Below are 72,089 nucleotides of genomic sequence, written 5' to 3'. Positions count from 1 at the left end.
AGGATGTCCTACACTATGTTGAAGCTTTGGCCTGGATTATCACCGAATAATACTATCGTATTTAATCTTTGTCATTACGCCGTTGATGCCATTGTGGTGATAGGCATGACAAATATATTTTGTAAATAGTTTTTGATATGATTAGCATTTATTTTGTTAACTTTTACAGTCTGTACATTTAGCACAAAATGATTGTGTCATGTTGTTTAAGTGTATGACCTTGAGCACATATTCTTCCGCAGTGTAACTCTCAGCATGACACACTTTCTTAACCGTTCATAAATACATCACTACACAAAAGTCTCCTCTTCTCCGTTGCTCGTTGTTATGATGACTGAACCTTGAAACATTTATCATCTACATTTATAGACCGCGGAGATATTTACATTATATTCTGCGTTCGGCTATAATACTGCAGCCATAACAACCTCACTGGAATTAACAATTATATATAATTGTGGATTCTGGAGCCAAACGCAACCGAACACGCATCAACCTGCTGATTTAAGTAACGTCCTTTAAGTTATATTGGTGTTTATAACTTATAAATTATATACTATGACATTAACATTTGGAGGTGGAGCTTTATTGCTATTTTTGAGTTAATACAATTTTTGGTCCACCACACCATCATGTACAGAAGAGCCTTTCGCTACTCAAATGAACTCATTTTTGGCTGCTATCTCAGCTTACAAGGGACATTCGTTTCATAACAACTGTTATCGTTTTGTTATTTAATATATCATTTTTGTCGTAACTGTTATTTGCTACCGTTTTGTTTCATTCAAAAACGGATACTTCGGTTTGTTGTGTTAATTTTTTTGGTGACTGTGCGTACTGTTATATCTTGAATAACTCCTTTTGCTGGGATCCACCACAAGTTTGTGAATAATCTTGTTCAGCAATAATGTGTCTCAACGGAACACAGATTACTGGTCTACCTTTTTGTTCCAAAACTACAAAAGTACTCACATGTGATACATCAGTATTACGTTTAGAGTGAACACTAGGAGGGGAACTTTGAAGAACTCGAAAAAATATCACAATATATAAAAAACGAAATAAATCAACGATATACAGAATTCCAGGAAAGGACAGACCCACACTTCACAATTTGGTGTACCAGTTCACGTCGGGCTGCCCAATGAAGATGCCAAAGGTATTTGAAGTTCGACAACACTTTAACCTGTAACACCTACTATGAATCGTACCCACCGACTGAAATCAAAATACGGAAGCGAGGAGGTTCAAAGATATATTTGATACGCTATCAGTATATCGAGGATCGACTGATCTAATCTGGCTAGCGATTGCAGGGGATGTTGAGCACGGCATCACCACTCGTGATCTGGTGTGTATGCATGACCGAGCGCCTTCATCTAGGTGATTATACTTGCTTTGGGTGCTAATTAAGGAGGCTATGGGCCTATCGGCTTTGGCCTGCAAGAAAAACGATGACACATGCGCTGACAACACCGGCACTGACAGTGACGAATGTGTCAGTATAGTATCTGCTGTTACGCGACGACTCAAACAACCGACTCTGACCGACGCAAAAGTGAGATCTCCTTTAACATTGACAAGGGGAGTAATACCACCTGGTACTGACATTGTTAACAATGCACCTTTAGTGGGGACCGACGAACTGGATAAAACCATCACCGTTCCAAATAGTCCCAATGTCCTGAGGGATGAAAAATGGACTACGGTACGTAGGAAACGAAGCGAAAGGAAAAAAGCTGTAGGCAGTACACAGGTAGTTAGTAACTCACTGATGGACTCTCATTGTGAGTCACAAACTGCACTACCAAAATCTGATGGTAAGAGTGAAACCCATCCTGGCGTGACTAAGAAGAAAAATCAAATAACAGCTAAAACTAATGACTGTTTACTTGATAAGTCCTTGGTGAACTCTCAGACCAATCCGCGAAAGCTCCAAAGTAAAGCTTCGTCTAACACTGTTGTGAGTCACTCACAGGACTCTGTTACAATAAAAGCTAATCGTAAGATATCAGTAGTAAATATACAGGATCTATCGTCACGGTCGAAATTTGTAGGCACAATTTCAAAGGAAGCTAAACCCCTTCCTAGTTTAACTATTTGGAATCTAGAGGAGTCGAAAGATAACGACCCTGCTAGAAGACATCCACATGACCTGCAGTTAGTGAAGTCTGTGGTAAGAAATGTGCTACCTGAAGAGGTTTCAGGGGTACATATTACGAAAGTAATACGACTCAAACAAGAATAATCCTGAAGCTGGTTCTCGGGAGTTTCGAAGAAAGAGACATATTATTGAAAAACGCACTAAAAACTAGTGACTCAAATATCCGTATTCGACCAGATTGGCCGCTTCAGGATCGAATCAAGTGGAAGAATGCTCTTACAGAATTGAGAACTTGCAAATTAAATGGCGAAAATAATCTTACCATTAAGGGTTTTCGGGTAGTCAGGTCTTGGAAGCCAATGCTTCCGAGGCCTGTATGGGTAGAACGATTGATTGCCAAAACACCTTAAGTGTGTGCTACACGAACGCTCGTAGTCTTAGAAATAAAACGTCCGAGCTAAGTCTGATGGTGGAAGAATTATGTCCCGATATAATCGTTGTTACAGAAACTTGGTTCACAGTAGATATAGACTGTTCTCCGTTCATTGCAGGCTATATCTTTATTAGAAGTGATAGAGTTTCAAGTCGCAAAGGGGGAGGTATAATATTATACGTGAGGGATCACTTTCGTATACAATCAACCATATCGGAGGCTCATATCAGTGTCACATGTGAGGTTGCATGTTGTAAGATTAAATCTAGAAATGGGTTAGTGACTATAGGGGGAATATACCGTGGTCTGTTTTGTCTTGCTGACGACGTTATCCTAAGACACATCTGTTCTTGGAGTATGGCAGAATGTTGTCTCATCATTGGGGACTTCAACGCATCACATATCAGCTGGATAGAGCTTACAGCTCCAGGTAGTGGTTTTGATAGCGACCTTTTATCTACCGTTATTCAGTGTGCACTTGTACAATGTATCATAAAACCGACACATATTGATTTCAATCATGATCCGTCACTGCTGGACCTCGCCCTCACCCACCACTCTGAGGATGTTTTGATATTCAGCACCTTCCCTCACTAGTGAACAGTGATCACGTTGTACTTCACTTTAAGTTTAGGACACATGGTATACAATTCGTATCTGCTCCACCCTGTCCCAATATTTGGCGAGCCAATATTCCGGAAATCAGAAACTGTGCTATGTCGACTGATTGGTCGGTCGACGCGGATGGATTGATCGAAGATGAATGGAATAAGTTTAAGGCTACATTCGAGTCCGTAACGTCGCCGTTTATCCCATGGTCAGCACGTAAGCTATCAAATTGCCCTCCATGGATTAATAAGGAAACCCGGAAGCTGTTAAAGCGTAGGAAACATTTCTGGGACTTATTCTTGTTGACGGGTCATGAACCATTCAGGCGTGAGTACCAAAAATTCCGTAATATCTGTAAGAAAACCATAGCCAAATCCCGTACCACTTACGAACGACAGTTAGTATATGACAGCCGTACTTGTCCGAAACGATTGTTTTCGTATGTTAAACGGTGGACGAAACGTAGTGATGGTATTCCCCCATTACTGTTACACGGAAATTCAGAATTACTAGCTGAATCAGATCGAGCAAAAGCTGAGACTTTTTCAAACTATTTTAGCGAAGTCTTCTCCACGTTTATTGTAACAAATACTTGTCCCACTCACACCGAGATACCAACCATGGAATCTGTACAGGTGACTGAGGAAACTGTCCTTCCGTTGATAACTAACCTCAAACCTGGTAAGACAACGGGCCCTGACGGGTGACATCCACGGTTGCTGTCATCTCTTGCGGACATTATTTCAAAACCGCTCGCGACACTCTTCAACATGTCCCTTTCACTCGCTCAACTCCCTAGAGATTGGAAGGACTCTATAGTCAGTCCTATATTCAAGGACGGTCAGAGACATATAGTATCTAACTACCGGCCTGTCAGTCTAACTAGTATAGTCGTTAAGTTACTTGAAAAGATAATTCGGGTTAGGTTGCTAAGCCACATAGATTTACACAATCTGTTAGCTCCAGAGCAACACGGATTTCGTAACAAGCGTTCATGCTTGACTAACTTGCTTATTGCAAGGGAGGATTGGACAGCAGCCCTAGATAACGGTCTGTCGGTCGATGTGATATTCATAGATTTTAGCAAAGCATTTGACAAGGTTTCACACGTAGGTCTTATGCAGAAGCTCTCGAGCCTCGGAATAATAGGTACTGTACATGCGTGGATAGGAAATTTCTTATGTGACCGCAGACAGAGAGTGAGGGTTAACGGAACGCTATCCGATTGGAAGCCAGTCAAAAGTGGTGTACCCCAAGGCACCATCTTAGGCCCCCTGCTCTTCCTTCTCTACGTTAATGAGTTACCGCTGTTACTTAGGTCGTCGACATTATTGTTTGCGGATGATGTAAAAATCTGGAGAACAATAAAAAGTGCGGCTGATCATGTGGATCTTCAAGCTGACTTAGACGATTTAGTTAGGTGGGCTCGAGAGTGGGGCTTAGAAATCAATGCTAGGAAGAGTGTACTAATGCACATCGGTCACGGTAATAGTTACCGTTACACTATTGAGGGTAAACCTCTTCCATGCGTTCAAGAGCATAAAGACTTAGGAGTAGTATTAAGTCATGATTTAAAAACAACTACGCATTGCAAAGCAACCGCTGTCAAAGGTTTTCGTGCGTTATGGTCACTTTGCCGAGCGTTCAAATCTTTTGACGAGGAAACGTCTCGAATTTTATATCCCATATATGTTAGACCACACTTAGAGTACTGTATTCAAGCAGCTAGCCCGTGTCTGGTAAAGGATACTAACTCCCTTGAGCGTGTCCAGCGTGTGGGAACGAAATTAGTGAAGGGTTTTCGTGCCTTAAGGTAACCCTCGTGCTATTGATAGAAGAAACCAGAGAAGTAGTGAATATGTCTTTATTTCGATCTTCGCGCAGTCACAGTGGAGCGTGGGATTATCTGTTCAGACAAACAAAGGCTCTCAACATTCAAGATAATAGGGAATATAACGCTTATAAAAAATAAGGAAGTGAATGAATACTTGAACAATACTGTTTCGGCATAAGCTTGGTTGTTTGGGGTCAACTCTTAACCAACCAACCTGAGCTGTTACATTAGTTTCCCCCTAGAATCGACTTCCGTAGGAACGTCGGTTCGATTAACCTATCTATCGAAAACACCTTAGTTCTATTTCTCATCCCAAGGGAAAATTATCAACTCGCTCACTATTTGACTTACAATCAGTGACGACTAACGCTGTCAACGATAGTCCATGGATGTCTCCTCATTTACTAGCTTGTCATCTTATTTTGTAGCATGTGATCTATTCTACAACTATCGCTGACGGTTTACTGCGTGCTTTCAAGAGAAAGAGTGTGAGAATGTGGAATAAGAATATCTGAGGAAGTGCCGCGAGCGGGCTACCCAACACCATGTTGGTGAGGTACGATTTTTCCATGCTCAGACCGGCTATCAGGTGTTTACTCACCTGCCTCTTTAGTCGCCCTCAAGTAAAAAGTAAAGAAGAATCTACTTCAAAGGTAATGGTGAAAACCAATCACACCTGAAGAACTGCTCCACTGCCTGCATAAAAATAATAAGATACAAAATGGAAATACAAAAATATAATTTATAATTGTTCGGTTCCACGTAAGTGATTGGTCTCCAGAAAGGATTGGTATTCTGGAAGAAAATAGACATAGTGTAGCCATCTTATGTACGAAAAGGTATGAACACAAAAAAAAATTTTTATAATGCATATATGTAAAAGTGTAAACTTGCTAGAAGTTGGACTCATTGTCAAACCCGATCAAATGTATGACCTTGGGCCTATGACGACCGCCTTTTATAACCAGGTACGTAACCAAGGGTGCATAGTTGTACTCCACAAAACGGAAAAGAATATACGGTTAAGGAGGAGAAAAAATTGTGTAGATTATGAGGATTAAGTACAATTGTGTCAAATACTCTTTTCTGGTTTGATCTAAGTATGTATGATATATTGAAGCAATATTTCGTCAATTCATCCAAGTAACGAATTTGTCTGCACCTTAGAAATGTGTAAGTCCTATTACTCGTTAGTATTATATATGATTAATCGGTAAAAGGAAAGATTGCAGTCATTCGCCCGTGGTTTGATGTGGTCTAATGGCTAGGCACACGGTCTAGCATCCAGGAGGGCAGAGGTTCGAGTGCGTGTGGGGCCAGTGTTTTCGTTCACCAAAACCCCCTTCAATACGATGTTTGTTGGCCATATGTTGCTCAGATATGAGAGAAAGATAACAGGAGGACGGATTGATATGTCAAAGTGCCATATTGGAATAGTACAAGTTCTTTGTTTTTATTAATAATAATGCTATAGAAAAAAAACTACAAGTGTGGTAGATTTCCATTTTACGTTATAATTAAACCAACGAGAAAAAAAAGGTATATATATATATAAGTTATTGACATAACATGTTTTTTTATAACGCTAGTGTTAAGTTCCAGGATTTTGTATGGACCACTAATAATAATTGGTTTAACGTTAGCATAGCTGTGATATTCATATTAGTTCAATGTTGTGATTACTTAACAGTTCCCTTATAAGTTGTGTTTAAAATTAGGTATGTGGAATCAATGCGGCTAACATAGTAACCTTACAATAACGCACTGTACTATATCTTCACGGTTATTGATTCTTAAATGTCAGAAATTTAAAAAAATTTGAATATTGCCAATAATGATGGGTTATATGATCACACTAAAAAGCATGCTGTAGGAAAACTGGTTAAGTCATTACGTAAGTTTCCTAAACATGAAAAAAAATGATGAGAACTTTAATAAGTATTTGACCATGGTTTAATCCAAAATGTTTTGTCTAGAAAACCACTTAATAATAGTAGTATTAAGCGTATCAAGCTACTGAACACATCTTCGACCGAAAACTTTTAGAATTAGTTCATATGGTATATATGTATAGCCAGTCTACGTGAAAAATGTATATAGATATATAAGAAGTACAGCCAACATAGTTAATTAACCAGAAAAAGAAATTATAAAACTCGCCTGGGTTGCTTTTTGAATTCGTTGTATTTGCCAGTGTTAGTTGTATGAATTTGATTAAAATCCGCAGCCATCGTTTCGGAATACCTAGCTTGTGTCCAGTATTTAAAAAATTTTTAACATAACACTTATATATCAAAGGCAAAAGGTCTGGGGAGTTGTAGGTGAGGCGGAATGAGGAGAAAAGTTATTTTTAAGTAGATGCAGGGTCTGATTAGCTACGTGGTTAGATTTTATCCTGCAGCTGAAACTGTCAACATCCTTGATTGGCTAATCGGATGTGCCCAGCGAACCGTTTTAGTCATTTGTAAAGATTTATCGTTTTTGCATTTCGATTCCGTAATGGATTTGTCAGTTAAACGATCTAACGACACGTATGGTGGTTCATGATCTAGATAAGCCGGCTTTAGCCTATCAATACTTACTGTGTCGATGTTTCCGTGTTTTTCTATCACGAAATATTTAGATTTTCTTGAGACGACTTTGAAAGGACCTTCAAATGGAGGGCTAAGTGGTGCTTTTATTTTGTCACATCTTATCCAGACGTGCGTGCAATTGCTTAGGTCTTTAGGTACATATACGGCACGCGATTGTTCACGAGTATTAATCGGCTTAATTTTAGACATGTGGTCCCGTAGTTGATCTACATAATTTTCTAAATTAAGTTTTTGACTGTTAGTATTAGGGTTAATAAATTCACCTGGTAGTCTCAGAGTTGTTCCGAAAACCAGTTCCGCAGCTGAACACTGTGCGTCAGTTTTGACAGATGTTCGTATTCCCAACATAACTAATGGTAGGAATTCTGTCCACTGATTGGGGTTTGAGTGAGATATAAGGGCGGTTTTTAGCTGACGGTGAAAACGTTCTACCATCCCATTAGCCTGAGGATGATATGCAGTGCAGCGTATCCTATTGGAGCCTAGAAGTTTGGCCAAGTTATTAAATAGTTCGGATTCGAATTGCGCTCCTCTATCCGTCGTTATTGTTATGGGTGTACCAAAAATGGTTACCCAGTTCTGCATGAAAACTTTGGCTACTGTTTCCGCTGTGATGTCCGCTATCGGGATGGCTATAGGGAATCTGGTAAATCGATCTATGCATGTAAAAAGATAATTGAAACCGTTTGAACGTGGTAAAGGACCTACCAAGTCGATATGCACATGGGCAAAACGTGCATCTGGTTGCGAGAAAACACCTATGGGTGAATTTGTGTGACGATTAATCTTTGATTGTTGACATGCTGAACACTCTCTAACCCATTTGTGTACATCCTTCTGTAAATTCGGCCATATATATCTGGCATTGATTAGTTTTGTTGAAGCTTTCGCGCCAGGATGAGACAAAGAATGAAAGTTATTATATATCAACTTTCGCATATTTTTGGGAACGAAAGGTCGCGGCATTGCCTTGGTCGTGTCACAATAAATTAGAATACCATCGATAGGTGATGGGAATTGTTTTAAATTAAGACTTGAATTGTTTGTTTTAAGTAGGTTTTGCAATTCTAGGTCCTGCTCTTGTTCGTGTCTTAACGTCTCGAAGTTTACTGTAGACTGCTGTAGCACGTTCATTTCTAGTCTGGATAAAGCATCTGCCGCCTGATTGTCCTGACCTTTGACATGTCGGATATCGCTTGTGAACTGTGATATATAGTCAAGGTGTCGGACTTCTCGAGGTGAGTATTTGTCGGCTCTCGCTTTTAAAGCATTCGTCAGAGGTTTGTGATCCGTAAAGACTATAAATTCCCTACCTTCTAACATGTGTCGGAAGTGTTTAATGGTCAGGTAGATTGCAAGAAGTTCTCGCCCGAAGGTAGAATACCTTGTTTCGGCTGGAGCGAGTCTTTTCGAGAAGAAAGCAATTGGTTTCCAGGCGTTTTTAACCAGTTGGTTAAGGGTACCGCCTACTGCTTTATCTGAAGCATCCACCATCAAAGCAAGTGGGGAAAGAGAATTCGGATATATCAACGTAGTTGCTTGAGCCAGTTTATCTTTAAGCTGTTTAATAGCTTCGATGGCGTCAGAAGACAGTTTGAATTCTTTTGGTTTTCCTTTAAGTGAATCTGTCAAAGGTTGCATTAATTGTGCACAACCTGGTATGAATCTGCGATAAAAGTTAATTAGGCCTAGAAAACTTCTCAGTTGTGTTAGAGAACTAGGTACGGGGTATTGTTTGATGGTATCCACTTCTTTTTTGATAGGTTTAATCCCTTCTGGGCTTATTGTGTGACCGAGAAATTCTAAAGTTTGAACACCGAAAACACACTTACTTTGATGTATGTTTATTCCATGTTCATCCAGTCTTTTCAACACTGCTTGTACATGCTGTTCGTGTGATTGCAAATCGGGGCTGGCAATTAACAAGTCGTCTATATACCCCTGCGCAAATGGCATATCTCGAAGTAGGTTATCTATGAATCTTTGAAATGTCTGTGCCGCATTTCTCAGGCCGAATGGCATGCGTACAAACTCGAATAAGCCAAAGGGTGTAGTAATAGCTGTCTTGGGAATATCTTCATCAGCCACCGGGATATTGTGATATGCCCTGACTAAATCAATTTTAGTGAATATGTTCATACCCTGTAAACCGTTGGTGAAATCTTGGATATGCGGTATTGGGTACCTATCTGGTACGGTTTGACGGTTTAGGGCTCTGTAATCCCCGCACGGTCGCCAGTCACCTTCATTCTTCTTTGGGACCATATGCAAAGGGGATGCCCATTGACTATCAGAGGGACGGATAATACCCAGTTGTAGCATATAATCAAACTCGGCCCTAGCGATTTTGAGCTTATCTGGTGCTAGTCTCCTGGGTTTTGCAAAAACCGGTGCACCTTCGGTTTTGATAGTGTGACTTACTTTTAGTTTGTCTTTAGAAGGCTGTGGGTTTGGTTTAGTTAAGTTTGGAAATTCCGCGAGTATATCTTGGAATTTCGCTGTTGTTACTGGGGGAGTTTGAATCAAGTTAAGAGAGCTGATGTGACTTTCTTTGCCTTTTGTGTAATACGAAGTTTCTTTTAGTGTTAATCGCCGTTTCTTGGTGTCAACTAGAAATTCGTATCTCTCTAGAAAGTCCATCCCCAGTATTGCCAGATCTAAGTCGGCTACCGTGAAAACCCAAGGGAATTGCCTCCTGAACCCCAAATCTAGGGTTAAAGTTTTCTGCCCAAATGTCGCAATTTTAGTTTTATTTGCAGCTTGAAGTGTAATTGATGATGTTTCTCGACTAATCTCAGTTTTATTTCGAGGGATGATGCTAAGAGCAGCGCCAGTATCCACCAAGAAATTCAAGCCCGAGTTTCTGTCTCTAACATAAAACAAGCGACTGTTTAGGCGCCCCTCCTCAGTCGTCGCGACCTGGGGAGGGGTTACTCGTTTCCCGCTGTCTTAGAATTATGCTTAGGCCAGGCGCATGGTTGCATGCACTTGGTTGAGTTGACACCAAACTTCCAGTGGTACCAACAAAACTGCCCAGATTGTCTGGACATTTGTGACCTGTTTTGTGACTTGGATCGTGGTCGTTGTGGTGACCTGTTCCTGTTTCTATGACCCATTTGCATTCTGGTGACAGCCTCAGTGAGACTCTTAACACTCGCAATGAGTCCTTCTATTACGGGGTCTTTTGCTGATTCTACTTTTTGTGTGTGATTTATTGTGCCTGATCCAGTTGGAGGACCTCTTTCCATTATTCTGTCGGCTATACGCGCTAAGTGAGATAATGAGGTTTCAGGATCTTGTGCATCCAAACAGTGTTGGACGTAGCATGGGAGAGCTTGTATCCATCCTTGTTTTAGGACTGCTTCACCCACTGTGTTATCACCCACTAAGACTTGGAGGTGACGTAAAAACTGTGACGGCGACCGATCACCTAGTGTTTCACCTTGAAAAAGTCTTTGGATTCTTTGACTATCTGATAATGATAAACGGTTCATTATCTCTCGTCTTAAGATGGTGTATGGTTGTGGTGATGGTGGACTTAAAATCAAGTCACGGACTTCTTTGGCGACTGAAGGAGGAAGGATAGAACACAAGTCTCTATAGCGAATTCCTTCAGATTTGATATTGTGTCTCGTGAAATAATGCTCTAGTTGAGCAAACCACAACTCAGGATCACTACGATCAAATTCTGGAAGTCGGGATTTCGTAGTCATAACAGTGTCTATCTCCACTGGTGACAAATCCTCCAGATTATGGGTTTCTATTGAGTCTGACATGAGGTATGTGACAAATATAGCAATAAAGTTAGCACAAAAAGTGGTTACTATGACACGAATAACTTAAGATAATACGGAATAAACTAGTTATATACTCAAATTAGTTTACGGATAATCAGGTCTACTTTTACGATTGAGTAAAAAAAAATGTTAATAACAAAAATGAGGTTAAATTTGTGTTCAAAAGGGCTCACCAATTTCGTGCCTTAAGGTAACCCTCGTGCTATTGATAGAAGAAACCAGAGAAGTAGTGAATATGTCTTTATTTCGATCTTCGCGCAGTCACAGTGGAGCGTGGGATTATCTGTTCAGACAAACAAAGGCTCTCAACATTCAAGATAATAGGGAATATAACGCTTATAAAAAATAAGGAAGTGAATGAATACTTGAACAATACTGTTTCGGCATAAGCTTGGTTGTTTGGGGTCAACTCTTAACCAACCAACCTGAGCTGTTACAGGGTCTTTCTAGACTCCCTTACGATGAGCGTTTAAAAAGCCTAAATCTTTTCCCCTTGTCGTATCGTAGGACACGAGGTGACCTTATACTGGCATTTCGTATCTTTAATTATGATTTGGGTGTTAATATGTCTTATCTTTTTGCTCTCTCCAGGACTAATAATCTCCGCGGTCATAGCAAGAAGGTTCATAAACCAAGATCTAATAAACTTAAAGTGGGGTTCCGTTTTTCTCATCGAGTAGTCAATCATTGGAACGCCTTACCCGAACAAGTGGTATCAGCCTCATCAGTGAATACTTTCAAGGAAAAGCTGGACCTTCACTGGAAAGCAGTGCGTCAGGATTAATACAGGTTCATCAACCTACTATCCTTATTACTGAAGACTGAAGACTGAGACTGACTGGAGCCCATTAAAGCTAATGTGGTCAGCATCCAATGTCGAAGACTTAGAGAGTTATTTATTTTGAAGATTTATTTACCGCTTCAAATCACTCTCCCTAGTGGGGTAGTGATGACCATAAAACGTGGCCAGTCAGAAGTTTAAAGCCAACGAATTTGTCGTTGGTAAGCACTCTTCTAATAGCTTTCTATACTTAGCAGCGTCTGGTCGTATTTCCTTGCTTTAATGGACCATATAATACAATATAGTAATAAGGCAAAAAAGCACATTGAAAATTTCGCCTCATCGTAAACTTCGTCATTCTTATCTCGCCTTTTACAGCCGTCCTGGAAAAGAAAAAAATAAAATGTAAGTGCGTGTCAAAATATACTAGTACTCACGTAAATACACAAAGCGGCCGAAAATAGAAAAATAAACTCATGCACATGCGATAACGTAAAAATGATTTTTAAAGAATTTCTTTGGTGTATTTTAAGAAAAAAATTAAATATACGCGTATCAGCAAAAAAATTGTTTCTTTTTTCAATAAATATACAAATATAAGCATATTAAGCTTTTTACTACATACAACAGAAAGGGTAATCGAGGTGAAACAAAATGTTAACAGGTGTCTTACGCGCAATAATCATTTAAATGTTATGAAAATCTTATTCTTCTTCCAGAGCACTCTGTTTTAATTTTATTTTCATATACTGTCAATGTATCATCGTGCGTATTGGTTGTCGGATGAAGTATAATGGGTGTAGAATTCGTGTCTTTCGACTGTGCTGAAGGAAAATCGACGTGGATAGAATTTCCTTCTAAATACTCTGCTTCGAGGCAATCGATGCTAATGCCATCATTGGTTCCGTTCTTATCGATTATATAGTACTTAGAACTTTGAAGGGTCCTTCGTATGCTCATTCGAGAGGTCGTTGATGTAAGTCTTGACATACAAAGACTTGTGTGCTCAATTGTAAGTCAGATTGAACGAAAACATCAGTTGATTAAGGTCGGGTGGAAACAGGTTCAACTGAACGCATTGCGTTTGTAAGCCTGTTCGTGTAGGAGGTCAGATTCATGTTAATTGGAGAGGATGAAGGATCCACGAATTCTGCTGGAAGTCGAAGTGTCGTTCCATAAACGAGTTGAGTCGCAGGGTATCCAATGTCAGCTTTCACTGCATTGCGAATACCTAGTAAGACGAGTGGGAGAGCATCAGTCCACTGTGAAAAGTTTGCAGCTGATAGTGAAGCCTTTAGTTGTCGGTGAAACGTTGAACCAACCCGTTTGCTTGTGGATGGAAGGCGGTTGTTCGGAAGCGGTCGATTCCTAGTAGTGTGGTCAGACAACGGAAAAGTTCAGGTTCTAGATGGCGTCCGCCGTCTGTAGTGATAGTTGAAGTGCAGCCGAAGTTTGTTATCCATCGTTCGACGAAGGCGCGAGTCACTGTTTCAGCAGTGATGTCCTTGATAGGTACTGCTTCTGGTCATCGAGTCAAACGGTCTACGCAGGTTAAGAGGTAAGAGTATCCATTTGAATTTGGTAAAGGTCCTACCAAATCCAGATGAACATGGTCGAAACGAGCGTCGGGAATTTCGAAAGAGCCTAAGGGACATTTGATGTGTCTGACAACCTTAGATTTTTGGCAGGTTACACAGGAGCGTGCCCATTCCCTCACGTCTTTATTCATACCAGGCCAGCAAAACCGTTCTGCTATAAGCTTGATGGTTGCACGAACACCTGGATGAGAAAGTTTGTGCAATATGTTGAAGACATTGCGTCGATAACGTTTCGCCACGATTGGGCGATCCCTACCTGTAGATGTGTCACATAGTAAGGTTTCTTTACCTGTTCCCATCAGTTTAACGCACAGTTTAGGGGTTGTTGAGGATAACTCGTGCTGAAGATCGCTGTCTTCTTTTTGAAGCTGGGTGAGTTTAAAAAGGTCGATTCCTTGGAAACTGTTCAAGGAAGTTATGCGAGAAAAGGCGTTTGCAACCACATTATCTTCTCCAGAAGTGTGTTGAATGTCTGAAGTAAACTGCGAAATATAGTCCAGTTGTCGATATTCATGTGGTGAGTCTTTGTCTGAAGATGAGCTTAAAGAGAAGATAAGAGGTTTGTGATAGGTGAAAAGAGTGAATTCTCGGCCTTCAATATAGTGTTGAAAATGCCGTGCAGCACAATACATAGCTAGGAGTTCCCTACTGAAAGTGCTGTATCTCGATTCAGTATCTAGCAACCGTCTCGAGAAGAATGCCAAAGGTTGCCAGGAGTGGTTAACCCATTGTTGTAAGACTCCTCCGATTGCTGAGTCGGATGCGTCTATTGCGATACTAATGGGTGCTTCAGTGTCCTGATGAACAAGCTTTGTTGCTTGAGCGATAAGTTCCTCAACTGTTGAGAATGCTTTACGCGCAGTGTCATCCAGCTTGATGGATTTCGCATTTCTACGAAGTTGGTCGGTTAGTGGTTTCATGAGTAACGCGCATTTCGGTATGAATCGTCTATAGAAACTTACAAGGCTGTTAAACTTGCGCAATTGCTTGACGGTGGTCGGTTCTGGGTAATCCAGAATGGCCGCTACTTTGATTCTCAGAGGTCGAATGCCTTGCGAATCAATAGTGTGTCCTAGGAAATCTAATGAGTCATTTCCGATTTGGCATTTCTGAATGTTTACATCAATGCCATGTTTTTGTAGTTGGTCGGAAACAAGATCCAGATGCTTGAGATGGGATTCTCTGTCCAGACTTGCCACTAGGTAGTTATCGACATACGCATATACGAAGTTGAGACCTCGGAAAATGTCGTCTATGAACCTTTGGAATGTTTGTGCAGCGTTTTTTAGACCTAAGGGCATTCACGAAAATTCGTGGAGTCCGAAGGGAGTTATTATAGAGGTGTTTGGAATGTCGTCAGTAGCCATAGGGATTTGGTTATAAGATTTAACCAAGTTGATTTTCGTAAAGATAGTTGTACCTTTCAAGGTAGCTGTAAATCGTGAACATGAGTCAACGAGTAACGATCGGAAATGGTTTTTGCACTCAGTCGCTGATAGTCACCAATCGGGCGCCAGTCGTTGCTGCCCTTTGTAGGGACCATATGCAACGGAGATGCATATGGGCTGTTTGACGGTCTTATGATTCCTAACTCTGTCATGTGTTCGAATTCGTTTTTCTCCAACCTCAGCTTTTCGGGGACCAGTCGGCGTGCTTTCGAGAATACAAGTGATCCTGTAGTCGTGATGTGACGTGTAACATTGCTAATTACACACGGTAATTTTGGTTGCGTTTGGTATATCCCAGAATACTTATTGAGTAGTGGTTGACAGAACGGGTCTATCGTGTGCCTAAGTGTGACGAGAGATAATCTGCAACCAGAAGAAGAAGTTACGCAAACAGATAAATTGGTGTTTCCGTCTACTAGCCTTCGTTTGCGCGTATCGATGAGTAGATTATGATGTTGTAAGAGGTCTATAGCAATGATTGGCATAGAAACATCTGCAACAACGAAGATCCAGTGAATGGGTTTGCGTAAACGCACGCTAAGGTAAACGTACCTTTTACCGTATGTGGCGATAGGATTTCTGTTTGCCGCTTGTAAGTTTAAAAATGATTCGCGAAGCCGGTCGTTAGAACTTTCAGAAAGAACTCTAACTTCTGCGCCAGTACCGACGAGGTAGCGAACTTTTGTTATCACGCCTGTGACGTATAACAGACGGCTATGTGTCGCCGGCTACGGTTGTCGTTAACGTATGCTGGCTTGGAAGTTTCCCGATTTGTTTTTCGTGTCGGTTGGTTTTCGATTCGGAAAATTGCGGGATTTTCTTCAATTTCTAGATTTTCTATACTGGTTATGATACCACCACCAATCGGGGTTATCCTTCTCCCGTGGTTAAGAGACAGATTGCCTACATGAAGTGCTTCTCCGTGGGATGTGTGACCGTTTACGGTCGTTACGAAATTTAAGATAACGTATCAGCGAATAACATAGTTTCATAATGCCATTCTGTGTCTCTTGAGGTTTTTCTTTGACTGAAAAAACCTCGACGTTAGAAGATTTGGTGGTGCAGCCAGCTCATCTAAGGCCTTATTTTGAAACCAGACCAACACAGCTTGCACCCGTTAAGGAAGTTTGGATAAGCAAAGTTGTTTGAATAGGTCATCATCGAAGGTTCTTTGGTCGATAACCTCTCTCATTCTTTGCAACATGTCTGTTGCAGAACCGTGTTGCAGGTCGATGTTATTAAGTAGTTGGTCTAACCTATGTCCATCGGTTAGGTCTCCGCGTTTAAGAATAGAACGTTTCAGTGTTTAGTAAGGTTCAGAAACATCACTAGTAAACATACTAGATGTTACGTACCTGTTGAATTCGCGTGGTAGTGCCTTGACTACTGCGAGGAATTGTGGACCTGTGTCGTTCACGCCGTGCTCTTGGAAGTTGTCCTCTGCGTAGCAGAACCAGGCTTCGATGTTTTCCGGTCAGAAGGGAATCAGATGGAACGAAAGTGGGGACATAATCTTTAACTTAAGTACCTTGAGTGTCTGTTCAGTCATGGTGAAATGTCAAGTGCGAGAACGGACGAGGAAGAAAAAATATATAAATATGTCCAAAAACACGGAAGAAGTGTCACAATATATAAAAAACGAAATAAATCAACGATATACAGAATTCCAGGAAAGGACAGACCCACACTTCACAATTTGGTGTACCAGTTCACGTCGGGCTGCCCAATGAAGATGCCAAAGGTATTTGAAGTTCGACAACACTTTAACCTGTAACACCTACTATGAATCGTACCCACCGACTGAAATCAAAATACGGAAGCGAGGAGGTTCAAAGATATATTTGATACGCTATCAGTATATCGAGGATCGACTGATCTAATCTGGCTAGCGATTGCAGGGGATGTTGAGCACGGCATCACCACTCGTGATCTGGTGTGTATGCATGACCGAGCGCCTTCATTTAGCTGAGCCCATTAAAGCTAATGTGGTCAGCATCCAATGTCGAAGACTTACAGAGTTATTTATTTTGGGGATTTATTTAACGCCACATCAATGTTTGTAGGCCTTCTATACTTACTATACAAATCTGAATCTCAAAACATTTAAAACAAATAGTTTACACCATATGATATATGTCGAAATCGTAATGCATTCGAAGTGAAGCATACATGAGAAAACACCAATAAATTGGTCTCTAAAAATTGAGGCGTTGTGGCATACTTCATCCTCATATTCCTGGCGGTCTTTCAATGGGATGTCTACGGTGAAGGCTGTTAAAACTAAAAAGGGTAAAATCGAGATAGATGTTGAGCGATACCGTTCTGAGGGCTTTTGGAGTAAGGCCTTAGAAGTAATCCTAGCTCATGGATCCGACCGCTCCACGTCTCTTCGTAGGAAAATTTTAAAAAATTAATATATATCTTGCTTGTAATAGATATGTTAAATCAGCTAATACTTTGTGAGAATGAGCTAGAATGGAACGATCAATGTGAATTGCCACCAGAAAATTTGTCCAAGGCTAAGAGGTATGCGGAAGAAGTTATGAAGGGGAATGACGAGCAATATAAATTTGAGGCATCTGTCCTTCTTGGGAAAATATACTATCTACAGGGGAATAGTGAAAAAGCTCTTAAGCTTTTAAGTTCCCTCAATTTGTTATCTGCCAAAATGGACCCTATTACACTGCGTTTCAATTACATCGTTAGTGAGGGTTTGGCTGTATTGGGTATGCTTCTTTTACTCAACTAGTTTTGACTTCGCAGGTTTGTGCAAAGAAGAACAGTCAAAGCTGAAAAGCCTATCTGACATATCAAAAGAGAGAGACAATATCATTAATTTATTCAACTTAGCTTGTCACATGTGCATAAAACATCTTCAGGAATTAGATCGAACTCAACCAGAGCATACCAATTCATCTGTCAGTGTACCACCGATTGTAGAAAAAGTCATACAAAAGATTCCGGAAATTCTGCTTAAAAAGGGGTAAAGAAGTATTTCTGTTTTGCCTTCTAAGTTCTTTGGCATATGATATGTTTGTGTTTACCAAACAAAGCAATTGATGTTTGCCATTTTTAGTACGATATGTTAATAATATTTTGTATCACTTTATTACTGGGTGTAGTCAACCAATTTTTAAGTGCTGTTTTGATTTGCGGCAACCCTCAACAGTCCTGTTTTGTATGAAGTTATGATTAGTTGTAGATTTGTATCTAATTTGGTGATATGTCATAAGAGGTGTCGGAAAATATTCTTGTGGAAATCTATAAAAAACAGAAAAAGGTTCAGACTGATGAGCTAGAAAACATTCAGAATTTCAGTCAAGCATTGTAATTTTATCTTCTGAAATACAAGCATTTAAGGGAGCTAGGCTATTGCCTAAATTTCACGTCCTATATAACAGCCAAATAAGCAAAACATCATAATTAGCGCACTCTTATGGAAGGTGCAAAAATTTTGAGGTAAGGACAATATAGTTTATCCACTCAACAATACAAAAAGCACGTACTTTTAAGCCGTCTATGTATATTTTAAGTTGTTGACATTTTCCTTCTGGTAAATCGGATTCGGCGCCCCACAATGATAGTATTTCTCGACCTTAAGGCGGCATTCGACTCTGTTGATCGTAAGGTTCTATGGCAATGTTTGTCACTGAAAGGAGTACCAAAGAAGTACATTAACCTTATGAGGGCTCTCTACTCGAACACAACTGGTCGAGTGAGAGCTTATGGCGAACTGTCATCAGAATTGATTACCTCAAGTGGTGTTCGTCAGGGCTGTCCACTCTCTCCATTCTTGTTTAACTTTGTCGTCGATGTACTTTTAGAGATAACACTTTCCTCGTCTAGATTTCTAGGGGTTGAACTTCTACCGGGAGGTTCACTTGTTGACTTAGAATATGCTGATGACATAGTTTTATTTAGTGAAGACGCTGACAAAATGCAGTCTTCTGACCACTCTAAGCAACAATGCAAGCATGTTCGGGATGCGATTCTCCCCCTCGAAATGCAAAGTGTTGCTTTAGGACTGGGTTGCATTGACACCCAAACTAATGATAGGGAGTGAAGTAGTTGAGTTTGTCGACCGCTTCACTTATCTTGGAAGTCTCATCAGCCCTTGTGGTCTGGTGTGTGACGAAATCTCAGCACGGATACGGAAGGCTCGACTAGCTTTTACCAACTTGCGTCATTTATGGCGTAGGCGAGATATCCGTCTATCAATCAAAGGACGTATTACTGCCCAGCAGTTAGTTCCGTCCTACTTTATGGCAGTGAAACATGACCGGTAAGAGTAGAGGATATTCGTAGGTTACTAGTATTTGATCATATGTGTCTTCGAAATATTGCTCATATATCCTGGGACCATCGAGTAAGTAATGCAGTTGTTAGGAAACGGGTACTAGGTAAGGATGGCAAATCAATTGATGACGTAGTGAAGCTTCATCAGTTGAGATGGCTGGGACACGTGTTACGTATGCCCAACGACCGACTGCCTCGACGTGCTATGTTCAGTGGTATAGGAGTAGGTTGGAAGAAAGGTAGGGGCGGCCAGACCAAAACATGGCACAAATCCATGAAGTCACTGACAAGTGGACTGAGCCATGTTGGTAGGTGTAGACTACCTGGTTGGGGACCACGAGATGATAGCAACTGATGGTTAGAGACCCTGAATGACATGGCTCAAAATCGTTTGCAATGGCGCAGGTGCATCCACTCTTTATGTTCTCCCAAATTTTGATCTCCTTATTCCTCCTTGTCTCTTTTTTCTCTTCCCAAATTTATTTCACTGGATTACACTCTTTAAATAACATCCCCAAACACTAATCTTCCCGATTACTGCTTATACTCTTATTACCTCTACCACTACAGGATTTGAATCGACAACTGCATCTCTGTGCTAATGTGGTGTGGCAACTCGAACTGATGTACGTACGTACGAAGTTATACGTTGTTACTGACTGACTGACTGAAATCGGATTCGGGAGTGCTATGATGCATCATTTGACGGTGACCATCTATGATGTCACTAATAACTATTGTATCTTAATCCTTGATCTTTCATTTTAAAATGGACAATGGTTCAGTGTATCCGCTTTATGTGTCTACTGTAGCGTATACCATCGTTTATATTGTTTATTCGTTTTACAGTGCTCTTATATCATAAAGACTTTTTTCTTTATTATCATGTTCTACAGATTTTGTTCTCCATTTCCGATAACCTTTTCCTAGCTTTATACTCTGATGTAGTATACTACACCGCAGACTGTTCCTTACAAGCATCACTTCGTCACACTTGTAACGAGGCCACCAAGTGCCCTGGTACGACCTAAAGTGGGGAGAGTCCGCTCTCCCTCTAGAAATGCCCTCACATGGCCACGCGTATATAACCTCTGCCAGGGAAGTCCTACTCACTGCTTTCTCGTGGCGGGGGTGTTGTTTACGGAATTGAGAGGACGAAAAGCGAACGTTCGGCGCTTTAACCGGGTTGGTGGACATGGAGAGTCCACCTAGGGGAGTTGGAAAACCCTGATTCCAAACCAATAGTGCACATGGGCTCCAGTATCCTGAGTGAACAAATGGCGTATGAACCAATCGTTGGTCACCGGCTACCATGGGACTGCATCTCCTCACGTTGCTACACTGCCTTTTGGATCAGACCTTCAGGTTGAAGGCTCCTGGTGTGGCCTCCTAAGAAAACCACCTGCTTCGGTTTGGGCACCCGGGCAGTATCACAACCCTCACACAAATCAAATATGATTTGTGTGGCACATATGTATTTGGTGCCTCCTTGTACCAATATCTATGTGTTAAAATAAAATAAATAATAATTACTTGTAACGAGTAATGTAATTTAGTAATACCGGGTCAGCATTTCGTAATAATGTTTGGATTAAGTATACTATTCAAAGAGCTGTCATGGTATAACTCAGAAAGGAGGTTTGCCAGTTTACTATTTTACATTCAAATAAACAACAATATTTTTAAAATTGATTATTAAGATTTCTCATTAACACCCATCTTTAGCAAATCTAATAACAGTAACAACTGATTCTGCATTGCGAATTCGTAAGTCAAGCACGCACAGAGTATATCTGAAACCCATCCTTAGTGTTTATGACTTACGAATATCGTAAACTTTCCCACCTACGTCCTCAATAAAATCTCCAGCTGGTTATTCATTTATTAGTTGGCGCTGGTTGTATGTACCACTCGGATCTTTCTGTGATGCCTCACTACAGGCATTCAAGCATTGAGTAGTGTGACCTTTTAAAAACAGGAGCAGGACCTCTATTGAAGGGCTTAGATGCTACTTCAGTTTAAATTAGGTCCTCATATAGTACTAATAAATCAAACTAATTATTTTGTCAGTTGTACGCGACGTAAAGCCTGGTACATATGGCCATTATTTCAGATTGCCGTTCCCCATTAGCATCTGGCTTGATATCATGCTTCGTGTTTCGGTACCATATATAATAGAAAAATTGTTCTAAAAAAACTAAGGTAGATATTGTTCTTGTGTGATTTGTAGTGGCAGAGTAATTCTTGGGTCTGTTTTATTATGATCTAGATTCCAGACTCAAAAGATAAAGATGGTTAACATTTGACCGTATAAAATAAAAATATATTTGATATTTGCGATCTCGTTTGACACAACTGTTTTGCCTCTAAATTTTTATTCTCTCCAAGTGACATACCTGGTGCTATTTCGAAGTATCGAACTATTCTTGGGTACTGTGAGTTGCCTGCTACCAGGTCTCTTAGACGAGCTTTATCCTTACGGTTTTCTGAACTGCTGTTACGGAGTGTATGCATAAAGACATATCACAAGTATAATACATCGATGGATCAAGATTCCTCAACAGATAAGGTTTGCTATTGATTTAAACCACTCATTTTTATTTTGATTCAACAAATGTTTCCTTCTGTACTTTCATTGTTTTAGAGAAACAAATTTTCCACTTGATTTATACTAAATATACATACCTTCAGTTTTCAAACACATGCAAGAAAAGGTATGGAATGTTTTTTCGAGGTCCAGGTGTTTAGGACTAATCAACCTAAAATATCAATCATTTTAAATCATTCAAATCTTAGACAGCTGCCGTAGAGGTTCTTTTTTCAAAGTCAGTCAAACAATCTTATTATTGATACTTGGTCTCCATAAATGCTACTAGTACTTAGTGTAGGAAGTTTAGTTACCGCAGCAAATTCATATGTCTATCCAATTCATTACATAACCTAGTTCGAAAATTACGAAGTAATAATTTGCAGTACACGGGCATAAAAGTGGTTATATGCTTACGTATCTATAGCCTCTGACTCCCTTAGAAACCTGTACATAGTCGCTGACAAACAGTTCTCTTATATTGCCACATTCCATCTCGAAAGAGGTAAAGCCATTAAAAAAGACTCACCCTATTTTCCCAATTGTAAACGAAAATCATGGGCAGTAACTATCTGTACCGTAATATCTCTACTTGTCAGTATAACGATTATATCATTCAATACTGATTAGTATGAGTTCTATGACCAAAGTAGATTTATACTTTTCACAATCCCTCCTTCAATTAATAAACGAGAAGTTACGAAATAAACCAGTCCTTGTTTCGTCTGATATATTTACTACATATTCAAATGGTCATTTCAAGATTACAAAACAACACTCGGTAGATTTGTCGTCACAGAAACCATGGTCGCTTTGTTAATCAACGTGCCCGTTGACTAAATTATCTCCCAACTAAGAGTCAGTTGAAAAGTATCCTTTATTTAGTTTGCCTAGATTTTTATGAAATATGAGACTATATTCTGAATAAAAGCAGCATACTTGAACGTAATTTACAAATTTATGTTATATTTTGTCAGTCGCAAAACTTAACAAATGAATTCACTGGTTGATAATGTGGTGTGTGTGGCGGGGGCTAATGGTCAAGGCGTTTATTTTCTACTCACTAAGTCCCAGTCTTGAACACCTCTCTACCCACTTCGGTTTGATCAACCTGGTAGTATCACTAGCCAATCATACATAAAGTATGATTCAAACCCAAAATACCGTATAAATCAGTTAATTTATTCGTTTTTATTTGATGTGATGATTTGCTAAGTTACCGTATATTTCCATGTTATCTACATTTTGAATTTAATATGTTAAACGCAGTTTGGTGATGAAGTATTTTTATCTTAATAGTCTTGTCCTAGGTACATAGTATGAATTATCATACTTTATTCAGCATTATTCCAGTTCAAAGCTTATTTCACCATGTTTTTTATCCACGTTGTAATTCATGATTGAACAGTTCACAGGAAATTACTTGTATTTTGTAGTATTCTACTGTTTTGTTTTCATCATATATTTTCTTTGATATTAGGATGCACAACTAATTCCATACCGATATCCTACAAATAGATACATTCCAGACAATCGAATAGAAGAAGCCATTTTTTCGTTAATGATTTCCGAACACATAGTAAGTTTCACTACAAATGTATATTCATGTTGTAAGCTTTCCTATTTCAATACTGCTTTCAGCAGAGTTATCTTAGTATATTGTCAGGAAATTTTTCTGTAATACCTCTGAAATATTAATTTAAATTGTGGAAGGTTCTTCAGTCGACGGATTTCGATGTCAACGCTATCACTGTAGTCTTGATCACAACGACAATTGAAATATTTACTCTAATGTTACTCTTAGTTTCAATCGATCCTCCAAAGTTTCTTGAGAAAGGAAAAGCATTTCGATTTGATATGATAATTATTGTCGAATTCCGATTTCAAATTCAGATTTACCAGTTAGTGCATGATTCATCCAATTTGTACTAAACAGGGAACTGATAAGTAAATTGTTCTATATTCTGTGGTTTATCTTATCTTTTATTTTACTCTACATTTTTTGGTTGTCTATTTTGCCTATGTCCTGAGATGAGTAAAATTTATTACATAATGTATTTTTATACCAGATTTCCGTCTAAGCTGAAATTTTCTTTATTCAAATCAAAAGTGTTATCATACCTACTACTTTCAACTTAAAAATATTGAAAAGCTATTATTGTCAACTCGTAATAGTTGTGTAACACCACTCATCTTTAACTGAACATCATATAATATTGTAAAAAAAACTAACTATGGAAGTTTTATCATTTATAATTCAAGTGTTCTCAAACTGTCTAGTCGTTAAAGCTGTTCATAGTATTATTGAGGTGTCACAGGGATACTCACTAATGTTATACTCTTATTTTCACCAATTAATTACAATCAGTTTCTAAATATACGACTCTGATATCTTAAAGACAAGATAAACAATCACTTTAGGCTGTTGTTTAATCATGTTTATTTTCGTGTGTATAAATTTGTAGGCTAGTCAAGATGTTATACTTAATCGACCGTCAGAATTATCTGAACCACAAATAGTTCGATCATTTAACAATGCAGCTGCTGTCTACGACTTACTTGCCATACTTCTTACTAAAGTTAAACATTTCAAATTTCTTTCTAAAGTGAGTTATTTTGAACTGTTATGCTTTCTTGGAGAAAAAAAGCTCAATATGTATGTGATGCGCGTAATCATTGAAAATTGAAGTTGCTTGTGCATATTTATTCACTATATAGCTATAATAATTAAATAAAGTTTTGTTGTCATCTGAATTTAAACGATTAGTCACTTTAACTTTTGTTTAGTGATCTACGGAGGCAAATCAACACATCATAATACATGGCTTGATAGCTTGTTTGTTCGTATCTCACTTCGACGAGATTTGACAATAATAAACTGTCAAAATCTGTACATTTGCTCCACTATAACTTTTTTCATCAAATGCGCAACCTTTGGTCGTTGATTTCAACTATCACAAACTCTAACCACGAAATCAATATTGTTTTACTACTTCAGACCAATACTTTGTTAGTCACTTCACGTTTTCTAATGGTCTGTCTGTTAAGTTACCAGACACTACTGCTAATCATCAGTTCCCGATTTCGATCCGAAATCATGACATTCTGTGTTTAATTGTTGCATAAGTGAGGGTTATTCGCTTGTTCTTAACTGGAATCAATCGCAATCCAGATCAATTAAGCTTTAGCTAACTTAATGAATAACTTAAATTCACAAAATCCAACATCATACTGGTATTATAATCCGAGTTAAATGTGGAATAATATCGTGATCAGACAGAAAAGTCTTTATTGATGTTTGAAAGCCCAATATGTAGACTGATCAGCGAGCATTTTTGCATCTATAATTGTCATTTTCATCGTTTCCATGATTAGAATCTTTCTCAAATCCCACGTATCTTTTTATCACGAACAGGATGCTATAAGACAAAATTATGCCTTGTATTCAATTATAATAGTCAATATTTATAAATTTCACTGCCATTCGCACTCCGTATTTTTGAAGTTATTGTATACGCACTAGATAACGAATTAAGATAAACAAACACAACAGTTTTAAAGTAAGTGATTACGATAACTACCATTAGTCAGCGAAAAGGTTATATAAATTAAATGGGTTAGTCCAACTTAGCAATTTAAAGAGTAGCCTAATGGTTAATTACTTAGCTGTCACTCAGTAAGTCACTGATACAAAGCACGCTTCTGTATAGTTTGTAATAAAAGGACATAAGGAGTTTGTTGGTCTAATGAAGGAAATGCACCGATCGATTGATAATATGCAATGATATAGTGAGGCCGAGTGATAGTTTCTCACGAGACCGAATTATTAACATGAGCCCTCAAATGAACTGATATAAAAAGTAAAAACCTCCGGCCAATAGAATAGGTTATTTTGGAAAATAAATATTCTTATATACAAACTGTCAAACACAAAAATAAATATGATTAGTAGTAGTTTAACAACTAAATAATTGGAGGGTATGAAAACCATATATTATTCACTCTTCAACAGAATCCCTAATTACCGAGGCTTAATTCTTTCCCTTCCATATCAACCTTAACCAACCACTGGGTAATAACAAATGTCATAATATCTAGTTCCTTCAGCCTCCTAATCGTATTCTGTTGATCAACTTGTCAGGTGAGATTCAATCAATTAATATGCGGCTAGAAACCCCTAAGTTATTGGTTTATAGCTTTCTGCTAGTTGACTCAAATCATAAAATTTCGAAAAAGGATGTAATTTGTATTTGTGTTAGGGCTGCATCTAACATGATGAAGGGTCTAAAGTAAGTTGCCGAATAACGATTAATCCAAAGTTTCTCAGCCTTCATTGTTGAGTGAATTCTGGTATATTTGTATTGTTTCTAACTGTGACTTTTACTAGTGTACCTTAATCTCCTAACAAAAGGGTTGGAGATAACTAAACATAGTTCCATATAGCTCTCCAACGACCAGCATTGACTATTCAAAATATATTTAGTGAATTGATATCATGCCAACGATTGTAATTTCAACAATAATTACTCCATAAATAATTATGGTCATATTTCACAATTTTCTTTTCATTTTTACATTTATGATTATATGTAGTGCCTTGAAAAAGCACTCAAGTTTTCTTATCATCAATTTCATATCTGGTATCAATTCGCTTTATCACTTATCAGTTCTAAACAAGTATGTTTTTATCTCCTTTATTATCATCTGTGATTAACAGTCATTTATGTGTAATTATTATCGTTTTTATGCATATTAAATTTGTTTTTAAATTTGCTGACGTTATTACATTTTAATAATATAATTTTGAATGCCTTGTATACTTTTCCTGTTATCATATTTTGCTTGGATTGGAAACTGTCTTAATGGACTAAGAAAAAAGTATAGATCAAAGAATATATTGAATAACGTACAGTAGCAATAATTTGACTTAGTAGTTAATGAACCTCAATTTTAGCTGTTGGGTTACTAGTTTGTAACCCATTATACATATTTTGGATACCTCAAACAGCTGACGAGTAATATTTACGCCTACATGTTGAATGTAACTCAATGCCGAGCACTACATATTTATGAAATTGTTTACTAAATTAGTAACAAAACATATTTGAAGAACTTTTATCGTAATTAGAAACTCAGGGAATATCAAACTATGTACTCATAACTAAATTGATCCTGAGATTATCATATTTCATGATAAACACTTTAGAATTCAACTATTTGATTAAGATCTATGCTATCAGAATTCAGTTCTAACTATATTTCACAAGTAGATCGGGTTCAAACCCGTATATTCTGATTGGATCATGTTCCGTCTTCCAACCAGTCATTATCTGACGACCAATTGAAGATTGCAGAAAATTCTTATTTAGATTCTACATAATCCCTAGTGTTTCTTACTATTATATCTTTGTTGTTTGGATTTATTGCAACATGCAGACAGTGGCTTGACATGAACAACATATCTGTCAGCCATCGCTTACGTCCACATTCTATGCTAACTAGCAAAGAATTGTAGGCAACTGGTTGTAACTAAATAAAGAAATGTTGTCAGTTCATGAATCTATGGACAATCGAACTGAGTCGCTCCAGAAATCGTCGACCTTCTGGTTGTAGTCTACGAGGTTATCATAACTTACGTTTAAAAGACTTGACTAACACTATGATTCCCATTCAATAATAGTAGCACAAATCCATTGGTTCTGTCTACTTTATATCTTTAACTTAGTGTTATTCCTTACTTTCGGCGGTCCCTTCCGACCTATATTTTCTATGCTTAGTTTCCAATACAATTGATATGATTATTTCCTCTGTTCTGTTTTTCATTTTGATGAGTTTACCACAATATACTCTTGTGGGTTGGTTTAAACTGGACCGACAATTGTACAACCTTGTGTACTGTTGACTTGAAAAATTTTTTGTTAAAATTCATCAAAAAGTCATATTATTTTTAAAAATGGATAAAAATCATTTTGTATCTGTTATAAATTGTGACCGCCAATTAGGGAGCAGCGAATTATCGATCAGACTAAGGACGCGTAAAACACGTGCGAGCAGCGTAGAGTCCTGATTGGTCCTGCTTTCCGCCTAGCCCAGCCAGTTAAGTCCAGAACACCAATCCGAGCCTCTGCGATACGAATCATTATATTTAAAGCATACTATGTTTATATACCAATCAAGCAGACCACAACGTACCAATAAAATATGAAATAACATTTGTACAAGAATTAGCCAGATGTGACTGTGAATGAGGGAGGTAGTAGTTAATATACTGGGTATAACTCAAGAATGGTAAAACATATAATAATAGTTTATGGGTCAACATAAAGCTTATAATAAGAGGAATATGAATATGCATAGTTTAGTTACTTAATAATTATACAGTAGAAATATACGTTTAGTATTGGTCCATCAATAGATCCCAGAAGTTACCATTCATTATTCTTGTCGGGGCATAACGGTATCCTATTCGTAAATGCCTCAAATTTCGTATCTGTTTGTTTTGGAAATTATAAACACATTATTATCAGGCTAAATAGTTATATATACTAGTCTGCACTTTGAAAATGTATTATTAATAGGTGCTTTTAATGCGTAACCCTCCTAATTATAAAGTAAAGAGGAAGACAAACTAAATATGAAACTTCTCATTTCAACCATATCACTTACATCTCATGTGTATGTTTGTATAAGTGGTCTGAATAGTCTTGATAGCGAGCGTAAAAATTATAACATTTGAGAAGTTAGATTATACAGTAATTCAATAAGACATGTTCACTTTTATATTCAACGTTATCATACTTTCTTGATAGGCTGTGTAACCTAACAAATCCAGTTTACTTTACTCTGTGTATTATGACCATCAGTCAGTAACAACGTAAAACTTCGTACGTACGTACATCAGTTCGAGTTGCCATAAATACACTAGCACAGAGATGCAGTTGTCGATTCAAATCCCGTAGTTGTAGAGGTAGTAGTAGCAGTAATCGGAAAGACTAGGGTTTGAAGATGTTATACAAAGAGTATAATCCAGTAAAATAAATTTGGAAAGAGAAAAAAGAAGGGGACATGAAGAATTCAGAAGATTAGAATTTGGGAGAACACAAAGAGTGTATAGACCTGCGCCATTGCAAACGATTTTGAGCCATATGATTCAAGGTCTCTAACCATCATGACCATACCTACCCCCAGACAATATGAGAAGAAACCCTCATATGACACATCTTTTAAATAACTTTGTTATACCAAAATACTTCATATTTTATAAATAAGTAACAAAACCTTAATTATCTGGTTTCTGTTTTTAGTTCCTTTTTAGTTTTTTTATAACTTGTTCAGCTTTTAGCCAATATGGAAGCAAGCATTTCTAAATAATCTAAGTTCTATGATAAGCATTGAGCTTTATTCTTCTGACTTGTTTATCATTCACTTCTCTATAGTATTATCGTGGTTATTTGGCTCTACGCGAATGTTTACGAATTGATAATTCTAAAATATCCGTTTATCTATTCGCTAGTTCATTATGTTTGGGTCATTTGAATTTAATTGAAGAAGGCATGGAATTAGCTTCACAGGCAGTAGAAGTAATATTTCTATTCCTACCTATTTACAATTATTATTATTATTATTATTATTATTATTATTATTGTTATTATTATTATTATTATTATTATCAGCTTTATTCAATATTATATTTTTGGTACAACATAGAATTCTCAGCGTAAAGTATTTCAATAAGTTTCCGTTTCTTTCTTCTTGGTCGGTCCTGGCGATAAATATTGAGTGATCGCCAGTTAGATGTTAGCAGTTCACTGAATGAACATCTGAATAATGTGCATTCTTTTCGTTGTATATTGTCAGCAACCACGTTGTTTCTTATTGAGTTTTTCGTAACTTTGACAACGAAAGGTTGTACACTTTTCAGAAACGCAGCAGAATAGGTCATGCGATTAATAAACATGATGATATATTAAAACTGTTATATCCGAGTGGAGATTAAGTTACAGGTAACTTCCGAGGACTATTCATGGACTGATATTCTTATTGTATAACTACTCAACAATTACACTATGTATATTTATATCCCTCTTATGACAAGCTTTATTTTGGCCTATAATTTATTATTGTACGATTTACGGTTCTTAAGTTATGTTCAGTTTACTAACTACTGCCTCCCACATTCACAGCCACTTTTTGGGCTTATTTGTGTACAAATATTATTTCCTATTTTATGGTACGTTGCGGTCTGTGTGATTGATATATAAACTAAGTATGCCTGAAATAAACGATCTGCTCTGATTCTGGTCTGATCTGCTCTGATTCGGAAGCTGGTATCTTGTTCTGGACTCAAGTGGAAGGGCTCGGAAGACATAGGACCAGTAAGGACGCTAGACTGCCCGCACCGGTTGAACGTCATTGGTTGGCCTAGTGTAAAGATCCGTATAATTCGTATTCGGATTGGTAGATAAGTCGTGTGATCGAAAAGTCAGACATCCAAGGTCATAACAATTGGCGACGGGGTGGAGAAAAGTTTTGAACCCTCAACTTCAAGGTCATAACAATTGGCGACGGGGATTTTGGCAACAAAGAAATAATAATAATACAAGTGGTGACTCAGATTTTGGAAATAAATTAGCTGTATAATTGCCGGTGATTTTTGGAGCTAATATTATTGGCAAAAAAAAATGTCGATTTCTTTCGAACAGTTGCGGTTAATATTACAGCACCAGCAGAAGATGTTTGCCTTGCAACAAGAGCTATTTATAACAGTTTTGGGCAGACTTTGCATTCAAGCAGAAAATAAGAAATCTATGTATCATGCAGATAATGGTGCAGTAATGGACATTTCAGAAGCATATCCGGTGCAGGATTCAAATCCCTCTATACCAGAAGGAAAACGTAATATTGGTAACGTGTCCAGCTCAGGACAAGAAAATATTGTGCTAAATGCACATGAAGTTGTGACAATACCAGATGATCAGGAGCCAGATCCTGTAGATGATGCCCAGAGTCCAGAATCAAATGAAACACTACTGGTACTGTCTAGCTGCGAAAATAAACGTCACCTCGAACAAAATTGTGGTCCATGTGCTATTAGTCGAGAAAGCTATGGTGACTCGTATTCAGAAAATAACTGGAGCAACACGATGAACCAAATTGTACCAGATGTTACTCAAAATCACCGGAAGACAGAATTTTATATTGAGTCAACTTATCCCATTTCTAATGACAGTGTGCCAGATATTGATTCTCAGAATAATGCATATGATTTTGATGAAACTTCTTATAACAATGAGGGAAATATGTCAGCTGAGTCGAATGATGGCCAAAAATCTAATTTAATTCTGTTAGACGTTGACTTTCTTAATGACTCGTTATCTGCTAACGAGATTCATAATGAATTTGAAAATAATGAACTCAGATCAAAGGTCGTTCATCATCATCTAGTCATTTTTAGTGGATTCTCCAGTCAATACAAGAAACATGGTTTAAATAAAGTCCTACTAGTTGTAATTTGGAGCCATAAGGACCCAACATTATTTCGAGGAGGAGGAGAATGTTGAGGAATTTAAAGTCACATATGATTTTTTTTTTTAAATCAGAATCTAAAGTTGGGTTCTTCAAAAAAAAAAGGGGGAGGTGTTATATCCGAGTGGAGATTAAGTTACAGGTAACTTCCGAGGACTATTCATGGACTGATATTCTTATTGTATAACTACTCAACAATTACACTATGTATATTTATATCCCTCTTATGACAAGCTTTATTTTGGCCTATAATTTATTATTGTACGATTTACGGTTCTTAAGTTATGTTCAGTTTACTAACTACTGCCTCCCACATTCACAGCCACTTTTTGGGCTTATTTGTGTACAAATATTATTTCCTATTTTATGGTACGTTGCGGTCTGTGTGATTGATATATAAACTAAGTATGCCTGAAATAAACGATCTGCTCTGATTCTGGTCTGATCTGCTCTGATTCGGAAGCTGGTATCTTGTTCTGGACTCAAGTGGAAGGGCTCGGAAGACATAGGACCAGTAAGGACGCTAGACTGCCCGCACCGGTTGAACGTCATTGGTTGGCCTAGTGTAAAGATCCGTATAATTCGTATTCGGATTGGTAGATAAGTCGTGTGATCGAAAAGTCAGACATCCAAGGTCATAACAATTGGCGACGGGGTGGAGAAAAGTTTTGAACCCTCAACTTCAAGGTCATAACAATTGGCGACGGGGATTTTGGCAACAAAGAAATAATAATAATACAAGTGGTGACTCAGATTTTGGAAATAAATTAGCTGTATAATTGCCGGTGATTTTTGGAGCTAATATTATTGGCAAAAAAAATGTCGATTTCTTTCGAACAGTTGCGGTTAATATTACAGCACCAGCAGAAGATGTTTGCCTTGCAACAAGAGCTATTTATAACAGTTTTGGGCAGACTTTGCATTCAAGCAGAAAATAAGAAATCTATGTATCATGCAGATAATGGTGCAGTAATGGACATTTCAGAAGCATATCCGGTGCAGGATTCAAATCCCTCTATACCAGAAGGAAAACGTAATATTGGTAACGTGTCCAGCTCAGGACAAGAAAATATTGTGCTAAATGCACATGAAGTTGTGACAATACCAGATGATCAGGAGCCAGATCCTGTAGATGATGCCCAGAGTCCAGAATCAAATGAAACACTACTGGTACTGTCTAGCTGCGAAAATAAACGTCACCTCGAACAAAATTGTGGTCCATGTGCTATTAGTCGAGAAAGCTATGGTGACTCGTATTCAGAAAATAACTGGAGCAACACGATGAACCAAATTGTACCAGATGTTACTCAAAATCACCGGAAGACAGAATTTTATATTGAGTCAACTTATCCCATTTCTAATGACAGTGTGCCAGATATTGATTCTCAGAATAATGCATATGATTTTGATGAAACTTCTTATAACAATGAGGGAAATATGTCAGCTGAGTCGAATGATGGCCAAAAATCTAATTTAATTCTGTTAGACGTTGACTTTCTTAATGACTCGTTATCTGCTAACGAGATTCATAATGAATTTGAAAATAATGAACTCAGATCAAAGGTCGTTCATCATCATCTAGTCATTTTTAGTGGATTCTCCAGTCAATACAAGAAACATGGTTTAAATAAAGTCCTACTAGTTGTAATTTGGAGCCATAAGGACCCAACATTATTTCGAGGAGGAGGAGAATGTTGAGGAATTTAAAGTCACATATGATTTTTTTTTTAAATCAGAATCTAAAGTTGGGTTCTTCAAAAAAAAAAGGGGGAGGTGTTATATCCGAGTGGAGATTAAGTTACAGGTAACTTCCGAGGACTATTCATGGACTGATATTCTTATTGTATAACTACTCAACAATTACACTATGTATATTTATATCCCTCTTATGACAAGCTTTATTTTGGCCTATAATTTATTATTGTACGATTTACGGTTCTTAAGTTATGTTCAGTTTACTAACTACTGCCTCCCACATTCACAGCCACTTTTTGGGCTTATTTGTGTACAAATATTATTTCCTATTTTATGGTACGTTGCGGTCTGTGTGATTGATATATAAACTAAGTATGCCTGAAATAAACGATCTGCTCTGATTCTGGTCTGATCTGCTCTGATTCGGAAGCTGGTATCTTGTTCTGGACTCAAGTGGAAGGGCTCGGAAGACATAGGACCAGTAAGGACGCTAGACTGCCCGCACCGGTTGAACGTCATTGGTTGGCCTAGTGTAAAGATCCGTATAATTCGTATTCGGATTGGTAGATAAGTCGTGTGATCGAAAAGTCAGACATCCAAGGTCATAACAAAAACAAACAAAAATAGATAACTTGTTGAAATATCTAGATGGCAGGAACAGGTAGCCCAGAAGCTCAAGCAGGCCGCCCTTTTCGCTTATGTTCAATACAATGTGTTTTTTATCAATCTATTCACATATAATAATTTCTATTGCTACTGGTTTAAATTAATTAGTTTCAACTGGATGAATAAAATTGTTTTCCGAATGTTTTAAATATTAATTATGCAATTTAATGATTATCTTGAAAAGAGCAAGAACAAAGATTCTAGCAGGATAACATGAATTCATTTTATTTCGTAGGTTCTCGTCAGCTGCTTACAACCTGTGGTATTTAGAAAGATAATAATTACATAATGGGTTGAAATCGCTTATATGAGAGGGTTTATATTGAAGAAATATTCGTAAAGTATGACATAGGTGTAAATGAAATTAATAGACTGAATATTGTAAGTATATACCTAATGTGAAAGAATATTCTACAGCATTAATTGTGGCAACAGTTCAAAAGGGGTTAGGAACAATTGATTACATAATGAATAAACATTGATAGGAACATAGTGAGTAGAGTATTTTATAGGGCAGAAAAGATATGTACCATTGATAAGCTGGAAGAAGAATTGATGAACGTGCAAAAATGCCTACGAGACAATTATTACCCACAAAGTTTATTGACAAATATAAAAAGCGTAAAGAAAATAATACTGAAGTAATTACTGTCAATAAAAAACCAATAACTATAAATCTTAACTTCAAAGGTGATGATGTTGCTAACACAATCAACAGGAGACTTAATACTGCGCTAGCCAGAACCTATCCGTCGGCCAAACTTCAAATTCTGTATAAAACAACATGTTCAATAACTCAATCAAAGGTTAATAAGCATCCTTTTCATGTTACCGCCAATTGTACCTGTCAAAGCAGCTACATTGGCCGAACTGAAAGGAGGGCATATCTCAGATTTTTTGAACATGTTCCAAAAAGCCTCAGAACAAGGGAAAGAAAGACTCTAAGTAGTGCAATCACTAAACACCTTTTTGACACAGGCCATCAGGTTGACACCTTACAATCATTCAAGGTGATTAGTAAGCAGCTAAACTCCAGTCTTCTGAAGTTTGCTGAAGCAGTTGCTATCAGGCGCCAAAAACTTTATCTATATGTTCAAAAGGAGATGATTGTTAATCTTTCCCTGCCTTGGTGACAAATATTCTTCCGCTGCAGCTTAAAATTCTTTATTCTTATCTTTTATATTAATTACCTCATTGATTTTATTTTTTCAACTTTCTTTTAAAAAAATTAATAATCTTCCAACTGAACCCTACTCACTATATTCCTATCAATGTTTATTCATTATGTAATCAATTGTTCCTAACCCCTTTTGAACTGTTGCCACAATTAATGCTGTAGAATATTCTTTCACATTAGGTATATACTTACAATATTCAGTCTATTAATTTCATTTACACCTATGTCATACTTTACGAATATTTCTTCAATATAAACCCTCTCATATAAGCGATTTCAACCCATTATGTAATTATTATCTTTCTAAATACCACAGGTTGTAAGCAGCTGACGAGAACCTACGAAATAAAATGAATTCATGTTATCCTGCTAGAATCTTTGTTCTTGCTCTTTTCAAAATGATAAAGAGAACTATGTTAATGATTATCATTATCAAGATTAATAATTTCAGATAAACTGATCATTGGATAGAATGTTGATAATATAAACATAGTATACTTGTAATGTTTCATTAAGATATCAAAAAACAACTACTATATCACGATGTATTACTATATAGGTACCATTACCAGGGTTTGATTTGATAATTTCGAATAAATTGAGCGTCGGGTAAATTGTTATAAATAAATAATATATTTGTAATATCCCAATGAGTAGAAAAATTAGATTTTCTGACGTTTTGTGACTTAGTGTAAGCCACTTCTTCAGAGAATATATTATTTATTGATATTACTATATAGTTTAATTTTATGTTCTGTAAATTCTAGCAATGGGATTGAGCATCTAATTTCAAAATTTATCAATTACACTCGTCTACATTAACTTGATAGTCTGTGCTTCCAATAATACTGAGATTTGACACTCTAATTCACAAATTCTCATTGTCACTAACATTAAAAGAAAAACTAACCAACTATCTTGACAATCATATATATTGTTTATATTGAATTCTTCCTGTTTAGATACAAATATATTGTGTACATAAATTTTCTTTTAGGTTTCTGCACAGTCTGAAACAGCCTTTATGGCTCGTGCTCATTTACTAGTTGGTTGGGGTTGGTCTATATTAGCCAGGTCATGTTGTGTTGTAGATAAAAAAAGTGAATTGCGTAATCGTGCTGTAAAAGAGTATAGAATGTAAGTGCCCTTTTTATAATCTAAGGTAGTATGATATTTTATAAGTCGAGTTACCTCATATAATCACAATACCACCCTCGTATTCTGATTATGTTAAATGTTTAGAAAATATTTATAGCAATGAATAACTGGTCAGACCTATACAGTGTGAAGGAGACTAGAAATGGCGATTTCATAGTGGAGAAATATGCACATAAGCTTCTTCAAGTTAGAATATTAAAATCGTAGTATTTGATCACTTTTATCAGGTCATTATCAGTCTGGTCACCTCAGTTACACTAAAAATTGTCAGCTTATACAGCTTATATATGCATTAGGTCCCTTTATTCTCTTCCAGTCATATGCAATATATAATCTGGCACGTACGTGCATCTGTTCAAATTGCCACATCACAATAGCACAAGCATGATGAAATTATCAAGCCAAATTTCAGAGTTGTAGAATTAATAACAGTATCAGCTTTAATAAAAAAGATGTAGTGTAAAATGAAAAATGTATGAAGAGTTTTTGTATATGAGGATCTAGGGGAAGACAAAGACCAAATGTACCTCCGGCGTTGTGAATGTTTTTGAGCCATATCACCCAAAGTCTCTGATCATTTGTTACAACAATCACATAAACCTTAACAAGGTAGTCTCTATAACTGTGCTAAAGTTGGGTTCTGGGTTATATTTTCTCACTTACTATTCACAAAGCTTATATTAATGATTTTCAAATTTTGTGCATATTTCATTTTACTACTCAAAGGAGCTTTAAGAGGTATAACTGAATCACTAGAAATCACATGTCTATAGAGTTACTTCAAAAGACATTGCTGTTGATACAAAGCTCTGATGAAACCACTTTATTTGTATATACGTTGTTTACCTGACCTTTAAGTCTGTTCACAACTTATTTATATGATTAAAATGACCCATTGTGTCATTGAATACAAATAAAGTGAATTCAGCGAAGAAAATTTTCTTTTCGACGGAAATATTAATTCTTTCATTGTTTAATTTCCTGTATAATTAACATTAATACAGTAATTTAAAGCAATCAGTCCCTTTTATAAATTTCGATAGAACAATGAGATCGACTCCGTCTTCTCATTTTTCTATCGAAATACAGTAATTAGTGAATTTATCACCTTACTCCAATAGTTAAGTTGAAATTGTTTGTATGTATTAGAGAAGTTCACTGTCGACTCCTCCTATATGGTTATCTTTTGCATATCATCTATTTTATTTTTTTCACTTCATTAAAGTGCTATTCAACTAGATCCCGATGACTATCTAGGATGGTATCATTTAGCTGTTGAATTGGCTACACAACGTCATTTGGACGAAGCCTTGTCAATTTGTCAACAAAGTTTACAATTAATGCCAATACATTCCAATACATTGTATTTATTAGCGTTGTTGCATACAGCTGGAGGGAAACGTTTAGATCAAGCTGCAAAGGCATTGTATGTTGGTTTAAGCGATAGACCAAATGATTTTAATTTATTGTTTTTATTAGCTAAAATTGAAGAAGCTAGAATTAATCCTAAAGCTGGTTTGAAAGTCTATCGTCAATTGTTAAAAGTATGGCGTGATACATTCTCGTTAGGGGCTAATTCAAAGTAATTTTTCAAGTTTCTCATACTATTAATAAACCTTATTACAGTTTTTTTTACATCAGTGTATACCTATATATTGATAGAATGTATGATAGATTTTCTGTTGAACATATATGATCATGAATTTATAAGCTCATTATAACAACCAAGTATGAATACAAGACAGTTATTTGTATGACATGCTAGTTAAATTAGAAGTATCTTTATTAAACTCACAAAAGTGATTCCTACGTAGTATGACAAAATAAAGTCGTGAACTGATTGGTTACAAATATATTGACTGGTTTGCAGTGGTTGTTCAATAGATAGACCACTTGACTTTCAATTTGGCAACCGGATAGTTTCACTAGTTCTCAAATCTAAAACGTGTCTTATCTAAGTACAATAATCTAGGCTTCTTAAACGTATTGAATCACTGAAATTTATTATATGGAAGTACTGTTCCATACAATTCCATTTATTCATAGTAGTACACAATGATAAAATCTAATTAGTTGGATGATATATCAAATATTTATATGATTTCTCACAATTATACCGTCTTCACGACCAATATATATTTGTGATAAATCCTAGGTTTTTGATATTTGTCTGTCGACTGAGATAACTCGTTTGAGAGTTCTCATGGTTGATAGTAGTTTGTTTTATGGGTCAATTACATATGCCTACCTTTTCATAATAGATCACTAGAAGTACTTAGAAACTGCTAAATATTTGTTCAATGATGATGTAGTTTATTCTTCAGACCGTATATGAATTGGGATGTACGTATTCATGAAAACACGTCAAACTAAAACCAGATCAATTATACATATTTTTCAGGTTAATTAATGCTTCAAAGCTTTCAAGTAATATAAATTTTATACATTTTAAATTTTTAAGGGTAATATTCAATCGAATTCGAAAAGCTGCCCTATCAAATAACAACGATATAACTAATTCAAATACTCCTGATGACTTAACACTTTCCAGTGTTTCTTCATTCAGTCCGTCGTTAGAATTAGACGATGACTGTTCAATATTAAATGTATGGGAAGAAAAAACTAACAACAGCAATTACTTACAGTCTGCGCTATCTGATATAGCGATTGGTTGTGCTGGCCAAACTGGTGCATCTATCGTACCGCTTCCAAGACAATCTCGTCCGGGCAATCAAAATCAAACAACTGCTTTGAAAGTACAAATTAAAATTTACCAAGGTCTAGGTAGGTATTATGTGAGTGCGTCTACATTTTCTCCCTGTGCTCACGTTTTTTTATTATTCAGCTCTTTCTAAGTTCTGAACTGTACAGTAAACGAAGTTCTTCATTATTCTGTCTGTTCACTGTTAAAAGTCTGTATTTTGCTTGCCATTTTATTGAAACCTAATAGATCCTTCGGAGGATTATAACCTAATAACTGAGTGACACATGAAGTCTGAAAATCATTGTAAGAAATTTATCTGCAAAATAGGTGTTATTGATATAAAAATAACAAATAGCCGGGACTATAGGTCTAAAACAGTGAGCTGTGGTATTAGCAAAACAAGGCCAACGATAGGATGCTTCTTTTAAACACGTATCTAATAAATAATTCTTAAGACATCGTAAAGTGAATAACAATTTAGTAATTAGAGCTATTCAGCATCAAATATAGAGGTTGTTAAGAATAAATACATTTTCAATGAACAACTTACTACATAGATACAAAACTCAGTTGATGGAAAAGGAATACAATAAGATGGAAATAACTATTAAATGAAGTTACATAAAGTACAGTAAATATACATTATGAACTCCACGTTTAAAAATGATATCAGATACTGAGTAATAGTAAGTAATGTTGAATAATACACCATAAAGAACGGAAAATATAAAAAACTGCAAATCAGTTCATATTAAGCAGGTTGTAAGTGCCTATCAGTTGACTTCATATACCGACAAACCGATGGTGTAGCAATGGAAAGTCCGTTAGGTCCTTCCCTAGCAGATGTTTTCATGGCTAATCTCGAAAGAACCAAGATCAAAGGAGCGAATGATGGAATGATGTATTTTTCGTGGTATGCTGATGATACCTTCATCGTACGTAATAATCAACAAATCGGCTAAAACGTTTCAACGAAGCCCATCCAAATATCCATTTTACTGTGGAACATGAAAATGAAAACAAGTTCCACTTTCTCGATATCGCAATGAAACGAAGGAAGGATGGTACAGTTCAGCGTTCAGTTTATAAGAAAGACACATGGAACGGGGTTTATCTCAATCTCAATAGCTTTTGTCCAATCAGTTACAAAAAGGCACTTGTCAAAACACTGTTTCACAGAACAGAAAGAATATATACTGCCGATACTCTAGAAGAGAAAGTTATGAATGTTATAAAGTGTTTAAAGAATAACGGATACCCACTAAAATTTATTGAGAAATGTGGTAAACGTGAAGATTAAAAAAACCCAAAGAAACTACAGCAAATAAAAAACCTATTCTTATTCAACTTAAATTCAAAGGTGATTATGTCACAGGGTCAATCAATATGAGACTAAAAACTGCATTGATAAGAACCTATCCTGCAGCTAAACTGACTGTCCTATCCGAAACAACATGTTCTTCGATACCTTCAAAGGTCGATAGGTATCCCTTTCATGTTACCACCAACTTTGTATACAAATTTACATGTATCTGACAAAACAGCTACATTAGTAGGACAGAAAGGAGAGCCTACGTCCGATTTAAAGAACATATTCCGAAAAGTTTAAGATCGAATGGGTTAAAAGCATTCAGCAGTGCCATTGCAAGACATCTCCTTGACACAGGACATGAATTGATACACTGAAGTCCTTCGAGGTGATTAACAAACAATCAAACTCCATCCTTTTAAAATTTATCGAAGCAATAGCAATTAAACGTCTAAAACCACATCTCTGTATACAAAAAAAGACAGTAATAAATCTCTCTTTGCCCTGGTAACATTACCCTCCTTTTTTGTTTATTACGTCATTCACTATTTCAAATCTTTCTGAAGTTTAAATTACATCATTGTCGTTTTTCTTTAATTCATAACTGACTGATCTCAATTCATATCTTTCTTTATTGCCATTAATTTATTTCCAGTTGCTTCATTATAAAATCATCCAATGTTTGTTAACTCCATGAGTTCTAATCACTATTTCAGTGTTCTAGAACTTTTCCTCCCAAACTTTATTTATACGAAATAAAATTTTTATGACCTTATTAACTCTTGAAATCTTCGCTACATCATGATACATATATTCATCTTTAATCACCATTGTATGTATAAGTATGTCAGTATCTGTAATAACGTTGATTCTCAAATATTTTAGGTTGTAAGAAGCTGATGAAAAACTAACGAAATAAAATGAATTCATATTATTCTGCACCAATCTTCGTTCTTGCTCTCCTTAGGACTTTGGGATTATTAGTGTAATATCACTTGATTCTGTAACCATTGATTACGATAATCACGCGGACTTCGATCAGGTAGCCCACACTTATTAATATGACTATCGAGTTGTCAGTGTCCTCATGAACTGATGTCACGTTTTGGTTTTACCGCCCCCAACTTTCTTCTAGCCTTCTACGTGAGACATCTTCCGTAGTGGTTGTACATTCAACCAAAAGGTCTCAACCACGTCTATCGACAAAGATTCACTAACACGTCACCCAATCTTCCATTTTTATCAAGTACCCTATCGAATATGTCAAGTTGAATTTTAAACGGCAATGTATATCATCCTACTTATTTTAAAATTTGAAATATTCCCATATTGTGATTTAGAACAACGTATATAAGTGAACAATATTGTTTTCGATTAGATCCTAGTCGAAAACAATATTGTTCACTACTTATTTTAGATTTAGTAAATTTTAATACACTATTAATCTTCAAAATTTATTTCAGCGGAGTCATATTTAGACAATAATCAATTGTTTGAAGCCAAAGAAGCATTAGATGAAGTAATGAAAATTGGTGGTCTTGATAACCAAACATTATATCTTGTATGTCCTATTTTAATGTTTAGTAGTTAATAGTTATAAAGATTTTTCGGTTTTTGTAGCAAAAGCTGACTTTCAACCCTAACATATACTTGCCTTTTTGTGTCGTAGAACTCTCAATTGGCCTCCGAGGATAGAACGTTTTATTAAAACCCCTTGAATTGTTCGACTCAGTTGTGTTGAAAAGTATCGACCGTTTGTATTGATGAAGTACAGTCATCGAATTGCTTTATCTGTTCTCTATAAATTTTTAGAATCATCGTTCTGGATCATAAAAATAGCTATTCTTGTTTAGCTACCCAAGATTATCAAAGCAGTGCTAAACAACTGCTCAGTAGGTCTGGATTTCAACTAATTTATTCACTGCCAAAGTTGTTTACAATCATGAATGAAGTCTTGATTGCCTCATATTCTTAAACCTAGTTCCATGTTTCGCGTGCTAGCTTGCTTAACTTTTATGGAGCAAACCTAAGGATGAAGTGCACATGTTAGTATTGTTTCTTCTATTCTGAAAACCCAACCATAGTAACTGAAGATGCCACAGGTATTGTTGTTGTTTTGAAACGAGACAAGCATAGATTGAACCTGTTGAGTAAGTTTAGACAAGAAAATGTGAATGTAATTATCGAGCGTATCTCAAACAATCACCCAATCAAGCTATATTGCCTTGAGCATTTGTTGTTTGAGGTGTCGGTGTGCCAGCTTAGGAGCTGTTAAGGCAAAGTCGTCATATTTAAGTTCGCTGTTGTACGAAGTTGTACTGCCGACTATCTGAGAATATGCCAGCAATATGTTTCCTAAAGATAATGATGGTACCACTCTTCTAAAATATTGTTGCTCCCCTCGTACCACGGATCTTTGGTTCTGGTGGTAAAGTTTGAAAGCCTACAGTCAGTCCTTGAGGGAAAAAAACCACTTAAGAAAAGGTTATTCATGACCGATCTAAAGGTATTGTTGAGCTTTATGAGTGCATTCCCAACCCAACAGATCTTTAAATATTAACGTATCTAAATTTTTCAATCCTCTATCCTATTATATCCCTGTTATCACTTAATTTATGGTTTCATCTTCTGTTTCATGTACAACCACTTCTAACCTTTTAATCTACATATTGAAGTATTCAGTGTTCCAACCCTTTGTCAAACCAGAAAACAGATTTTACAAGCCACGGTTTTAAAATCGTATGGCATAGATATATTCAATATTTCTAAAACCCGAAAACAGAACTCCATTACTGGATTATAGGTAACCTTAAGCATTTCACTCGGATAGCTTCGCTATCCGAGAGATTTTGCTAAGTTTAAAAGTAGATTTTTTAGGTAGTGATGGTAAATGGGTTTATGTCGATCCCTTTAATAACATAGCTCAAAATCGTTGCCAGTGTTTCCCTCTCATTCATCCTTTTTTTCTAAATTTTCAGCATAGTGTTATCCAAAACCTCTACTTCCAATAGTTTTTTTTAAACCGTGTTTATTCTTCAGTCCATATTGATACCTTCATTTCTTTGTTTTACGTCCTGTTAATTTTTCTTCTAGCTGTGGTAGCTTAAACTGGGACATAACACTATGTTCATGATTGACTGATACTGGGATGTATAAATTACGTTTTGAGCCAAAATACATTTGGATTGTTTACACATGTTTTTCAACATACTACTTTAGTGTACAACTTCTTAGATCTCTACTCCATGAGCCAGGTCTACATTACCACCGACGCCGTCAGTTGATTGACTTTTGTATAGACAGTAACCTCTTAAATATGTTAGGTTTATGATCAGTCACAATTTCTATAGGACTCAAGTCAACATTCAATACCGACTACCAGCTATATTATGTATTGGTATGATTACACTTCTTTATCCAACTAAATTTTACAACTGTGATCATCACACATTTCCCTCATAAGATTTATTATCATCCATATGTATATTTCGACTAATTTATTGATGCAAATTCATTTTCTCATCGAATGAGCTGCCAACGTTAAATTGGCTCACCAACAGTTATATGAAGTTTGGGGCATAGTTTTGGTTTAATAGTATTATTACAGTGCATTTGAAATAGTATCGAAAACGTTTTCGTTGAATCGTAGTTTCTGATTTTCTTGCTGGTAAATACATACGACATAATGGTTTCCAGCATTTTTTAATGACTATTATCATTAGTTAATGGTTATTTGTTCTTCGTTGAATGACTCACAACCATACTGCTTTGGTTTGAATAAATAAACGACTGTTTTAACTCCCTTATATGTACTCCCTTAATTAGGATTCTGCCTCCTCAAATCCATTCATTTAGGAATTGAGGATCTATTCTGTGAAAAACATGACCTTTGAAATACACGATTTCAGCATTTGATTATGTTGTCATAGCAAACTCATCGTTACTTAGAATTATTTAGTTATAGTGTGTATATACTTATGTTAAAAAAAGACTTATTAATCTGTCCTGACTCGAATTATGATTAGTTGTTCAGCCCCAATCCCTATGAACTGGGATGGTAGTATTTCTCGACCTTAAGGCGGCATTCGACTCTGTTGATCGTAAGGTTCCATGGCAGTGTTTGTCACTGAAAGGAGTACCAAAGAAGTACATTAACCTTATACAGGCTATCTACTCGAACACAACTGGTCGAGTGAGAGCTTATGGCGAACTGTCATCAGAATTGATTACCTCAAGTGGTGTTCGTCAGGGCTGCCCACTATCTCCATTCTTGTTCAACTTTGTCGTCGACGCACTTTTAGAGATAACGCTTTCCTCGTTTAGATTCCCAGGGGTTGAACTTCTACCGGGAGGTTCACTTGTTGACTTAGAATATGCTGATGACATAGTTTTATTTAGTGAAGACGCTGACAAAATGCAGTCTTCTGACCACTCTAAGCAACAATGCAAGCATGTTCGGGATGCGATTCTCCCCCTCGAAATGCAAAGTGTTGCTTCAGGACTGGGTTGCATTGACACCCAAACTAATGATAGGGAGTGAAGTAGTTGAGTTTGTCGACCGCTTCACTTATCTTGGAAGTCTCATCAGCCCTTGTGGTCTGGTGTGTGACGAAATCTCAGCACGGATACGGAAGGCTCGACTAGCTTTTACCAACTTGCGTCATTTATGGCGTAGGCGAGATATCCGTCTATCAACCAAAGGACGTATTACTGCCCAACAGTTAGTTCCGTCCTACTTTATGGCAGTGAAACATGGCCGGTAAGAGTAGAGGATATTCGTAGGTTACTAGTATTTGATCATATGTGTCTTCGAAATATTGCTCATATATCCTGGGACCATCGAGTAAGTAATGCAGTTGTTAGGAAACGGGTACTAGGTAAGGATGGCAAATCAATTGATGACGTAGTGAAGCTTCATCAGTTGAGATGGCTGGGACACGTGTTACGTATGCCCAACGACCGACTGCCTCGACGTGCTATGTTCAGTGGTATAGGAGTAGGTTGGAAGAAAGGTAGGGGCGGCCAGACCAAAACATGGCACAAATCCATGAAGTCACTGACAAGTGGACTGAGCCATGTTGGTAGGTGTAGACTACCTGGTTGGGGACCACGAGATGATAGCAACTGATGGTTAGAGACCCTGAATGACATGGCTCAAAATCGTTTGCAATGGCGCAGGTGCATCCACTCTTTATGTTCTCCCAAATTTTGATCTCCTTATTCCTCCTTGTCTCTTTTTTCTCTTCCCAAATTTATTTCACTGGATTACACTCTTTAAATAACATCCCCAAACACTAATCTTCCCGATTACTGCTTATACTCTTATTACCTCTACCACTACAGGATTTGAATCGACAACTGCATCTCTGTGCTAATGTGGTGTGGCAACTCGAACTGATGTACGTACGTACGAAGTTCTACGTTGTTACTGACTGAAACTGGGATATAGATATGATACATTTGTATTGGTTGTTTGAGTTTTCCCATTGACATTTAGGAGCTCAATTGATCAGTCTCTTTTTAGCGTATTTGCTTCCTGTGTGTATTGCTTCAATATTCTCGTTGAGTCCGCACGAAATGTACGTATGCCAAAGTGGTTCTAAACATCAATAAGTAGATTCAAATAACCAATACAAACGAATTAAATTTCACCCCATTGCACAAGTCAGCGCCCACTTCGACTCAGTAGCTAAGTAAATAATGCGGTAAGTTATGAAGCGAATGGTATTGGGTTTGAATCCTGAAAGGAACATCATCTCCGGGATGGAGGTACACCTTGTCGACGAGTCACAAATGGGACGAAACACGTCCTAGGCTCCACTACTAGCTATCACCCATCTCTGCTAATAACAGATATGATTGTGTCCACAAATGAGTTTTGTTTGTGTAATAATATTGCAATTGGAATTTTGATATTTTCTTGTTACTGTTTGTAATTATGCAGCGTGGACGTTTAGCAGAAGAACGAGGACTCGTATGCATAGCCCGATCTTTATATGAAAGCGTTATTGCATTGAAGCCGGACCATTTACAGGCACTGCTTTCTTTAGTAAGTTAAATATTTATTATCATTTGAAAGAGCTTTTTGTTGATATTTGGGACGTCTCTGCTGACATGCTTACATGGTAAGCAAATGTTCCATCGAGGATGTTGGTAGCTTTGGTGAATCGATAGCTTTTAGCGAAGACCGTATTGGCTCTTAAAGCGATAGGTACGGTACCACCGACATCTGAAGCTGTAGCATTTAGTACTTTTCACGCTTACGTAGTTTTTGGACAAACCAATTAGCTTTTCGAGTCTCTGTCTACACATATATTTTACCTTGTTACCTATTCGCTTGTAATCCTGATTTTTTGGCATGGCTGTTCGTGTTTACTACATACTCTCTCGGTCACTTGTTTAATTTTTTCCCTATCTGACTACAAATAATAAGTCTCGCTTCATTAAATTGAGTTGGCACGTTTGATTTCTCCGCTTCTCATTTGTGTTGTTTCTATGGTTCACCCATAGTTAAAGATATCGGTACACCTTGGATTTTTCAAACTCGGGAGCTGTTTTTGATGTTTTATTTACTGAAGTCAAATACCAACGTTTCGGTCTGCAAAATTTAAATCAGTCAACTGATTTCAACATCCTTCATCAACGTTCAAAAGTCAGAATTAGTGTCGTGATGGGCTTCATTGATAAAGAACACATGGTACTTATTCCTTAAAACAGTAGATATGCCATCGAAATGACCGTTGTAGGGTGTTTTTCGTTTTCATTAATAAGTCGATTCAATTTCGCTAAAGATAATCATTACGGTTGTACTCTAGGATACATCTGAATAATTTTATATCTTCGTTTGTTTCACTTTCTGTTGTTTAATCCATTATAATAACGATCATTTATTTATCAGGCTAGTCTTTTACATAAAAATAATCAAACAACCCTGGCTGAACGTGTAGCACGAGATGCAATGAATGTGGACCCAACAAGTTTTCGTGTATGGCGTTTACTTGCTGACATATTAGGTTCGTCAAATACACCGGAACCAGCATCTGATGCTGTTGTTACACGTGCACTATTAACAGCCATTGAACTGGAACAAACTGAACCGATTGAACCATTTTATTGCTTACCACTTGGTGTACGGTGTAATTAAATATAATATCTTTCGATTACTGTTAATCCTTTATATTACTTAGCGCTGTAATTATACACATCTATATTCCTTGTAATTACAGTTGATGATTTATTTATTTATTTATACACTGTCCTATTTGATCAAGATATTTTGGGTTTCCTTCAAATATGTATATAAATAAAATATGATATAAAAGTTGTTTTCATGCTTTCGATACTCACTATGAGTGTTAGGTGCGACTATATTCAATATATATGTTGAGGTCGGTTGGAAATATGGTTTAACTAAAATACAAAATCCTTTTCAGTTTGTTAGTTTGTGATGTGTACAGAATGCATAAACGTTCATTGCTTAACGTCTGGATAGTTGAAGTCTAGTTGCAGACTAGAAATATAGGTAATGGCAGACTATTAGCATGATGGTACTTTGCAGTTTACCACCATGCTATATTGAATACTTTAATCAACTCTCTGATAATAGCATTAACTTCATCTTTAAAAAGCGACAATAACTAGTTTTCTAGACATCCGCATCGAGGAAAATAAAAGGAGACATCATAAAGTGACTGCATACACAATATTCAGCTATCATAAGACCAAAAAACGTTCACTTTAAAAGTAATAATCTCAGATCGCCATGCATTGCTCAATGGAGAAATCTGTTCATTCAACAAATTGTTTATTAAAAAAAAATTAAAAGCCAACTTTTCCAAGTCTTTCGTCAGTTTTTGGGTCTGCTGTCAATTTTTGGACATGTACTATGCTAGCATTTGCTTGGTTCTGTAGTTTTCGTAGCCGATCTATATTTAACAATCTTAACGCAATAGCTGCAGCCTTTACATGAGGATCTTTAACACTAAATCCAAGGCATACATCATCAAGCTTTAGCATGTCGACCTAAACGATGCAAGAAAATCGAATAAATAGAAAGTTTGCATGAATTTTATGTACAAGGATTTAAAATCGAAAAAACGCAACATTTAGATTGTATATTTTTATCTCTTCCAAATGTTATCATTACAAACAATGCCGTTTCTTTAAAAAAATCATCATACAAACTTACTATATTTTCTGAAAGTATTACTTATTTTAGTGCATTTTTTTCAAAAGGACGCTTTTATTTCAAATGATGAAACAATTTTATTGCCAACAAGAACGAAAATAAGTGTGAAAACCAACAAACAGGTCATCCTACCACATATGAAAGACATATCAGAAGTCACAACAAGGTTATTGAGAGCGTTTGGAATATACACAGAACATAAACTAAGCCAATCTTATGGAAACCGAAAGTAGAAAAGTTAACATTTATTTGCTTCAATTGCTGCGAGATTATAACATATGGACGGACCAATCAGAATTTTGGGCGCAAAATTTATTCGTCCATAGGTTAAATAGCCTTTTAGCACTACAGCTTATGCCAGTTCGTGATGAAAACCATAGTTCCTAAACCTAACGTCCAATTGTTAACGCTGATCATAATACTTCACACTAACTTATGACCCTCTTATAACCGTAGCAAGTAGGAGAATATTCTCCAGGTCACTTTGGCGTTGCTTAAATGTCATGCATAAATTATAGTCTTTCTCTAATTGCAACAAGCAATAAATTGAAAATTGAACGATCTTAACATGCATCAACATCACCTAGTTGTTAAACACTAGGATGTATCTTCTTGCATATCAATCTACGTAGACAGTTATGTACGTATGACCGTGAAAATGTCGAAATCTTTGATAGAAGGAATGCCAAGACCACTGAACTTTCGGGAGCTTGGCACTAAGATTCATTAGCAATCAATAAATGTATCGGAATCGATCAAATTTTCACCTAATTCAAAAGTCATGGGCAGTCAGGTCGAAAATGAAGTTACAGGGGATGACAATCAAAATAAATGTGCATATAACAACAGGACGGGTCAATCAATCAGTCACAAGGTGAAACCTGGTGCGTATGTACATCATACCATACTTCATTAGTAAGGACAAATAAAGCCGAAAATCGTACGGATAGTGACAGTATCGATGGTAACAGGAACAAACAATCAGGGTAGACAGAACGGTCAGTTATGTGTAGATGGATATAAATACCTCACTCTTCTCTGTGGTTTTCACCAACGATATTGTCCAGAAGGACAGTTAAAGCAGCACGATCAAACCACCTAGCTCAAGCAAAGGAACAAACAAGTGCAACCATCTGGGCAACAAATCTTTTTCATAATCTTAAACCAGGTTCCCAAACACTGAGTAGATGAACAGCTAACTACTGATAAGCTTGAAAACAATATTCTTATAAACTGAAGTTCATCAAACCTCTCAAAAAGGAGAGAAACTACATAATATTTCAATGCATTTCTTTTCTAACCATATAAAACTATGGCTCATTAGTTAAGAGAATCGACTTTGCTCAACTTTGTTGTGAGCTTGTACTATGCTTTACTTACTTTTAGGTCAAAGAGCAAAGTAGTAAGATACCTAGCGTTCACAAAACATGTTCTCCACAGCCTTGTTTCCCAGTTACTATATATTTACTGAGTTGCAATAATTATCTTGTTATTTAAACAAACACTTATGAGTACAAATATGGTTTCAGTATTAAATGACTCAAACAGACAACCAAGCGATGAAACTATATGTATATATGCATTTTCGTGGTGTAAATTGCAGTTATGAAGGGAGTGTTTACATAGGTATTTGATACAAACTAAAACCAATTTTAATATTGAAATTCCCGTTGGTCTCAGTAGTGGTTCCAAATATAAACATGTAAATACTTCACTGTGGTGTATATTTCTTCCAATTGTCATTTGTTACACTTTTCCTTTTGCCTAAATTGATAGACTAACTTTCCACAATTTAAGGTAGCCTAAGTGAATAAATTGTGAAGTTAGGAATCCTTGAAAACATATAACTCCACACCGCAACCTATTAACGACGTTTAAACGTGGTTAATTTCCATGGTTAATGAAACGTCATATTCAAACAGTGAGATACCGTAAGATAATTTCACGTTATCGGTATTAACTTTATGACCGACGATGCCAAAAAATGTGAGCTTACATTTCTTTAGTGCCATGAGTTTTATTGAAATTACCTCATACATGGTTGTATACCTGAAGCATAAAACTGAAAATTCCCCCAAAATACTCCTAAACATTAAAATCCAAATTGAATTCATCGTCCTATCATTCTAGCTACATAACTGATTAGACCAGACCCTTAATCGATAGAACCTAACTAATAGCACCAACTTTATCACCAGCTGGTATCTAAATACAAAAGATTGACCAATAAGGAAAGCGACAAAAGTTTTATATTTGATTTGGTACAGAAGATAATTTCCCCACTTAATCTCATCAGTTGTATAAACCTTATACATGCAAGTCGAAAGAAACGGACATCACACTTAGCCAAATGCTTCAATATTACAAAGAATAAACTGTCAAATAAATAAACATATATTGTCCCATGGGATTGTATTATAAGTGATTGTAATAAAGTTTGCTGAAAGACGGACCTGTATACAAAAGAATTTTCCCAATTAAGTAACCAATAAGAGAATAAAAGAACACTCTTAAAGCTGATGAGAGTGTGCATAACTTTACTTGAAAACAACTCACTTTAGATGTCCCATAGTTCTTTATAGCATCATTCAATATATTTACTTCAAGTTTTTGTTCGATAACTAAACAGACAGCCTTGGTTATAGGAAACATGAGTAATATACACAATTTACCACACCTTAAATAATATTTTGATATCTGGATGGGCAGGAATCTGCAATAACTTAGCCATCTTTAAAACATTTTCCTTAAACTCATCACTGTTAGCTAAGAGGATTAGAAAAAAGAAACAACACTAAGCCACCATCTATGTTATTAAAAGCGTTCGTGGAAATAGTAGGGTTCTCAGATATACTGCTGTGTTGAGTATTTCTAGCTATAAGTAAAATATAATGACATCATAGTACAAATGATTACATGAGTTGTATTCCAATAGTAGTGCTTTACTAAGAAGCCAATCCAACATAGCCCAAGAATTAGATTCATTAAAAGGGCACTTTACTGCCTGAAGATACTAAAAGAAATGAATTAGGGAAATGAACTGAAGGCACGAACCTTATTTAAATAGCTTGTCCATTCCAAAGATTGTACGTCACGCAACCTAGCTTCAGCAGGAAGAGCTCGAATAAGCCTATCCTCCAGCCATACGATCACATTGCGTACATTCGCCAAATCTTTTGTAATACTAATTAAACAAATGGATTTTATGGCGAAAACCTGAAACATCGAAAACATCGTACACCGGATAGTTGACAGAATGAAGCTTGAAACGCAATCGTTCATTAGCCAGCATTGTAATAATCCGACGAGGGAGAAAAATATGAAAGAATTCGGACGAAGCAATCAAAAGTCTGGTGACCTAAAAAGAGAGAAGGTAAACATGAATCGGTCTAATATATAATCGTAAGCATATAACAAATTGTTGCCTAAATTAACCACCAATTTTCTGTACAAAATAAGACTGATAAGTAACTTACGACGACAGCTGTATTCGGAGACGCTGACCAAAATAGTCTTCCAACCACTTTGATCAACGAAACAAGCATATTTGGGATGTGATTCACTCTCTCGGGATGTAAAATATTGCCTCACGACTGATCTGAATCGATGTCTGGGTTAGTGGTACGCAGCGAAGTGGTTGAGAGCGCCGGTCACTCCACTTATCTTGAAAAGACTTGGTAGATGGACGCCCGGTGAAAGTTTAGACTATTCAAAACTCTTGTTTAACTCTTGTCACTAGTGAAGTATACGAGATATTCGTCTATCAAGCAAAGAACGAGCATATTTTAGAGCAGTTTGGCCTGTTTCAATTTACGGCTGCAAAGTAGTTCTTAGGAATGGAAAACGTTTATACGTTATTAATGTTTGGTTATGGATGGCTTTGAAGCACTGTTTATGAAGTTTGGAGCCACTGAGTAAACGATTCTGATATTAGATACAGAGTGGTAGACAGGAGAAGCACGGTGACTGATCAAGAATCGGATTGTCAACAAATACGGTGAGTGGGACTTGTATTACGTATACTCGGCTACCACGTTGCGAAATGACGGCTAGTATGTGAGTGGGCTACAAAACAGCTAAGGGGCAACCAGAAAACGTGACATTGGTCCATGAAATTAACCAACTGTCATTTCTAATTGAATCTCGAGCTTCAAAATCGTCTTGTGCATTCTATCTATAGAATTCATTCTTCTGGAATAATACTGTCTATGCTCAATCCTTCTGTACAGAATATGTAAATTGCGTAACTTACATATACTTCATTGGCATCTCACTTTGGCGAGACCGTATGTTTTAAGGTCTGTGGTGTTAATGACTGACTGAACCGTGGTGTTCTTAGTATCCAAACTACGAATTCTTGAAAATACCGAATGATTCAGTCATATGCACGACTACTATATATGTAGTAACAACAACAACTATAACCGAAATCCACCCCACTATTCATGGGAGAACAATTATGACACATTTCCTCACCGATTACATCTAAATTCCTGAATATGTAATGTGAATATAAAGAAGTCTAATCCCAATAGGTTACTCACATAGCTTACGTTTACCGACTGCAAGTAAGAACTTCTAAGTTAGTAATACAAATTGCGCGAAATCTAAAACTAAAATGTGAAAATGCCAGAAACAGAAAAACGAAGACGTGAAGTGGCGCACCTTTTAGTTTGTTGCATTCAATATCAAATGAGGTATACTATAGTCAAGCTATGCTAACGACTAGCTTAACAACATCGATGCATGCTGTGGTTATCTTTATGTTGCTGAAATCACAGTGGAACTATGTGTTCTAATACATACTTACAGCTCCCATAGACAGTTAAGTTGTGAATTATACTTTCAAGTTCTCTTGCATTCGCAGAGTCAATGAAACGGTATTAAAATGGTACCAGATTATCTCCCAAAGTACTGTATCTCTAATGTAGAAGGAAGATCACAAAATCCAGAATTTTTGACGCCAGGTCAACACCAACGAAGATGTATTGTGTTGCATAGTTAGTACTATATGATTTTCTTATTGTAAGATTTGTATTAACCGATGACTCCTTTGTACTTGATTGTGCACTTATTAGGAATTACAAATATGAAACGTTTATTTGTGCCCATCTAGTTTTATCTGTCTTAAAGAGTACTACTTCGGGGATTCGTAGTTAGTATATCAACTCGCATACTTCTGAATTCTATGCGCGTGCCACAGGAATATCACATAATCTGGACACTAGCTCTTGTCGAAGTTTTTGTTGCATTGGTACTACTGCTTTACTTGTACAGACTACAATTTAGTTTTCTGTTGCACATATGTCGATTATGTTGTGTATCTGTTCGTTTTACGTCCTGCCAACTGAAATATTTGTGCATTATAGCTGTTTAGAGTAGCGAGAAGAATATCAAATATAAGCATTGAAGATGTCACAGGTATTTGGGGTTTGACATTTCTTTAACCAGTAAAACCTTCTAATATGAATCGTACCCACCAAGTGAAATCAAAAGACAGAAGCGAGGAGGTTCGGAGATATATTTGATGTGCTATCAATATATCGAGGGTCGTCTGATGTAATCTGGCTAGCGATCGCAGTAGTTGTTGAGCACGGAGTTCCCACTCGTGATCTGGTGTGGATGCATAACCAGGCGCCTGCAGTTAGATGAGTCCATTAGAACTAATGTGGTCAGCACGCAATATCGAAGACTTACAGAGCTATTTATTTTGGGGATTTATTTATCGCTACAGTATGTGAGCCGGTGGAATATCACTGAGCTGTAGTGAAATCATCCGGCAGATTGGTCACTGACTGTCGAACCGATCATCGATCTCCGTCAGGGTCAAGGATGACCAATGCGCATCAATTCAATTTACGCCATGGATTTTTCCCTGCGGTGGTGGTCGTACTTACTTCTGTGAAACGATTCTTATTAATATGTCTCCATAATAACGTCCTTTGTGTTATACTGCCTTCGAAGCATCCATGGTACATTGACACGTCAAAGGGGCAATCCACGTTTGGTGCTGACCGCGAATTGTGACTTCGAAGTTAGCTGATTCGTCACACCATTCCCATCTTACTCGATTAGGCCTCCAATCATTCGATATAGATCACCTACGTTATTGATTTACACTGGTGAGTAAGACTTCAAAAAAAAGCAATCTTTCAATATAATCTTTATTATTGCATTCTATACTTATTCTTTTTCATTTCCATCGTCACCTATCGAAAATGTTACAATTGAAGATTTGTCGATTATAAAACATGTTCATTATATATATATATATATATATATATATATATATATATATGTATATATTGACCACTGAATAAAACCAAATAATTAAGGATAAAATACCTAAATACGATTCATTAAGACTCATCGAATGGGTATGAATGAGATAGGAGAAAGTTGTTTGGCATACTTTTGTCACCGAGAACGTGACTTACTTAATAACTGGTGAATCAGGTAATATGCGACTATTCTCATAACATAACGTACTAATGGTTTGGCAGATATCCTTTACTGCAACCAAACATCTCGTACTATGTAATTATGCAGTTACTCGGAAAAATGATAATGAAAGTCTGTCAAACATAATTTTAAAAATACCGACAATAACCAAACTTGCTAAAACCGCTTGATGATGAGCCACCCCATTAAGGCGCAAATATTATTGATAGTTATATGTTGCCATCTGTGACAATTTTGTCGGATGCAAATAAACGTGCGATTCTCACAATATTCTTGTTCATCGCTCCTAGTCCATGTCGTCCCATGATATTGTAGTGACTCACGTTTATCACGAGAACACGACTGGTTTAATAAAAAACAATTATTATTATAACCAACTGTACCAGCGTTTGTTTTAATGTGCTTTTGTTTAACTGTGCTAATGACAGCTATTTTGTGCTTCCATTCTTATCCACACACTTCGATTGTAACTTCGCGCGAATTCGGTTACCTTCTGTAACCAAGGTTGTATCCTAGCACGATCTCGGTATCCTTTCGATGCCACGAGATCGCCAGCAAATAAACATCGACTTGGTCCATTAATTGCCTTCTGGTATTTGGCTTCTCGGAGATTTTATGGGTTTCTTTGGTTACGTCCAACCTTCGCCTTCTGATCTAGTTGGCACGTGTTTCTTGGTAGCGGTGTTCATAGTTAACCTCAACTCGACGCCACGCTACAATATTTTAATATCTGAGGTTGATTCCATTTGAAATTTCTCTATAATTGCTTATGTGCAAACATTAAAAAGTTCCCTGAAATTTCAATTGTTAAGAGCAAAGACACCAATAGGACTTAATTGATATTCAACAATGTTCACTCTTCAATTACATTTGTATATGGTTTCCCTTGATTTTGTTTGTAAGTGTTTGACAGAAAACTTTGATAACACAGAACTTCATGTATGATGATGTATGTTCAAAAGAGGTGTATATGACGCTCAACTGTATATAGACAGATTACTTGTTTATATCTCATTCACATTTCCTCCACAGAACAAGGTCCGTCACCACTTGCAGATGAACTTTCATCAAGAACGGGAACAGGTGAGCGTGTGAAATTAATTTTTGAGAGCTCCAGCTTTAACATTTACACTCTGATTATCCGAGTGAATTACAAATGATTCGATGCACTCCGACATATCTGTCATCGTGATGTTTCCGTCTTACTATGTTTTTTTATCAACATTTGTTCCTGTCAACTATGATGGTTTGGTTGTGTTGCCAGTGACTGAATGGATTTCACAATTTTATGTTCGATTTGACTGTAAATTTCGATGAGACGTAACTCTCATGTTGTGATTATAAGTGGTTTTTATCCCTCGTCTGTTTCGGAGAGTCTCGAATGTAATATATTGCTTGCGACAATGATGTACTTCTCACTGTCAAATTTTCAAGCATTGTTCGGAAAACCATCATTTCCAGATATATCGCCACCACTGTACTCCATTAAACACCATTAGACAGCAAAATGTTAACGCACTTCACATCAAAACTCCTACCATGTTTTGTCCCAGTATACTAAATCGGTCGTGAAGTAGCACTTCTATTTCTGGTCTTGATACAGTGGACTACGTTATGCGGCATGGCAGTTGCTTCACTCATGTCTTCAATTTAGCACTATCAATTTTCTTCAACAGAAGTGATAAAGAGCTGATGATTAAACTGAACTGTTCTTAGTATTCATCGAAATATTTATCAATGTTGCTTTGTTCATTGTTTCTTTTAATAATTGTAAACTTGCACTGTTTCTATAAGCGTGCAAATTTAGTGTCTTCTTGTTTTTTGACTTTTATTCATTTGTAACTGTTTTGAAATATTATTTTAGTTATTTTTGTATCTACATATTACTTGTTATTTTTATATTTGCTTCTATATTCTTATTAAGTTATAATGATTTATTGCTACCGCTCATTTTACATATTTATCTGATCCTTACTTAATTAATTGTGAGGTTTTGATAGATTTGTTCGACGATGTTACCCTACATTCCTAAATGTACATTAATTTATTCATTCCCATAGACATGGATTTAACACTACTTAGTTTTCACAAGAGTGAAAGGCACGACATTACGCTTTAGCTTATTCTGTATGAAATTTGTTTACTCTTCTCTCGTTCGAACGGAAAGCGTGCGTCGATGATAGTTTTGCAACTAATAACACTAACGATAGTGTGGACATGATCTGTGATAATTTTGATTTTTTGTGACAAACACTCAAAATAAGTATCTGGATAATACATCAGTTTCGACAGATTATATAATCATAAAAATGTGTGAGTTTTATATATTTTGTCTAGTGGTTTCATTTGCTCAAACTTGATCTAATTAACATACGTCAACGTCGATCTATTATCGTAGATGCATCTACTGAAGGGCCAGAAGTATATACCATGCCCAATTGTACAATATCGGAGGCACTTCACAAGTTGTCTACCTTGTTTAGCTGCTTCGGAGTTCCAGAGACCTTAGTAATTGATAATGGCTCGCAACTCATCGCAGAATCGTTTGAGAATTTCTGTAGCGCAAGTGGAATAACTCATCTTTGTTCTCCGCCCTTCCATCCTCAATCGAACGGACAAGCAGAACGTTTCGTGGACACCTTTAAACGAGCATTTATAAAAGGAGGAGGCAAAGAGACTAGACAGGTAATCACAAAATTTTTAGCATCCTATAGAACCACTCCAAACCCAAAGGTTCCGGACGGTAAGTCTCCTGCTGAAGTCCTGTTTGGAAAAAGTATAAGGACCGTTTTCAACGCCATATTGCCGTCCAAATTAGTGGATGGGCACAGTCACAATCCAAATATCCGTAGCTTTAATGTTGGCTTCTAAGTTTTCGTTAAATCCAACCTCGCGAAGAACCGATGAGAGCCAGAAAAAATTGTGCGAAAATTGGAGAAAGTTTTGTACGGAGTTCGATGAACTTTTGGAACATGTATACGACATACGAATCAGATCCATAAGGACAACAGAACGATGCAGACTCGAAATAACTCGTCGGATCTCTCGTTAGAGTTAATCTTAGACTCGTCAAGGTTGCATATGCCCAAGGACACTGAAAAGAAGCCTCGAACAAGGAAGACAACAAGAATGAGGCGACGCCGCCGCAACCCAGTTGTCAAATTATCGAGAACTGTAACGAACTCTCCAGAAGCCCTAAATCAGCCAAAGAGTTCTAGCCAATCAGAACATGATGGAGCTTTTTAGAAAATCAACGTGGCATGCTACTACTGGTCAGTAGCATAATATGTCTCTCAGCAGATTGGCCAAAACATCTTTAAATTCCCGTGTTCTCTGTACAAGAATGAACCTTTGGAGTAAAGTGCTTTTCGCTTATTTTGCGCCCCTTCTGTCGTGTTGAGGTTGCTGCGTAGTTCTAGCTTGCGGATTACCAGAATAGCTTAGGAACGGAATGGAGTGTTTAAATTTACAAGACTTTTCAGAACCTTTGGTTTTCACTCCGTTATTTGATAAAGACTAAGTTATTATTATTTTAAACGTATTCCCAGCAGTGCACATTTGGTTGTAAGCGGCAACTAATGCAAATGTTTAACTTACAATCGCCGAAAAAATGTATCTCAACAAATACTGCCAACGTTTGTGTAGTATGTTCATCAATGAAAAATCATAAAATTACATTACATTTTTACATAAATAGTTCCACGTATTTCACTCAAATTTTCTTCATTTTCAGCTTGAACGATATTGTGAAACACAATCAAGGGTTTTCAGAAACGTACCAATGTAAAAGTGGTTTGATAATGAATCCTGTGCGCAAATGTAGTCTTTAAAAGAAAACATTAGCCATGTGTGTGTATGTGCGCAGAAATATTCGTTTGTCTGTTTAATCGGTTCTGTAATTAGAACTATTGTAATGCCTCACTCTAACTTTTTAATTAATAAACATTTTAATACTGTAAGTTGTTGTGACCTCGTCTCCGGCTTTTTATCACGTAAATTATTCGCCAATCAAATGCGGCTTATTCAATCTTAGCACTGTGTCTAGCTTCTTTATTGATCCCTTGTTCGCCTAGCCCGTCCACTTGAGTTCAGAACATCAATATCAGCTTCCACTATGCCAATCATTTATTTCAGACATACTGGGTTTATATATCAACCAAACAGACCGCAACGCACCGTAAGATAGGAAATAACATTCATACACAAATAAGTGGCTGTGAACGTGGGAGACGATAGTTAGTAAACTGAACATAATTTAGGAACACTAAATCATACAGTAATAATATATAGGTCACAATGAAGCTTATAACAAGATAAATATAAATATACATAAACTAATAACAGAATAGCTACACCAAAGGAATATATGGATAATATTAGTCCAGCACTGGGTCTCAGGAAATACTCGTAATTTAATCTTCGCTAGAATATAACATAAGCAACGTCGAATGCTTGATTGTTACAGTCGGTTAAATCGATTCTGACAAGTCAACTGACGGGGAAATTATGATTTTAATCCAGTTGAAAAATTATCCCGAAATATCGCTTCAACAATATCCGTATAAGTGTGCGGATAAAATAAATCGGTTGTATGTCGAAGTCCCGAACGATTGCATTTCTGATATATCTTCGAGGAAACATTCCTGAATCCGTAATGTTGGTGTACTGCGATGTTAGACGTGATTTGTCTAACAATAGTTTCAATGTTACAGTCAAGCCATTTGGACCATGAATGTTGATACATATGTAGAAATACGATCTACTTCGTTATCAGTACTGCTCTAATAATGGACCTAGTCCTAAAATTGTAGACTTGTTATGATGTAACTGTCTAATCTATAAGATCTTACGTGGAACAATATATTTAATATGGATTAAAATAATTTTACATAAGGCCACGTCTGCAAGGCCGGGCCATCCTATCCGTTTTGGAGACAGTCCAGAGCGTGAGCTGGATAGAATGGATGAAAAATGGATATTGGTCCACGTTCAGTCGATCAGTTTAGATTGCAGTGGCTGGCACCCCGTTCAGCCCAAATGAGTTATTCTAGCATTCAGACAGACTTATCTGTTCATTCTTCTTGAATCAAATTCTGACACTTTCAATTATTCGCTTATTAACCTTGACCGTTTTTATATGAGCATGTGTTAATCTCTTACTCTACTCACCAGATGCATGTAACCTATTTTGTCTGACTACAAATATTCAGTCACACCTAGTCCAATTAGGTTGGTTCACACACCCTCTCCGATCTGCCTCGCCACCTTGTTTCTTATTCTGAATCTCTGTATGGATAAACAAATGCTCGAAATAAATTCCTCTAACGCCACCCGTATTCGGCTTCTAATAACAGCCGGCATTTTACTGGCCCGACAAAGTCGTATTTCCATACTAATTTCAGAGAAGAGCGAGAAATTATGCTTAAAATAAATAATAGGAGTAAGATTATATTTGAAGTATTAAATGATTCAAACAGACGACTAAACTATGAAACTATTTACCGTTTGTCCACAATACATATAGATATGTATTTTCGTCTTGTAAATTGCACCCACGGAGCACGTGAGCGTTGCCATAGTTAACTTGATACAGACCAAAACCAATTGCAATATCGAGATTCCTGTTGGTCTCAGTAGTAGTTTTAAATATAAACATGCAAAGATTGCACTGCAGTGTATCTTTCTTTCAATTGTCGTTCGCCACATCCTTTCACTTGCTTAAAGTGACGGACTACCTTTTCACTGCAACCTGTTAATGACATATTAACGTGGCTAGTTTCCACGTTTAATAGATGTTCGTGAATTACATCATCCATGGTAGAGAAGTGAAATCTTTTCGTCATTGCTCTTATGCACTCACTCAAAGAAGTCACAAAGTGAAGACGTCTATCTTTCAGAAACAAATGAAATCGAAGTCATAGACATGCAACTATGGTATCATATCCGCCAATTCGTAGTTAACAGCAGGATATGAAATTGTATATAAATATTAAGTGATTTTACATATTCCTATGACATAATAATACTAATCATAATCTCTCAATAGAACATCAACTTCTTTCACCACAAATAAACCAAAGAAAGGAGTGCAACGTAATACTAAAACAGTAGGATACTAGATTCAGAAGTTCTCATGGCATGTCAACGTTAACTAAGCCTAATATGGTGCTTAATAAGCACCTTGTTCATGTCGTGTGCAGCTGTTATATCACATAGTGCAAACATTACCTCTTATCAAAATGGTTGCTGTATTAGATCTACTCCTTTCAGTTGTTCAGACTAAAACTTAATTTTTTGTTGCATATACTACTATTATGTTGTGTATCTGTTCATGTGACGTACCGCTGACTGATGTGTTTATGTATTATAGCTGATTCAAACAGCGAGGAGAGTATTGGATATAAGTATTTATATTATCTGTTATTATTATTACTGATCTTCCGTTAATCAAACTAAACATTTGTCACCTAAGACAAAAATCATTGTGCGTTTATTGTCTCAGTAGAAAATAGGAAAGTCACTAACCCCGTATTTTATAGTCCGAAACACAAGTCATTCTGATATCAACCAGGGTATTTTTCATCGTCTTATTATCTGAAACACATCTTTCTTGTAGCATACTTGGTTTTCTCCAATTGTATTTAGGGCAGTGTTTTCTTGACCTAGGTGAGTCAGAGTATGTATTTATTGAGCAATGCGAATTCAGTACAAATTACGTGTGTTCAGTAGTTAAATCATTTTGGTTCAACTCTAGTAGATTGTACCTATGAGGCGATTGATACAGTTTAGTTTATGATATTAGTTGTGCATCCACGCTTTTAGCAATCCATCGTAACGTTTTAAATCTGACATTTTCTGACTAAATCCAACTTAGCTTAACGTTCAATTCGTAATCAGATTGATTTTTACTGTAGATACTAATTTCCTTGACCAAATTTTATTCCTACCTTGTCGCACTGAGCTACCTACACGCGACATTGTATATGATTATTGTCCCTTCAATGTAAATATATGCCACCCTGTTGTCTCTATGAGAAAGTAAGGCATTATTAAATGTCAGTTTTCATGATGTCGCGAATGCAATTTACCAAAATTATGAAAAATACTTTGTATGAAAATGAATTATAACTGATCCAACGTTTTTCAATCTCGTTATACACATTCCCTTCCTCCTCTCATCGAAACGTTGTAAAATAACCTTGTTCTGTTAGTCACAAAGTTTACTACATTTAGACGGAACAACTGAAGCACGGTCTGACTTGTTCGAAAGCGAAAACGACTTGTCATTCAATATAAGAAAATAAGGAGTTATACAGCCTGCATCCTAAACGATAAAGGCAAACATAGTCCAGTTTTCTACATACATTTTATGACGAACTTGTTTTAACATTCGTGTTTAAATGTGAATGTGCTGTTTCTACATTTCCTTGTTTTTTTTTCTGAAATGTCGTTCTGTTTTTATACCAACAACTTCTCTATCGTATTCAGATTTACGTTAACCCTAATAAAACCAAAGTTTTATTATTGATCATGCGGTTGTAGATGGCTTAACACAATGATTACGTTATGGAAATAAATTGCTCTGAGAAAAGAAAAACAATGGATTTAGACGAAAGTCAGCGGTTTCAATAAAAGTACTAATAAGAAATAGAATCCCAGGAAATAATATATCGGAAACGTTTTCTAGCTTAATCACACGGGAAATAGTACTTTGGCTAGATTTTATTATTCTTGAATAATGTATGGGAAAACTTAAATTGCCGATCGAATCAGTCACAACACATCATCTAACATTACTCAGTAAAGGAATTTCACATCGAACTATGCAAACATTCATTTCATCTAGCAGTACCACTTAGGTACCTTCATGTAACAGTCATAATTTTCGGATGGTATAACTGGAATAATGTCTTTTCTAAAAGAGTTGATAACAATTTATAGAACAGGAGAGATCATTTATTATACATTACGTATATAAGAATATATCATTCGTAGATAATTTTTGAAAAGAATGTGTAATCATTCTAAGAAGATTTTACAGATTATATATAATGACGGATTATGGAGGGATAATGTGCAATAAAAACCAATGGAAAATATCCGTTAAATGAGACAAATAAATAAATAAACGAACAAATACTCATGTGTTTTATGTATAGAGAAGCACAAAAAATAATCATGGCAGATAACCGGAAGGATATTAACAATGTTATGTTAAAAGTTACTGTTTAACGATTATTTGGATTGTGATGACGAACATGACGAAGTATATCTTTTTTAGTCAATACACCAAGAGGACACCTAGATCGGGGGAGAAACACAGAAACGAACATATTGAAATACAATTCAAAAACGATAGCGTATATACGTATACAGTTTAATGAACGACTAGTCATGTAACTCAGCTTTTCACCATACTTCAACCAACCACTAGGTATACTAACCTCCTGCAAAAGATGAAATCCAAATGCTCTTAAGTGATTTTTTTTTTTTTCATGTTCGAAGGCACCGAACCAGGATAAATTGTTTAACGTCACAGAATGAGCTATGAATCTCAAAATGAACGAATTTTATTTACTGACAATATGTTTTATTTTGTTTATTTGCATTTGCACTGATAATGTAAGAGTGCATGTATGGAAATTCACAATAATCAAAACTTCATTTACATATTACATTCAGACTATTAGTTTCTAAGTAATACTGATTAAATTGAAAATAGTTTTCAATATATAGTAATACCATAATGTGATGGTTAACGAAAGGCAATTTCAATATGATGGACGTGACTGTCAAGATTGGTGAGTGGATCCGAATATGAAACTGGGTGGATTTAGGTTCTCAAACTTCCCAGCAATAAAATGTAGGGTGAGTGAAACAGAAAAACATAGTAAAAATATAAGGCTATGAGTATAAAAACTAGGACGCATGAAGCTGGATAAAACCCTTTGATTTTTCGAGGTATGAAAAGGATGCACTTGTGAGATTACCATGGGTTTTCAGTCGCATCAAACGCTTCCCTATTTGAACGTTCTTAACTTCAAGATTCAGAATAAAAGCATTGCGTGATTGATACTGAGTATTAATCAAGTGATTCGAAGCTTCTAATTAATTTATATGAACACTATGCAGCACAATATTTCGAGGAAGAATTTAGTTTCATCTGCATAACGCAATTTAATTGACCTCAGTCAGTGGATGTTAACTAGCTCACTGACTACTTGCATTAAGTTTGGCGTTCAGCATTATTTATTATTTATTACTGATTATCTAACTGCAGTCCCGACCGTAGCTGCTACCTTGACGTCATGGTCAAGCATGCCTGTCGTGATGACCCAACCGAGGCATATTGGCTGGGACATATGTTTCTGTAGGTTCTACCATGCCATGCAGCTCGATTGGAGAACGGTAAGACTGAAAGCAGCAACTCAAGGTCTGAGGGTGAAGTCGTACTGCTGAATGTAGAGCGGTGTGACAGTAGTAAGGTGTTTCCCTCAGGCAACCAGCATCTGCGGCGATGCTGCCTTCTCACAAGGAAGGAAGGGGTTAGAAAAGGTCAACCATAAAAATGTCACACCTCACCTTACCTCACCGATTTCCGTCTCCGGTGGTAAGGTATTTCGAAGAACGGAGCTAACACGTTAAAACATCCTACAAAAAAGCCGAGGGTGTCCGACCCCAAGTACTTGTCCCTTGGACTCTGTAGTCTCACTTTCAAGTCGTTAAGACCAACACTAACCCAACCTTCTTTTTCATGTTTCTCAAGGAATAACCTCCCACGGAGTAGGGCAGCCAGTAAGTGACATAAGCCCTCATACCCGTAGCAGCGCATGAGACCAAGTTGGTCACAATCAAATCCTCCATACACTTCCTAATAACTCTCTTATCTTCACGACTAAACCTTCTCACGTTCTTTTATCACCTCGCGCCGCTAATGCAAACGATTCGAGTACGCGTAGCGTTATTCCCGGTCTCCTAAAACCACGCTCTAAACTATATGTAGGAGCTTTTAACGTCCGAACACTGTGCCAAATAAGACAACAGGCTTCCTTAACTAGTAATTTAGAATCTCGCGCCATCGATGTATGCTGCGTCTCCGAAACGCGCATACAGAGTCCAGGTAGCGTCATTCATATGACCTCATCATATCAAAACAAAAAACCATCTCGATTCATGCCTCGTGTGTCTGGAAGCCTTGATGCTGCTTTCCGTGACTTCGTTGGTGCAGGTATAGCATTGAGTCCGACGGTAGAACTAGCTCTCTTAGACTGGATCGCAGTTGACAGTCTATTTTGCGCTATCCAATTAAACGGAACGGTAAGGACTCGGAAAGATAGGGACACTTGTCGTCTGCCTACTCTTTAAGCATAAGGAAAAACATCTTCCGAGATGACGACCTCCGAATTCGTCCCAACGTTAGACCCAACTAGATCACATCGCTATCAGCCACCGATAGAGGGGCTCGATGGAAGACTGTCGCTCGTTTCGGAGCACATGCTTAGATTCAGATAATGTTCTATTGCGAGCGCGCATTTGTCTGCGTCTTACTGGACGTAGGTAAAAACGCTGCAAGTAAATCTCTTGGGGTCCTACTTAATGATAGACAAGCTAAGAATATATTTCAGGAACAACTAGAAAAACAGTTAAGCAGCCATGTAATTGATGCCCACCACGAGGCAGAGTTCAATGATATCCGAAAACCTGTGCAAACATTAGTGATATCTGCTAGTAAGGTAAACCATAAGGTTACGGAGAAACACTGGATCTCAGCAGCACCTACCTCACTGATAGATGCTCGAAAACACATTCCATCTGGCTCTGAATATGATGAAGAGCAGAGTAAGCTTAAGCGCAGGCTGATAAGAAGCCTACGCAATGATCGCGAACAGTGGTGGGTATCTAAAGCAAGAGAGATGGAAAAGGCAGTGACAGTAGACAGAAGCAGACAACTGTTCAGACTTGTCAAGGAAACCGCTATTAGGAATCCAACTGTTAGAGAAATTATCTCGGAAACAGATGGACATATTATTCATTCTCAATTCAGGTGATTGGATCGGTGAGCAGAACACTTTAGAGATCAGTTCAACTGACCTTCATTCACACTTCAGTTTTCAAAGATCTCCAGTCGAACTAAAAAGAGAAGTTGATGTGAGTCCTTAAACTCTTCACAAAGCTGAAAAAGCTATAGGAAATCTGAAGCGTGGAAGAGCAGCAGGTTCTGACAGATTTACGCCTGAGATTTTTAAGGATGGCGGTCCAGTTTTAGAGGAGAGACTGACTGAAGTCATAGGAAGAATCAGGGAACTGGACGTAGTCCCGTCTGACTGGACAAAAGTCCTCTTGTGGCAATCACAGAGGAATCAGTTTGACTAATATAGTGTCTAAAATATTAGCTTCAATAATACTTCGACGCCTAACCAAAGCTCGTGAAGAGCAGACTAGAGAAAATCAGGCTGGTTTTCGACCTGGACGTGGTTGTATAGACCACATATTCACACTAAGTCAGGTTCTAGAACACAGACACACATTCAGACGCCCCACAATGGTAGTATTTCTCGACCTTAAAGCAGCATTCAACTCTGTTGATCGTAAGGTTCTATGGCAGTGTTTGTCACTGAAAGGAGTACCAAAGAAGTACATTAACCTTGTAAAGGCTCTCTATTCGAACACAACTGGCCGAGTGAGAGCTTATGGCGAAATGTCATCAGAATTGATTACCTCAAGTGGTGTTTGTCAGGGCTGTTCACTCTCTCCATTCTTGTTTAACTTTTAGAGATAACAACTTCCTCATCCAAATTTCCAGTTCAACTTTTACCGGGAGATTCACTTGTTGACTTGGAATATGCCGATGACATAGTTCTATTTGGTGAAGACGCTGACAAAAAACAGAGTCTTCTGACCACCGTACACAACAATGCAAGCATGTTCGGGATGCAATTCTCCCCCCTCGAAATGCAAAATATTGCTTCAGGATTGGGTTGCATCGGCACTTGAACCAATGATAGGGAGTGAAGCAGTTGAGCGTGTCAACCTCTTCACTTATCTTAGGAGTCTCATCAGCCCTAGTGGTTTGGTATGTAACGAAATTTCAGCATGTATACAGAAGCCTTAACTAGCTTTTGCCAACTTGCGCCATTTATGCCGGTGAGAGTAGAGGATATTCGTAGCTTACTAGTATTCGATCATAGGTGTCTTCGAAGCATTGCTCGTATTTCCTGGGACCACTGAGTAAGTAATTCAGTTGTTAGGAAACGGGTACTAGGTAAGGATGGCAAATCAATTGATGAAGTAGTGAAGCGTCATCAGTTGAGATGGCTGGGACATTTGTGACGTATATCCAACCACCGACTGCCCCGACGAGCGATATTTTCTGGTGTAGGAGTAGGTTGGAAGAGAGCTAGGGCCAGTCAGACCAAAACATAGCACAAATCCATGAAGTCACTGACAAGTGGACTCAGCCATGTTGGTAGGTGTAAAATACTTGATTGCGATCCGCGAGACGATAGCAACCGATGGTTAGAGACCTTGAATGTCATGACTCAAAGTCGTTTGGAATGGCGCAGGTGCATCCACTCCTTTTGTTCTCCCAAATTCTAATCTTCTGAATTCTTCATGTCCCTTTCTTTTTTCTCTTTCCAAATTTATTTCACTGGATTGTACCTCTACCACTAGGAGATTTGAATCGACCACTGGATCTCTGTGCTAATGTGGTATGGCAACTCGAACTGATGTATGTAAATACGAAGTCCTACGTTGTTACTGACTGACTGACTGTTCATCAGGATTTGCTACTTCCATTTTTATTTAACCCGGTAAAAGATAATCGATTGGAGATAACAATCTTATTGTCTGACTCATCAGAAGTCGATCGCCCACCAGGAAATTCTCTTGTTGACTTGAAATACGCAGGTGACATAGTTTGTTTACTAAAGACACTGACAAAATGCAGTCTTCTGAACATCGAAGGATATCATCAGTTCGTCGTTGTTGATTTGGATGTCCTTAATTTGGTCCAGGAATTGTGTAGAGGATTTGATTGAGTGGTTGGCTGAATCTACTAAATGTCTCAGTATTCTTGAAATTTCTTTTGACAAATTGTACGTTGGTGTTCCGGGGAGTGCTACAATTGGGCGTAGTGGGATGTTTGGTTTGTGTATTTTGGGTCTGCCGTAGAATCGAGGAAGTACTGGTCCGTTGGATTTCATTCTCCATTGTTCTTGTTTTGTTATTTCTCCTGCTTTGACTAGCTTGTTTAAGGTCTTTGAGATTTGCTTGTCTAATTTTTTGACGGGATTTGTATCCATCAGTTTGTATGTGCTCTTGTCTTCCAGTAGTTCTTCGGCTATTTTGACGTATTCTTCTTTGTCCATGATTACTGTGGTGCGTCCTTTGTCCGCTGGTATTATGACAATATCTTTTCTATTTTTGAGTTCTTTTAAGGCCTTTTGTTCTTGTGGAGTCAGTTGGTTGTTTTCCTTCGCCTGTTGAGTTAGCGGTACTATAGTTTGCCTTATTTCTTGTTGTGTTTCTTCACTGATTCCCGAAGTTTTGAGTGATGACTCCAGTGCTGCGAAAAATTACAGCTTTGAGGCGTCGCTTGTATTGTAGTTTAATCCTTTTTGGAGGTGTTCTTCCGTATTTGTTAGTGGTTGTTTTGACAAATTGATCATGCAGTTGTTTGTGTTTTCTTCCATGGGTAGTTTTGAGATCTTGATCAGTTTTTTCTTTAAGGCGTTTCTTCTTTGTTCTCTGTGTCGTTTGCATGATATCTCGATGGCTGTTGTCAAGATTTCCAAGTGTTCTGACGTAAGTGTCCTTTGTAGCTTCATCTTTTGGTCCTCTATGACGTGTTGGTATTTGCGGATTCTGTAGTGTGCATCCGTTATCATTAGGTGTACCATTTTTCTTCCACTTTGCTTAGCTATTTTCCATCCTAATGGGCAGTTGATTGGAGGTCTATATCTTACACTTGTTGGTAGAACATGCTGGCGAATACACTCATGGAGAAAATATAGTTGTTCTCGAGTGGAAGCCTGTCTTTTGGCGAAATTCTCCCATTTGCGAACAACGAGAAGCGTATTACGCTCATATGAGCGTAATAGTCTTCTGAACACCTCAAGCGTTAATCCAAGCATGTTTGGGATATATTTCTCTCCATCAAAATGTGAAATGTTAGTTAAGAAAATGGTTGATGTCAACCCCAGAACAAATGATATAGCGTGAAGCAGTTGAGTGTTTCGATCACTTCACTTATCTTAGAAGTCTCATCAGTCTCTGACGAAATCCCTACATAGTTTCAAAAGGCTTGATAGACTTCTGCCAACTTGCGTCACTTATAGCGTAGGCAAGATATTAATCTACCAACTGAAGGACGAGTTTACTGCTCAGTATTTTGTTCCGTTCACCTTTATGGCTATCAAACGTGGCCTTTAAAAGTAGAGGATATCCGTAGATCACTTCTATTCAATAATATTTGCCTTTAAACCACTGCTCGTACTCTTTGAGACCTTTGAGCTTCATCAGTTGAACTAAGTTATAACTATCGCCAATAATTATAAATACACATATTTTTCTGTATGTTTTTAATTCTCACCCTACAAACACTTCATCTGTTTTCTAATTTTGGACTATGAGGGCTCTATACGTTCGAGGGCTGTTAGTTGTATATCGTGTGCTGAGTTAATCAAGTAGAAGGGGTAACAGAGACTAAATGCCAAAACTTATGAAAGCAGATCATTACGTTTTGCTGATCAGCTTTGCTTCAACTTAACTATATCCTAGGTAACTATAATAAATGTTACTGTCATATGAAATTCGCTCTCGCGTCGTGAATTTTACCGACACGAAATGCAACAAGCTAAGTAGACATAAATAGTAGAAACGATAATAAAGATAATTAGACAGTTTTTTACAAGTCTATCACTACTACTGAATGAAGTATTTGACAATTACTAAAAATTTGATTACACTTAGTAAACAAAACAAAAACGTTTACTAACCCATTACGTGTAACAATGATTTGTCGGAGGCCCAACTTTTTAAAGAAATCCAAAACTGTTTCCATCGGTGTATGATCCGATACCGTTGTAGGAGACTAAATGGTAAAAGGACACAGAAATCGCCAATAACAGTGAGTTAGGACACAATTAAACGGTTTGAAATTAGAATAAGTTACAAATGATACACACTGCCTGGACCAAAACACCAAAAGTAAAAAACAAAGATAAATTGTACAAAGAGTTTACTGTAGACAATTATTCACAATTGAAGCATGTGTGTATTTTTACAGGTAGTGATATATACAACCGTGATCGTTTTTGGTTAAATGAGTAAAATGTCGACTTTTCATAGCCGGTCCAGGCTGGTAATCGATTTATTAGCTTATCACATAGTTTCCTAAACCCTGTCTGTTTAGCTTGATGCATTGTGAAAGACATTAAAAAAAGGAGAAATATGGTGGTAGGATCTTGTATTGCAAAACAACAGTCAGAATTGATCATGGAGATACTTAACAGGAAAAACTGAATTACCAACTGTTCATCTGCACTTTTTAAAACATATACAGTCAATAAACAAATATGAATAATTTTGATACAGGGGAACGCGAGTTCATAAATATATACGATAATTTAGACCAGTAAATAATAAAATGACTACTGGAACACGTTTCTTTTAAAATAAAAACGAAAAAACACTATAACTAAATAGGACGTTAAGGTCACCATGAAACGGTTTTACTGTTATTTGGAAAACTGATAAACCAATAAACATATCGTAAACTATGGAGTTAATAATAGCAATAACAATAACAATAATTTATTACGGGATATTAGATTACAAAACGTACCAAATCAACAATATTTTGTAAGTTGACAGGTGTCAATTCCTGATTATCATCTGCATATACTTCCTGAAATGTGGCAAAATGAACTGGCGAATCATCGACAATATTTGAATCATATTTTCTTTCACGATCTATTCATTATATAGATAATAAACAGGTAAAACCAATATTTATCTATGGTAAACAGAACCATTGAGATGAGCATATAATAAAAACTATTTCTCAATCAAGTTCCATGACAGAAATGAGTAAACAAAAATACAGACAAGTAGAACAACGTAAAAACTATCCACCCACCTAGCCATCCCGAAAAGTAAGCAATCGGTGTTTTAAAATTGGTTTGCAAGTAAAATTAGTCAATGGGATAATAGATGATAATGACTATTCACAACTAGATTTTAATCATTATACACTGTTTTACTGACTGAGCTACACAAGACACTTTAAACAAACTGATGTTTTCGAGATAGGTATCTACTACAATTAATAGAATTATTCAATGAAGAATTATTTAAGTAATGACGTTGATTGGCTGGAGGTAGAAGGAAGGAAACATGAGATCTAGTTTCTAAGTCAGTTTAGCACTCGTTAGCAAAGTGCCGCTGCAAACATGAGGGGGATAATGTATCTCTTGAGGTGTATGTTATGTTACCGCCACTAAACTCTTGTAGCACTACGATATTTACAAACGAAATGGGAGTCGAAACCGCATCCTTACGAATACATTCATTCAGTTAACACCAAAAATTAGTATTTGAATGACTTAATTCTGACTGAATTGTTGCTGAAAGTTTCACGACTAAGCCATCCAGCTCAAAGAACGAAAGACCATCAAAATCATCCATCCGAGTTACAAGTATTCATTAACTCATATTGTAAGTTGTAACTATCAACAGTCATCAGTTATATAAATATCTGACGAAAGATTCAAAAGATAAGTATTTATTAAATACAAAACGTTATTTGAGGTTAATGTGGACCAACATTTAATTAATTCTGTAATCAACATTCACTTCTGACAAAAATGGTTTACACAATAAATCAATTACATCAATCAATCTACAAACATTTAGGTAATCGAAAATATTTTTAATTAAAATTGGTTTAGAAAAATCTCACATAGGAATTCTACTTGTACTTACTGAACATAATAACGTTTACCTATCAACGTATATAAGTAGATATCAACAAGTCACAAGTAAAATACTTTATAATTCAATGATAGTTTTCTAATAGCTTACCCAAAGCCCAACGTAACTCTCTTCTTGAAACCCATCCAA

The 72,089-nt window shown here is 36.9% G+C and overlaps 3 protein-coding genes across 4 annotated transcripts in view; 1 reads left to right on the top strand and 2 right to left on the bottom strand.

Annotated features, from left to right (window-relative positions):
• Positions 1–17,151: 17,151 nt before the first annotated feature.
• On the top strand, positions 17,152–47,612 carry TTC7B (Tetratricopeptide repeat protein 7B). The gene is made up of 14 exons (XM_051214379.1): positions 17,152–17,589; positions 17,634–17,924; positions 17,962–18,181; positions 21,883–22,063; positions 23,562–23,660; positions 24,547–24,687; positions 26,675–26,758; positions 29,518–29,661; positions 36,142–36,281; positions 37,528–37,884; positions 38,764–39,086; positions 41,779–41,876; positions 46,260–46,364; positions 47,214–47,612. The coding sequence occupies exons 1-14, from the start codon at positions 17,454–17,456 to the stop codon at positions 47,457–47,459; spliced, it is 2,565 nt and encodes an 854-aa protein (XP_051067542.1). The 5' UTR covers positions 17,152–17,453; the 3' UTR covers positions 47,460–47,612.
• Positions 47,613–47,938: 326 nt separating this feature from the next.
• Positions 47,939–53,196, bottom strand: MS3_00006252 (uncharacterized protein). Of its 2 annotated transcripts, none has more exons than XM_051214377.1 (8): positions 53,048–53,196; positions 51,720–51,861; positions 51,558–51,676; positions 51,420–51,516; positions 51,307–51,378; positions 51,181–51,269; positions 51,060–51,137; positions 47,939–48,337 (listed from the first exon to the last, which is right to left on the bottom strand). In XM_051214377.1, exons 2-8 carry the CDS (start codon positions 51,793–51,795, stop codon positions 48,134–48,136), a joined length of 735 nt encoding a protein of 244 aa, XP_051067540.1. In that variant the 5' UTR covers positions 51,796–51,861; positions 53,048–53,196; the 3' UTR covers positions 47,939–48,133. The 2 variants fall into 2 exon arrangements, with proteins under 2 accessions (XP_051067540.1, XP_051067541.1); XM_051214378.1 differs by lacking the exon at positions 47,939–48,337 and adding an exon at positions 50,731–50,956 and having other exon boundaries at positions 53,048–53,187.
• An 8,700-nt stretch (positions 53,197–61,896) lies between these two features.
• The window catches only part of CLCN3 (H(+)/Cl(-) exchange transporter 3), a 20,307-nt gene continuing 10,114 nt past the window's right edge, over positions 61,897–72,089 (bottom strand). Inside the window, exons 1-5 of the mRNA XM_051214376.1 lie at positions 72,051–72,089; positions 70,813–70,940; positions 69,965–70,059; positions 65,746–65,864; positions 61,897–63,266 (exon numbers count right to left, since the gene is read on the bottom strand). The exon at positions 72,051–72,089 is cut by the window's right edge and continues 10,114 nt beyond it. Of these exons, the coding sequence (XP_051067539.1) occupies positions 65,834–65,864; positions 69,965–70,059; positions 70,813–70,940; positions 72,051–72,089 (293 nt within the window). The 3' untranslated portion in view covers positions 61,897–63,266; positions 65,746–65,833. The remainder of the gene's footprint in view (positions 63,267–65,745; positions 65,865–69,964; positions 70,060–70,812; positions 70,941–72,050) is intronic.

Source organism: Schistosoma haematobium, chromosome 2 (genome assembly GCF_000699445.3).
Source record: "Schistosoma haematobium chromosome 2, whole genome shotgun sequence".
NCBI lineage: Eukaryota > Metazoa > Platyhelminthes > Trematoda > Strigeidida > Schistosomatidae > Schistosoma > Schistosoma haematobium.
This window is presented reverse-complemented; position numbering and strand designations above follow the sequence as displayed.

What these genes read in the sequence shown, in the direction of transcription:
- TTC7B (XM_051214379.1), top strand. Translation starts at nt 17,454, where the DNA reads ATGTCTACGGTGAAGGCTGTTAAAACTAAAAAGGGTAAAATCGAGATA. An exon ending in GAAATTCTGCTTAAAAAGGG is followed by an intron (nt 18,182 to 21,882) that starts GTAAAGAAGTAT and finishes ATTCTCTCCAAG; the next exon opens with TGACATACCTGGTGCTATTT. An exon ending in TACAGGCACTGCTTTCTTTA is followed by an intron (nt 46,365 to 47,213) that starts GTAAGTTAAATA and finishes TTTATTTATCAG; the next exon opens with GCTAGTCTTTTACATAAAAA.
- MS3_00006252 (XM_051214377.1), bottom strand. Translation starts at nt 51,795, where the DNA reads ATGCTGGCTAATGAACGATTGCGTTTCAAGCTTCATTCTGTCAACTAT. An exon ending in CGATGTTTTCGATGTTTCAG is followed by an intron (nt 51,677 to 51,719) that starts GTTTTCGCCATA and finishes GTATTACAAAAG; the next exon opens with ATTTGGCGAATGTACGCAAT. An exon ending in ATATCAAAATATTATTTAAG is followed by an intron (nt 51,138 to 51,180) that starts GTGTGGTAAATT and finishes CCTATAACCAAG; the next exon opens with GCTGTCTGTTTAGTTATCGA.